Here is a 72089-nt window from a genome sequence, read left to right as displayed (position 1 = left end):
ACATGTATTATATGCTTATAACCACTTTAAAGCTACACCAGTGTCAATATTGCTTCATTCGTTGACTTCAAAAGTGATTGATGATTGCATATCATTTTCCCACTTATTCTGATTGCTGGGTTCAAACTTACAGCAGCCTGTGAGCTCAAACCTCAGAGCGGACGCGTTGCCATGACGCTCAGTTGGGATGAGTCGGACACATCGAGCAACAAAGACGTGACTAAAAACTATGGTGGAGACTGAATTGGTGTCAACGTTAGCAGCGAACACCTGAAATATAGGACAGGCGATTAATGACAACGAATGGGCGGTCTGGTAATTACTGACTTCTGTACAAAATCTTTACTCAAGGACAAATAATACATCAATGGTGACGAAATTTGTCCTTCCTTTATGCTAAAAATAAGCCGGAATAGAAACTACCACTTTTATAGACTATGGTGTGTCTCGGCCAGGGGACAGAACCCAGAGCATTCCTTACGAGGGCAAATGATCAACTCAATGCCAAAATTAGGCAAGGTGTCAAGGAGACATTAAGAGGGATAGGAGAAAAAGAAAATAAAACATCCAACATTTAGTCGCCTTTTATGATATCCTGCAATGGGAGCCAGCAAGTACTACCATTTTACCACCCTATCTGCATGGTAAAGTTAAACAAAATCTCTAACTCACGACTGTAATCCGCAACTTGAATAACTTATATAAACATTCTACAAAGTTAAGAAAGTGGTTGGATTTACCTGTGGCGTGCCATTATCCTCGATGACGTAGAAATCACGACAGTTGACGCTGTAGTTGACTTTTAGTGACGTCACCCACAAATGTCTTTCGCTGTCTCCCTGGACTTGTAGACCAGTGACTAACATGTTACTCTCTAGTTCAATCTGTTGATAAAATCGATTGATTTGTTAGTCAAAATAGCAAACATCAATATTCTTTTGCAGACCTAACTCGGATTTTCATTATTATATACCTCTCATCGCATAATTTTTGTTTAACATGTCTGATAAGGATGGTTAGAGTCAAGAGAAACTCGTACTTAATACATATGCATCATCGGGCAGGTCTTCATTATTTTGCATAAAAGCCTCGAATTCTCGATTTCATGAGTTTGTCATAAACATTACCGGCCATGTTGGGTCCATCAAGGATAGTTCAATAAGATATAATCAATCCAACTTGTATTTTATGTGAGGGTTTTTGATTGATTTAGAAATTCTACAAACACATAATATATATTTGATGTATGCACAACCATAATGTCACTTATAATTGTGACACGTTTTGATTGTTTAATAAAATACGTTATTCTCAAGAATAAAATAAATGAAATAGAGATGATGCTTCCTTGTGTTTCTTGTCGTTAGTGTGGAACATTTCTGGAGATTTGTATTACCATTTACCATATTTACATATACAAATGCTAATATCATATGTTGCGACATGTACTTAACCTGTACAAATGTTGTTGGTCCCAGAGTGGTACCGTACCAGGACCGGCCTCCATTGAGACGCGCGTCCTCAGCATTGCCTTCAGTAGCAGTTAGAGTGTAGGGTAGCAAGGTCTGGGAGTTCACAGAAACACCCAAAGGCGTTGTACATTGGGCGGAGTCATGGGTCTGAAAAGCACATAAACGGGTCTCATATATAAATAAAAGTAACTTTTCATGTAAATACCGAACACAACAGATGGAAAAAACAACTCGAAATTCACTTGATCGAACAGATAAATTTGTCTCATTGGAACCACCAACGACATATTTTCAGTGTAGAATAATTTTGTATTTCATATTGTTTAGCCAAGGTATTAATTCTTAAGGTGGCTGTTTGTTTTTAAACATTCATCTACTATAAACACAAACAGTTAAGAAAGCCCACTAATTTCATGTTCCTAATCAATACACGTTCGTCCTTATCTACTACTTGTGATATTCCATTTCATACTATTGATATTAATTGACATCAAACGGTTTCAATACGCCAACACATGCGGTGACAATGTTACATGTTTTACTTTCTATGAACGCCCAGTGATAAGGTGAACCATGTCAGAAATTGGTTGTTAATTTCAACGTTTTACAAGCGATAAAAATACCAGCATTCTCACAGATAACAAGAGTTGATTGACTGCGTAATTTATAACATTGTCCTAATTAGGTGAATTTTTGTCTGTTCTTTCATCTTGTGATGTTCAGTGATATCTGTTAACTGTATATCATGTAATATTGACTTTCCTCCCTCGGTACTATCCACTCTCATTCCATCCACACACTCTCATCTCAACAATCAACGTCGGGTGTTTTTCTTTCTTTTGTTTTCTTCTAGATAAAACAGTAAGACCTTCCAATATAATTTTGATAATTTGATAAAACAATATTTCACGACATTCTAGTTAACCCATATTTCTTCTGTTCTTTGTTAGATGGAAATAACGCTATTTTTAGTGACTCTTTATTTTTGTCTTCATAAAAACTGTAAAATAATGATATAGAATATAACATTCATGTATGTAGAATATAAGAACACTAACAATGTATGTATTTTTTTAGAAAAGTTATATAGTTAGATTAAAATAACAGTTACGTAGATTAAAAATAGTTATGTAGATTAACAGAAGAGTTACGTAGATTTAAAGAAGAGTTATGTAGATTAAAAAAACACAGTTATGCAGATTTAAAAAAAAAACCAGTTATGCAGATTTAAAAAAAAAACCAGTTATGTAGATCAAAACAACTTCTATGTAGATCAAAAGAACAGTTATGTAGATCAAAAAACTATTATGTAGATCAAAACTACTGCAATGTAGATCAAAAGAACAGTTACGAAAAACAATCATGTGGATCAAAACAACTGCTATGTAGATTAAAAGAACAGTTATGTAAATCAAAAGAGCAGTAATAAAAGTACTGTTATGTAGATCAAAAGATAAGTTATGTAGATAAAAAGTACTGTTATGTAGATCAAAAGATAAGTTATGTAGATAAAAAGTACTGTTATGTAGATCAAAAGAAAAGTTATGTAGATCAAAAGAACAGTTATATAGATTAAAATAACAGTTATGTAGATTAAAAATAGTTATGTAGATTAAAGGTCCACTACCTTTCCGAAACGGCTTTTAATTTTTAAAATAGGAATGTGAAACGAGATCAATAATATTGTAGAGTCGCAGAAGTTATTAACTATACGTTTACTACCACACTTATCACCACCTTCAGAACTGTTTAATTAGAATAAATAAAATGTTAATTTTCATAACGCGGGTCGTTTTATGTTTATGTCACTGCGCCAGACGGCAAAACAGCGAAATGAATTTCCACTGTTATCGTACATTAGACAGGAAATCTTGCATATGTTTGGTGTTGTAACCTCATCTTATGCCATCGATATATATTTTCTTTTGTTATTAATGTTTTTAAGAAACCTATAAATTTTGCTCCGGAAAGGTAGTGGCCCTTTAACAGAAGAGTTATGTAGATTAAAAGAAGAGTTATGTAGATTAAAAAAAGTTATGCAGATTAAAAAAACAGTTATGTAGATCAAAACAACTGCTATGTAGATTAAAAGAACAGTTATATAGATCAAAAAACTATTATGTAGATCAAAACTACTGCTATGTAGACCAAAAGAACAGTTACGTAGATCAAAAACAATTATGTAGATCAAAACAACTGCTATGTAGATTAAAAGAACGGTAATGTAGATCAAAAGAGCAGTAATGTAGATTAAAAGAGCAGTAATGTAGATTAAAAGTACTGTTATGTAGATCAAAAGATAAGTTATGTAGATGAAAAGTACTGTTATGTAGATCAAAAGAAAAGTATGTAGATCAAAATAACAGCTATGTAGATAAAAGAAGATATGTAGATTAAAAGAAGAGTTATGTAGATTAAAAAAAAAAAGTTATGTAGATTAAAAAAAAAAACAGTTAAAAAACATTAATTTATGAAGATTAAAAGAACAGTTATATAGATAAAAAAAAACAGTTAATGTAGATTAAAAGAACATTTGTGTAGAGATCAAACGAACTGTTATGTATATAAAAAGAAATGTTATGCAGATTAAAAGAAACGTTTTAGATTTAAAATTACAGTTGATAATAATTGCTAGATTTTCGATCCGGCGAAAACATCAATTACCTTTACTAAATCACAATTATATGAATTCTCAATCCGAATACCATGTTCCTAATGACATGAAATATATATATTCTGACGCAGCTGAAATCATCTGAACGTAATTACGCTTAAAGAAGTATTTCCTTTATATTATTAAAATCAACAGTTTGAAATTGTACAGCTAATATAGTAACAGAGAACTAAATAATTAGGAGTCGTGGTGGACTCAGGTTTCTGTTGGCCACTAACGAGAAGCTAGTAAGAAGTGTTATCCGCGCTGACATTTATAAGCTCTTTGTAATAACATGGAATTATCACATTGGAATCATTTCAATTTAATTGGATGTCTCAGACTTATTATTGAAAGCCTTGCACCGAAAGACAACATATGGTTTTAAAACTTTCCCTGCTAATGACTTCAATTTCCGCTTCATTCTGCAATGCAACATTACAAACAACTTGCAACACTTCTCAATACACACTAAAAAGAGAACCGGGGAATTTTCAATCAGGCATTAGCGAATTTGGACAATGGCGACAGAAAGAGTGGTTCATAAACAGGTGGTTACAAAGAAATGGAACATTGTCAATAGCACAATGACGCTATCGCACGCGCACGATTACTTGGTCAGCATGTAATTGAAGTGGCTAATTGGTTTCATTAAGTGGAACTGTCGACAACCTCATACAATTGGCGAGTGTTTATGAGCAAATAATCGGATTCGTAAAATAAAGCGCATTGTTTGTGTTGAACTTTAAAAGCTGTTATTTTTGGTGGAATAACAGTATTCTCATAAAACCACATTGTATCCGGATATTTATTGGGCTGTTGGACAGGCTGTTATATGACTAAAATGCCAGGGCAACATTGAAAATAGCATTAGTATTTAAGTTGAAAAGAGTCGTAATTCACAACCTCTATATCGCATTAAACTGACAATTGTTTTCAGTTCCGCGATTACCAAAGTAGAATTTCACCTAATAAAGCATTTTGACGTCACGTGCTCTTTAACAATAAAGCCTATTATTAGACCCTAATTAGGTACACTTATCAACTATGTAGGCCGCTGGTAAGAACATTATTGTGGGATTCAATACTAAATGTAGCCCCAAATTATTACACAAGAGTGAACGTCAGTTTGGATAGACAGTTTTAGCATGATGTTCTGGTGACAATGGCTAAATGTGATGTAACGGTTGTTAGGGTAGCAAACGGTTGTTAGGGTAACAGACTTGAATTGACCTCGATTAAGGACAGAACAATGTTTTAGCAGTCTTTATAATATGCTCTACAGTGAATAGCTGTATGTTTATTCTAATAAAATCCACAACAATATCAATACAACTGATTTCCTTCCGTCGTTCTTAGATGGCAATAAAAGCAAAAAGAAACTAAAACTGACACAGACCATTTAAATCAAGTTACTAGCACCTCATGATGATGACGAGTTCTGGTGGACAAAAACCCACAGGATTATTTTTAAACAAACACAGGATACCAAGTTAAGGTGGCTGCAATATCGTCTGGTCCATAGAATTTTACCAACTAATATTTTTCTATTCAAAATTAAGGTAGTGGATTCTCCGCTACGTACATTCTGCAGTGATGAAAATGAAACATATATACATTTGTTTTACGAATGTTCAAGGATAGCAAAACTTCGTAAGGAGATTGAGAAATGGTTACTTGAGAAAACCACTTTCAATGTTAGTTTATCACCATTATCAATACTACTTGGTCTACATAGTCGACATAACAATATGTTTAATATAATGTCATTACTTTTCAAACAATATGTATATCACTGTAGAATTAAGAAAATTTATGTATGTTTTGAAGTACTTAAATTACATATATGTAAGTATTATGAGGCGAAAAAAGGTTATGTATAAATCTAAAAATGAATGTACAAAATTCCTTATAAAATGCCTTGTTTGAAAAAGAAAACATTGAAATTTAGTTGTCTCTTTGACGATTCACATATTGTAGATAGATGAAATGTTGGTCTTGTAGGGTTTGTGTAAATGTGTATGTCAATTGTACTTGTTGCATATATACAAAATTGTAATGTAATACATATTATTGGTATTGTGATGTATTGTATTCCTTGTTCTGTGTAATAACATGTTCATGAAAATCAATAAAAAAATTTGAATGCGAAAAAAAGTTACTAGCATCTCATAGATAAACGCAGACAAAAGACGATAGACCATTCATTATTATTTACCGTTCTTAGCATTCGACATCTGTCACAAACAGGCGACCACATTCAGGATCTTATCTTTTCTATACTTCTTTACTTACTTTTTCTTGCTAATGTCTTCCTTGACACCGCATTACGTTTGGTCATGAGTTAAGCAATCGTCCCTGTGAGGAATGCTCTTGGCTTTATCCATGGCCGAGATACACCATAAACTATGACAGGGGTAGTTATTGTTCCTGTTTAGCGCTCAGGGAGTGGGACGACTGCTTTGCCTGTTGTTAGTATAATGTGACGGGGTGAATGGGTGTTCTGCGCCAATGGCAGCATACTTCAACTAGATAGAACTATAAAAGGGACAAAAAGTTCTACAATAATAAAGAGTCACAACCCAAACATATTGCAGTCCCTGTAGTTAAGATTAATTAATTTTTATCAAGGTCACAGTTGCTTGCCCTTGCTGATAAACTTTTGTCTTTACTAAGCCTCTTGTAAATTAAAGGTCGGCCAATAGAACAAATGCCTTGGTCATCAAACTCAACGAAGATTGTCCAAGCCTCCTCAGGATTTCCTCTTTAGTGCAATTTCAATGCCAAATGAAACTGTCATGTAGAGAGAGTCTCTGTATATTTTATGTTATTTTGATGACATATATATGCTTCCTCTGGTAAAAATAAAGTGTAAAAGCATTTGAATTGTCTTAAATTGTACAGTTTACTGGGAAACGATTAAAGAAGTGAACACCTGGCTAATATAATAAATATGATTTGACATTAAGACTTAGCGTAGGATAGACATTTGTATTGAAGCCATCTTTCCGGTGTAACTATACATCCAGATAAGATTCGTTTCCGTGAAATCCAAAAAGATCACGTTGTATGTTTGCTATATAATATATGATTATCACTCGTTCATTAATTAGAATAATAACCTGTTCTAGAATAAGGTATTTGAAGTTTCTGTAGATAAAAGCAACAATAGATTTGAAACTTTATAATGAAGTTATATTAAACTCCTCCCAATACTGCATTAGCTCTACCCCATGTGTGGTGGATAGATGCCTCCATACACTTTCCATTTTACACCAGTATTCCTGCCGGATGCCTCTTACACCTCTAGAGAGTCTTCGACAAACACAAAAGACAGTGACGAAATATCATTCAAAAGTGCCCATACAGATCATCTACCATGAATGGTGTAGGGAAGCCTATCCATTGTAACAAACAACTTGTACTTATTTTCAAGGTAATTAAACTGGCCGTCATTTATCAGGTTGTGTTCCCTTAAATTCAATAAGCAGCTTTATTCACCACGCTGTGCATCGTCATATCCTCGAGAAATATTCCAGTTCCTAAAAGCGTGTCTGTAACCTTGTTTATTCCTAGAACAGTAGTAAACTGGGTCTATTTTTAGTAATCTACTGCGTCTTTTACCACTGTTTTCCGTAAAGTAAATGCCTTTATAAGTCGAAGAACTATACTAATCGGTTTATAAATGAGCCTTGGGATAACCAATGTTGGTTTTATTATCAATTTATGCCTCGGACCGGAAATTGCGTCATATAAGGTAAGGCAAAACATCTTCGTAGGGATGTTTATTTTGTTAATGGATGCTATGGTAACAGATCCGATAGAGCTTCGTCAGAATTATGTTTTGTTTTAGTTACTTGGCCATTGACTTAAGATGGGGAACACAATAAATGTAACTTTATACAAAATCACTATTTTTGTCCCTAAATTGTTTTGAAAGAAATGAAACATGTGTTTTGGGTTTTTTTGTTGCTAAATGAAACTTATGATCGCAACGGGTTTCATTACTGAAAGCATCAACAGATTGAACTTTTATCAGTGAGTTATTATCGATATCTATTCGATGCTGACGGAAGAAATATAAGAATTAAAAAAGTTGATAAAGAAGAATACCATTGGAAAAATATATATAAAGATTCACTTTATTCACAATTTTGACATTAAGCAGATGTTTTTTAACGATTGACTTCAATTCGCGATAGAGACTATGCCTCTCGCTTCACGTGCTCGGCATTTTGTGACAGCTATACAGACTCTAGGCCCAAGACAGAAGCGTAAAAATATAAAAATAAAATAATATTCTTTGTTTCTTGGCGAATAACAGTTATATCTCATCGAGTGGAGGTTCATTTTAATAACGGGTATAATAAAATTTGACAGTGTAATGCCTGCGTCACACGGAAATGTAGTCTTACCCGACGTCTTCACCACAAAGAAGGCCACACGATTATATTCGAATCAAACATGAAGTCAATGCGTATGTGTTTTTATGAGGATGTCCGAAGTCTGAAAGAATAGCAATGCTTTGGTATGCCAAAGATCTTGGCGTCACTCACGTTCGTTACTGCCGAAGCCTGAGAAAGTTCCGTGTGTCTATCCTGTGTCAACTTCGGGTCAGTGTGACGCCAGCATAACGCAAAGGACGGTTACTTTTCTGAAACTCACAGTCCCAGTCCTCGTGCAATTTTGTTCATATTTTCCCTTGATTAATTTTGAAATATATTTCTTTTCTGTCCTTTACGAAGCAATCATCAGACCCAAACTCAAATGCAAAAATCCGCACCATGAATATATTTTGTGTCAGTCAATGAGACTTTGAAGGAAGCACACTTGTTCCAATTGTGCATGTGTGTGTAATTGTTTCTTGTGTTTTCTTCTTATTATTTTTTAATTTTTATTTTTCTTCTTCATAAATTATATTTACATAATTTATGTTACAGTATAAATTGTCTAAACCGGATGACATCGGAACTAGTATATTTAGCAAGTATAGTCAGGTTTCCGTATTGAACAGGTTTTCATACCTAAGAAGACAAATGTCATACAATTACGCCGGAAGTGAGTGCCAACCTTTATGCGAATGAATTGATGCACAGTAGAGTTTCATTCACGCCTTTTTATATTGTATAAATTAATAAGTAATTAGTATGACGTGTGTTAGACTGTTCAGCTGTGATTGGCCAGTGCAGTAGCACTATAAAGACGTCGATATTGAGGTAATAATATCTCATGAAAAGATAGATAATCTTTATTTTCTCATATTCACGAGACAACAATCAAAACAAAAGAAAGGAAACTTGTGCATGTGCAGAAAGTTACATATGGTAAAATATTTCACATTTAAATTAATATTTATAGTTTTAAGCAGTATTCATTTTCTCTTAATAGTTTTAATAATATAACAACATAACTTTTCAAATATAATTTGAAATTATTTCAATGTATTTCAATGTAATAATAGCCTTTTGAAAACGAAATCCTACATAAGATGCGTACAGATTTCAGAAATTTAGTCTTTAACTTAACTAGTTTTCACGTTAAATGTAATCGTTCTAACCCAGAACTCCCTGTTTCTGTAGGATTACGATAAGTTCAGATTATCTGCGTTGGGTGTTATCTAATTGAGACAGATTTGTGTAATCCTATAAGTTCTGAATCTTATGATGACATTCAGACTATCTGTGTCTGTATTACTGCGATAAGATTTTGGAACGATCTAGGAAAGCCTCCTTTGCAAATAAAACATCGCGCCCTGTTGTTTTAACCTTTACAAACCGTATCTGTTGCGTCTTTAGGCTCAGTGAGGTGATACAGGTGGATTGGGATATTATAGTAAAAGCTGTTATGGTAATTATGTCCATTTTGTAAACACCATATCCACCGTCTTTGATTCATGTGACTTTATTCAAGACATTTATAACGTCATGATTAGAATAATTAACAAATGCCTAAATACTAAGAGAAAAAAACAGGGACCAACGACATTACCTTGCTTTTACCCCACTTAGCGGAAGGTCAGTGGTGATCTGTGGACACACTTTAACCATCGGGGCCCCTATAATACTTGTATAATTACAATGAAAATGATATTTGTCGGCCAATGCATATAGATGAAGGGATTTTAAAAGCCTACGTAATATAAAATGAGTAGAATCTAACTCATTATTGATGAAAAGATTATGTTCATCGCAACTAGGTGTTTTTTAACGGTAAGCTTTAATGCCAAAGTAGTCAAAGTGAATCAATAGTCCAATCATGGCTTCACACACAGTGACATACTACTACAAAATAACTTAAACGGGCGTGGTGATAAAATAACACATTATCAGGTTATTCACAGGTTGGTTCTAAGATGTGGTCTCTCGCTTAATTAAAACTAAATAAAAGTGGTGAAAGTGGAATCAGGTGTGAAAACAGATTTGACAAGCATTAACTCAAGGATAAAAGTGTTACCATTTTAAAGACCAAACGCGAATAATTTATGAAATATGACAATTTAAATTGTTTGGAACATCCAAATGAAAATTTTCAAAAATATTTAAAACATTTTTTAAAATAAGATAAAAAACGATATATTCCTGGACGTCGAGGATATTGCTAGTAACTACATGTATACCATACTATTTTCTCTCGTTGATCCATATTTGGAACGAACTCAACTTAAACGATAACGCAATCTATTTTCGTAATTTGATAAACATGACATAAAAATATGAAAATAAACAATATTGAATGTTTTGTCAAATGATAATGTTAAAATTACATGTGTAAATTAATTTCAAATACATGATTCTACCTTGAAATTAACTTATCAAAATTTAATTTTAGACTGAATTTTCCCGTTTGCGTTTTTTCGTTTGCACAAAAATTACAAAGGCCAAAAAAAAAAACAGCAAAAAAAAAACCCCAAAAAAACCCCAAAAAACAATAAAAACAGACAAAAACGTACCTGTCCTAGTGAAATGGTGAATCTATTGAATATTGTGATGACTGTAAATAGGGTTGTCCATGTTGTTTTAAGTATCCAGCATCTTTTCCAGAAAAAGTCCATGTTGCCGATATTTATAAATATTAGCGTTCACAGTAACACATCCATGCTGTCGCCGTGTCAACTGTCGGGCATGCGACTCATGTGAGCGCCAACAACGGTGTTCACTGTTATTGATAGCGAATGGGCGATACGTCATCAGCTCCCGGCTTCTGTGTCACCATGACAACAACACTGGCATCATGGTGGACTTCACTTCATACGAGATTTTAGTTGAGGAAGACCTTTTCTAAAATAAATGACACAATTTATCCAAAGTAATAAATCATATACGGAAACAATGATTCAAATAAAGTCCTGCCTCAAGACAAATGCTTTTCTAATTTTTAAATACTTTATAGGTATATCTTTCCATATGTTTAAGTGATGATTCAGCATCATCATTATGTATGATGGACATTTATATTAGCTGTTGTAACACAACAATACTGATTGAAAGTAACAGTAACTATTTTCAAAGATGATAACACGAAATGCAAGTAAAATACATTGTATGTTATAATCTCATACCTCGAAAAAAGAGTATTTTTATTACAACTTACAAAAACTTGTAACTGTCTGGTCCATTGCATAGATAATTTATGATCAGCTTGCGTGCTGGTCTTATCAACTCTGGCCTCTTTCACTGACCATCTACACAACAAAACAGACACCACACATTATTCTCCATTATGTAAATAAACCAAGGGCATAATGTCTGCAAGAAACTTCAATTAACTAATTTTAATATGGTCACAATCAACATAGCTGAGGATGAGCGATAACAATATTCAAATGTCGAAATTAAAAATGGCCGCCTGTCAGCCATCTTGTTCAGGGATCAGTTTCAAAATGTTAAAGCCACAACCAAGTTCCAGAAGGATCCTCTGAGACGTTTTTAGCGATAACAGGAATCATTTACAGACGACGAACCACGGTGTTTGATGTCGGACTTCACTGTAAGAACCTATTCAAGTTAATCGTAATATGCACATTTGTGCGATTAGATACCATAGATCTAAAAACAAGTCCTATTTTTACGTCGCAATGTTATATTGAATTAGAAAACACAGAGTTCAAAAAGATGCTTTTTGTGAAACTAAACACACAATTCTCAACCGAAACTAACGACAGGACAATGGGATATCCTTTTGTATACAAACCAATCTAATTAAAATTCGATGTTCATTATCTACTCTGTAAACTACGTATGAACTTGATGTACGAAGTTTACGGAGTAGATAATGAACATCGAAATTTAATTAGATTATCAATAAACGATCTGTTTAATGAAAACAAAATAGGGCAGGGCCTTCAATGAAAAAAAAATATTTCTTCGATGACGGTATCAGCCAACCTTTCACGTTATTCAGGAAATACAATATCAACACTTAAATAAAATTTGTGAGCATTAAAAACCTGTCCAGTGTTCAATATTTTGTTCCTCATAAGACGGTTACTATTCTGGACAGCTGGTTCTTTTTTTCATCCGTGTAACCATGTATCTTAATCGAACTTGATAAACATTTTATTGAAGGAATCATTATAAGTTATGTTATCTTTAAAACTGCTCTTTTCCGATTCACACGTTGGGAAAATTGCATGAACTGAGTACCTCTCCTTGCTCTCTCAGGAACAAAAGAGATGTGAAACATCGTCTTTTATTACAAATCGCAACTCCGCTAGCCAAGGGTTCTCCCAGAAACCTTTTAGCAGATATTAAAATTGAAGTTCCCGCACTGCGCCACCTGCTGGATCACCGTAGTTGCGCCCTTTCCATTTAAGTAATAAACAACCAATGAAAAAGCTCGTATCAGTAATCTATGGCTTGAGAAAATGGTAGCGCCCTTTGAAAAACAATCTGTACGGAACTGATTCAAAATACCAAAGATATGCATATTTTTGAGTTATTTTTTTATTTGTTCGGAAATTCATGCTTCAAAGGTCAATTTTATCACGAGAGAGAAGTTTTTATTATATTTGCATAATTCATTTATATTTTTGAAACAGACCCACAAACGTATTTTTTCTGTATCTGTTGAAGAACCGTATCCAATTACATCATTGTAAACCTAGCCGCATCCAATCAGAATTTGAAAACAGGAACTCAAATTTTGACGTGATATCCGCCAAGGGTTTCAGGAAGAATATCGTTCGCAATACTCTTGGCTAGCGAAGTTGTACAAATTGAAACCTGTGTGAAGCACTTGTGAAATTTGGTTTTGAAAGAGAAAAAAATCAGAAAAAAAATTGATATGGATGACAGTGTATATCACACTCACCAACACAAACAAATCTCACTGTAAACTACCAACAACCTTACCTTAATGGAAGCGTTTATCGGTGTGATTTATTAAGGGCAGATAACCATCGTTAACCTTGCGAATATCAATTTACGGAGCATTATTGTTTCGATATGGTTAAACGGTGTCTACTTAGTGCAACTACCGTTGGTCGGGATCCGAGGAAGGCAATTAACAACGGGTTCATATCGCTGACTGTCGAAATTGACTTGTGATGTTTGTAACCAGACATTATGTAGATTCCAATCAGGTGTTGACGCTGGTGCCAGTTCTGTGACGTCTGGAGCCTTCGGGTTAGCTAGATATATCTAGAATACCAGATTTATAGATGTTCTTATGACATTTCATTTATTTTTGTCGACCTTATTGATATATCATGATCTTAACTTTGGTCCTAACCGCAATATAGAGTACGCGTGATATCTGGCATTCGTCAACTAAGTGCTGTAATACGGAAGACGAGGATTATGAGTTATCACGGAATTAACTGGTGTATTAATTAATTCAGTAAATACAGTACATTACACCATAGACTAAATATATCACACTTACATTGGTTGATCTAGTTGTAGCGTAATCCTTTAACATAATTGTCAATGAATCTAATTGTATAACTGGGAAACAACTCCATCGTCAGTATAATGTGATCTGTGTCCTAGACAGTATACTTTGGTAAGGTAGTACTACAAGATGACACTACGAACATAGAAGTAGACCAGTAAAATACCAACACAATCACGGAGGCTTTCATTAGCGATGTCAGTGGCCTATACCAGCTGTACTAGATATCCAACATCACTATTGTAGTATACATGAGATACTAATTTGGAGCGTTTGCTGTGTTAACATTGCTAATGCAAGTGAACTCCTATGTGACATTTTCTGTAATATAAATATTAACTGTATGACAAAATAATAATAATAATATAGTAAAACAATATGCGCCATCAATGCAAGGTAACTTTATTGACTCAATTTAACCATATTTATACAGTGTATACTTTTTCGCTGTATTTCAATTTGCTTTTCGTTGTATTTTGGAGTAATTACAAGCTACATCACTGCGTTTGTGAATCAAACTTTTTTCTTTCATTCGCCATTGCTATCTGTTCCATTGATGAGATAAAATTCTAGCATCGTTTTAAGAGTATTAAAACTTATATGGAAACGTTATACACTAAATATTGTGAAACAAAATGGCTGCCGACATGAAACAAATACTACAACATTATTTATGTCTGTTTAGAATTTCGACTTAAATTATAAAAATAACATTAACCTTCACACTTAAGATCGTGACTGCCATCATTTTAGATACGAAAGAGAGAGATAACACATGACCTTAGCACGTGACCTTTCACGTGAGAAAGTAAACACACTTGTGACCTTGTTCACGGTCAACTTTCTCATTGAACCTTTCAACAGAGTAACGTGTTGTCAACATCGATAAGTGCGACTCCGAGGTGATAGAACTCTTACCTTTGAACGGAACAGATGAACGTCTTCGTACTTTCGTGCAAGAGTCGCACTATTCAGCAGTTAGCGTCAGCTATCGTAGCTAGGTTTGGGGTATTTGTTTTGTCCATATAGAAAAAAAAAAGAACGAGGGGGTTTTGGAAAACCGAGCTTACGAACATCAGAGTTCATGTAGTTATTTGTTTGGTTGGTGAATTAAGCTTAACATTACATGAGCAGCTGAAGTCATTTAGGGACGACCTTCTTGTCATGTGCATGTGTATTTTTAGAGACTTATGTATGCTATTGTTGTCTCCATGTTTAAGCAAAAACATCCGTCCAATTGAAAGTGCTATCTCACTGTACCATACCGCTAACGATACCGAGCAGTAGACCCCATCCGATTACCGACAAAGGACAAACCACTCGTCCCAATTCTCTTATTGAACGTAGCAGGGGCAGCAACAGGCCAGGGGACGGAAATCAAAGTCTTTCTCATATGGGTCGAGTGGAATATCAAAAGAGAGAAGGCATCACGAGAGACGTTAGACTGAATATAGCAGATGTAGGACTGATTCTGAACACATTGTGTGGATTGGGTTTTAAATGTTTTATTTTGTTTTGAAATATGAATAGCAGCCTTTATTACAGCACTATATTTATTTGGATAAAATTAATTTCAATTTAATGAGCATGTTCCAATAACTGTATCATGATTTACGTGACATGTGTCAACTACTTAAGAAGTATACAGATTGGAAATATGTGCACATGTTGATGAAGACTTCATGGAAGTGTTATGATCGTCATCTATTCCCCTTAGTAATATGTAGTCATTGATATCATTTTGTGGTTACTGTGTCACAAACAATGGCGACTTCAACAGGATTTTACCTAGTAAAGTGGAATCAGTCGATGGATATGGAGACAGCAACTCTCTTTTTTATTATCTCTCGATTTTTTTTTCTACACGGACCCTGAATTATGCTAGACGAACTTATAACTGAAGTTTGAAAAAAGAGTCAGACAAGTCAACGTACTGAATAATAGAAGAACAGATAGATACAAGTCATACGACTAGTCTGCCGACCATCGATGGTGGAACTAATTATCGTGTATATGAAATGATATGCCAATTCGATCTCAATTTATACCTCAAGGCCAATCACATTATTGTATGGCCGGTCAGAACTTTCAATTTGTGTCACTTTAAACTGACGCGAACACAAGCGTATGGCTTACCGTAAAAGACATGTCGGAAAATATTCCTTTTGTTTCACATGTCGATGCATACAAAAATAAAACTAAGACGAAATACCTGTTGCTCTGATTTTGCACCTATACATAAGAGACGTATGTCTTACTGGTCATTAGCCTTATGGAGTCGACATGGCGGTGTTAAAGCATACCATCACATACTTGTCTGGCACTAAACCATTCACTGAGCAACCAATGCTCCATATAAATAAATTACTTCAAACAAACCCAGTCAGGAATAGCCAAAAATGCATATGACGAAATATTTTTATTTGATAAATAACAGTACATAATTCTGAGGATATCTAATGAGTACATTGACCTGGGGTTACTTGGACATCATCAATAGCCAAATCACCATGGTAGTTACTTCCGGTGGTACCTTCGATCTCAAACTGAAAGACATATGAACACATTTATTATGCATGCAGATAAATGAATAAATCCGTAAATCCTAAAATTACCCCTTACGCAGACAAGCTTCACCCTACATATTTCATAGGTTCACCCGTACAATGTCGTTTGTTTTGGCGATGTCGCCGTGCGATTGAAACTCCTTTAAGCACCTTATCAAATAAAACCTTCACGGTGGTTCCCAACAGAGCTGTCACATACATCCAACAAGTGACCACTTTGACACATAGACACGACACTAAGATAAAAGCTATCTTTTGGACTATGGCGCTGGATTTCCCCATGTTCTTGAATCGTTCTAGTCTCGTTAGTGCCATCAGTACGATATTAAAGTACTCAGACTATCAGTAATTCACTCGTCATAACACTAGTCATACAAACCGTTATTATCACATATAATGGAAATAACTGTCAACGAGTGTGTAATTTTGCACAATCTATATACTTACGTGGAAGGTAGAGCTGCCACCGATTCTCAAATGCATAGTAGCATGATGCCAGATATCATTATGGTTTCCAGTGACGGTGCGCATTAGGACGCGAGAGGTGCCGTGCACGAAGTACATCTTCAAGCTTCCAATGCCATTTCCGTTCATGTTATACCAGAACCGGAAGCAGTATTCCCCAGCTTGGTAAGTAGGTGAGGCAAGGACTGCTGATTTGTGGTAATGATGGGACGATTCCAGGAAAAGGTAGTGAGCTAGTAAACGAAAAGTAAATTCCATTAGAAATAGGAAGAAAACGAGACAGAAAACATTGTAATGTTGAATGAGTCCTTGAAAAGGAAGTGACTTATTTTAAAAATGGTAAATTCAAATAGTGAAGGAGTGATGTAGTAAGCGAAAAATTATACCAATAAGTATATGTGAACAAAAGCCTGGTATTGGTGACTAGGTATTGGTGACTAGGCATTGGTGACCAGGTATTGGTGACTAGGTATTGGTATCCAGTATTGGTAACCAGGTATCGGTGACCAGGCATTGGTAACACGGTAATGGTGACTAGATATTAGTGACCAGGTTATGGTGACCAGGTATTGATGCCCATGTATTGGTGGCCAGGTATTTATGACCAGGTATTGGTGACCAGGTACTGGTGACCAGGTATTGGTGACCAGGTAATGGTTACCAGATATTGGTGACCAGGCAATGGTAACCAGGTAATGGTGACCAGGTATTGGTGACCTGGTAACCAGGCATTGGTATCAAGGTATTGGTGACCAGGTATTGGTACCCAGGTATTGGTGACCAGGTATTGATGACAAGTTATTGGTGCCCAGGTATTGGTACCCAGGTGTTAGTGACCAGGTTATGGTGACCAGGTATTGATGCCCATGTATTGGTGGCCAGGTATTTATGACCAGGTATTGGTGACCAGGTATTGGTGACCAGGTAATGGTTACCAGATATTGGTGACCAGGCAATGGTAACCAGGTAATGGTGACCAGGTATTAGTGACCTGGTAACCAGGCATTGGTATCAAGGTATTGGTGACCAGGTATTGGTACCCAGGTATTGGTGACCAGGTATTGATGACAAGTTATTGGTGCCCAGGTATTGGTACCAGGTGTTAGTGACCAGGTTATGGTGACCAGGTATTGATGCCCATGTATTGGTGGCCAGGTATTTATGACCAGGTATTGGTGACCAGGTATTGGTGACCAGGTATTGGTGACCAGGTATATGGGTGACCAGGTAATTGGTGACCAGGTAATGGTAACCAGGTATTGTACCAGGTATGACCAGGTATTGGTAGACCAAGTATTGTGCCAGGTATTTTTTGACCAGGAATTGGTATCCAGGTATTGGTGAAAGATATTGATACCCAGGTATTGTTGACCAGGTATTGATGACCAGGTATTGGTGATCAGGTATTGGTGACCAGGTATTGATACCCAGGTATTGGTGACCAGATATTGGTACCCAGGTATTGGGTATTGACCAGGTATTGGTACCAGGTATTGGTGACCAGGTATTGACCAGGTATTGGTGACCCAGGTATTGGTGACCAGGTATTGGTGACCAGGTATTGATACCCAGGTATTGGTGACCAGGTATTGATACCCAGGTATTGGTGACCAGGTATTGGTACCCAGGTATGGGGTATTGGTGACCAGGTATTGGTGACCAGTATTGGTGACCAGGTATTGATACCCAGGTATTGGTGACCAGGTATTGATACCCAGGTATTGGTGACCAGGTATTGGTACCCAGGTATTGACGGATTGACCAGGTATTGGTGACCAGGTATTGTATTGACCAGGTATTGATACCCAGGTATTGGTGACCAGGTATTGGTACCCAGGTATTGGTATTGGTGACCAGGTATTGGTACCCAGGTATTGGTGACCAGGTATTGGTGACCAGGTATTGGTGACCAGGTATTGATACCAGGTGACCAGGTATTGATACCCAGGTATTGGTGACCAGGTATTGGTGACCAGGTATTGTGACCAGGTATTGGTGACCAGGTATTGATACCCAGGTATTGGTGACCAGGTATATTGTACCAGGTTGATACCCAGGTATTGGTGACAGGTATTGATGACCAGGTATTGATACCCAGGTATTGGGACCAGGTATTGATGACCAGGTATTGGGACCCAGGTATTGGTGACCAGGTATTGGTGACCAGGTATTGTGACCAGGTATTGATGACCAGGTATTGATATACCAGGTATTGGTGACCAGGTATTGATGACCAGGTATTGGTGACCAGGTATTGGTGACCAGGTATTGGTACCCAGGTATTGGTGACCAGGTATTGGTGACCAGGTATTGGTGACCAGGTATTGGTGACCAGGTATTGATACCCAGGTATTGGTGACCAGGTATTGGTACCCAGGTATTGGTGACCAGGTATTGGAGACCAGGTATTGGTGACCAGGTATTGGAGACCAGGTATTGGTGACCAGGTATTGGTGACCAGGTATTGGTGACCAGGTATTGGTGACCAGGTATTGGTGACCAGGTATTGATACCCATGTATTGATACCCAGGTATTGGTGACCAGGTATTGGTGACCAGGTATTGGTGACCAGGTATTGATACCCAGGTATTGATACCCAGGTATTGGTGACCAGGTATTGATGACCAGGTATTGGTGACCAGGTATTGGTGACCAGGTATTGGTGACCAGGTATTGATACCCAGGTATTGGTGACCAGGTATTGATGACCAGGTATTGATGACCAGGTATTGGTGACCAGGTATTGATGACCAGGTATTGATACCCAGGTATTGGTGACCAGGTATTGGTACCCAGGTATTGGTGACCAGGTATTGATACCCAGGTATTGGTGACCAGGTATTGGTGACCAGGTATTGGTGACCAGGTATTGGTGACCAGGTATTGGTGACCAGGTATTGGTGACCAGGTATTGATACCAGGTATTGGTGACCAGGTATTGGTGACCAGGTATTGTACGGTATTGTGACCAGGTATTGGTACCCAGGTATTGGTGACCAGGTATTGGTACCCAGGTATTGGTGACCAGGTATTGGTGACCAGGTATTGGTGACCAGGTATTGATACCCAGGTATTGGTGACCAGGTATTGATACCCAGGTATTGATGACCAGGTATTGGTACCCAGGTATTGGTGACCAGGTATTGATACCCAGGTATTGGTGACCAGGTATTAGTGACCAGGTATTGGTGACCAGGTATTGATACCCAGGTATTGGTGACCAGGTATTAGAGACCAGGTATTGGTGACCAGGTATTGATACCCAGGTATTGGTGACCAGGTATTAGTGACCAGGTATTGGTGACCAGGTATTGGTGACCAGGTATTGGTGACCAGGTATTGATACCCAGGTATTGGTGACCAGGTATTGGTGACCAGGTATTGGTGACCAGGTATTGGTGACCAGGTATTGGTGACCAGGTATTGATGACCAGGTATTGATACCAGGATTGTACAGGTATTGGTGACCAGGTATTGGTGATCAGGTATTGGTGACCAGGTATTGATACCCTGGTATTGGTGACCAGGTATTGATACCCAGGTATTGATGACCAGGTATTGGTACCCAGGTATTGGTGACCAGGTATTGATACCCAGGTATTGGTGACCAGGTATTGGTGATCAGGTATTGGTGACCAGGTATTGATACCCAGGTATTGGTGACCAGGTATTGATACCCAGGTATTGGTGACCAGGTATTGATACCCAGGTATTGATGACCAGGTATTGGTACCCAGGTATTGGTGACCAGGTATTGATACCCAGGTATTGGTGACCAGGTATTGGTGACCAGGTATTGGTGACCAGGTATTGATACCCAGGTATTGGTGACCAGGTATTGGTGACCAGGTATTGGTGACCAGGTATTGATACCCAGGTATTGGTGACCAGGTATTGGTGACCAGGTATTGGTGACCAGGTATTGGTGATCAGGTATTGGTGACCAGGTATTGATACCCAGGTATTGGTGACCAGGTATTTGAGACCAGGTATTGGTGACCAGGTATTGGAGACCAGGTATTGGTGACCAGGTATTGATGATCAGGTATTGGTGACCAGGTATTGATACCCAGGTATTGGTGACCAGGTATTGATGACCAGGTATTGATGACCAGGTATTGATACCCAGGTATTGGTGACCAGGTATTGGTGACCAGGTATTGATGACCAGGTATTGGTGACCAGGTATTGATACCCAGGTATTGGTGACCAGGTATTGATGACCAGGTATTGATGACCAGGTATTGGTGACCAGGTATTGGTGACCAGGTATTGATACCCAGGTATTGGTGACCAGGTATTGGTGACCAGGTATTGGTGACCAGGTATTGATACCCAGGTATTGGTGACCAGGTATTGGTACCAGGTATTGGTGACCAGGTATTGATACCAGGTATTGGTGACCAGGTATTGGTGACCAGGTATTGGTGACCAGGTATTGGTACCAGGTATATTGGTGACCAGGTATTGGTGACCAGGTATTGGTGACCAGGTATTGATACCCAGGTATTGGTGACCAGGTATTGGTGACCAGGTATTGGTGACCAGGTATTGATACCCAGGTATTGGTGACCAGGTATTGATGACCAGGTATTGGTGACCAGGTATTGGTGACCAGGTATTGATACCCAGGTATTGGTGACCAGGTATTGGTGACCAGGTATTGGTGACCAGGTATTGATACCAGGTATTGGTGACCAGGTATTGATACCAGGTATTGGTGACCAGGTATTGGTATGACCAGGTATTGGTGACCAGGTATTGGTGACCAGGTATTGGTGACCAGGTATTGTGACCAGGTATTGGTGACCAGGTATTGGTGACCCAGGTATTGGTGACCAGGTATTGGTGACCAGGTATTGATATCCAGGTATTGGTGACCAGGTATTGGTACCCAGGTATTGGTGACCAGGTATTGGTGACCAGGTATTGGTGACCAGGTATTGATAACCAGGTATTGGTGACCAGGTATTGGTGACCAGGTATTGGAGACCAGGTATTGGTGACCAGGTATTGGTACCCAGGTATTGGTGACCAGGTATTGGTGACCAGGTATTGGTGACCAGGTATATTGGTACCAGGTATTGGTGACCAGGTATTGGTGACCAGGTATTGGTGACCAGGTATTGGTGACCAGGTATTGGTGACCAGGTATTGGTGACCAGGTATTGGTGACCAGGTATTGATACCCAGGTATTGGTGACCAGGTATTGATGACCAGGTATTGGTGACCAGGTATTGGTGACCAGGTATTGATACCCAGGTATTGGTGACCAGGTATTGATACCCAGGTATTGGTGACCAGGTATTGGTACCCAGGTATTGGTGACCAGGTATTGATACCCAGGTATTGGTGACCAGGTATTGGTGACCAGGTATTGGTGACCAGGTATTGGTGACCAGGTATTGGTGACCAGGTATTGGTGACCAGGTATTGGTGACCAGGTATTGATACCCAGGTATTGGTGACCAGGTATTGGTGACCAGGTATTGGTGACCAGGTATTGGTATCCAGGTATTGGTGACCAGGTATTGGTACCCAGGTATTGGTGACCAGGTATTGGTGACCAGGTATTGGTGACCAGAGTATTGGTGACCAGGTATTGGTGACCAGGTATTTGAGACCAGGTATTGGTGACCAGGTATTGATAACCAGGTATTGGTGACCAGGTATTGGTGATCAGGTATTGGTGACCAGGTATTGATACCCAGGTATTGGTGACCAGGTATTGATACCCAGGTATTGGTGACCAGGTATTGATACCCAGGTATTGGTGACCAGGTATTGATGACCAGGTATTGGTGACCAGGTATTGGTGACCAGGTATTGGTGACCAGGTATTGATACCCAGGTATTGGTGACCAGGTATTGATACCCAGGTATTGGTGACCAGGTATTGGTGACCAGGTATTGATACCCAGGTATTGGTGACCAGGTATTGATGACCAGGTATTGGAGACCAGGTATTGGTGACCAGGTATTGGTAACCAGGTATTGGTGACCAGGTATTGGTGACCAGGTATTGGTGACCAGGTATTGATACCCAGGTATTGGTGACCAGGTATTGATACCCAGGTATTGATGACCCAGGTATTGGTGACCAGGTATTGATGACCAGGTATTGATACCCAGGTATTGGTGACCAGGTATTGGTGACCAGGTATTGATACCCAGGTATTGGTGACCAGGTATTGATACCCAGGTATTGGTGACCAGGTATTGGTGACCAGGTATTGGTGACCAGGTATTGATACCCAGGTATTGGTGACCAGGTATTGATACCCAGGTATTGGTGACCAGGTATTGATACCCAGGTATTGATGACCAGGTATTGGTACCCAGGTATTGGTGACCAGGTATTGATACCCAGGTATTGGTGACCAGGTATTGGTACCCAGGTATTGGATGTATTGTGACCAGGTATTGATACCCAGGTATTGGTGACCAGGTATATGGTGACCAGGTATTGGTGACCAGGTATTGGTGACCCAGGTATTGTGACCAGGTATTGGTGACCAGGTATTGATGACCAGGTATTGGTGACCAGGTATTGGTGACCAGGTATTGGTGACCAGGTATTGGTGACCAGGTATTGGTGACCAGGTATTGGTGACCAGGTATTGGTGACCAGGTATTGGTGACCAGGTATTGGTGACCAGGTATTGGTGACCAGGTATTGATACCCAGGTATTGGTGACCAGGTATTGATACCCAGGTATTGTACCAGGTATTGATGACCAGGTATTGGAGACCAGGTATTGGTGACCAGGTATTGGTACCCAGGTATTGGTGACCAGGTATTGGTGACCATGTATTGGTGACCAGGTATTGATACCCTGGTATTGGTGACCAGGTATTGATACCCAGGTATTGATGACCAGGTATTGGTACCCAGGTATTGGTGACCAGGTATTGATACCCAGGTATTGGTGACCAGGTATTGGTGATCAGGTATTGGTGACCAGGTATTGATACCCAGGTATTGGTGACCAGGTATTGATACCAGGTATTGGTGACCAGGTATTGGTGACCAGGTATTGGTGACCAGGTATTGATGACCAGGTATTGATGACCAGGTATTGGTGACCAGGTATTGTGACCAGGTATTGATACCAGGTATTGGTGACCAGGTATTGGTGACCAGGTATTGGTGACCAGGTATTGGTGACCAGGTATTGATGACCAGGTATTGGTGACCAGGTATTGATACCCAGGTATTGGTGACCAGGTATTGATACCCAGGTATTGGTGACCAGGTATTGGTACCCAGGTATTGGTGACCAGGTATTGATACCCAGGTATTGGTGACCAGGTATTGATACCCAGGTATTGGTGACCAGGTATTGGTGACCAGGTATTGGTGACCAGGTATTGGTACCCAGGTATTGGTGACCAGGTATTGGTGACCAGGTATTGGTGACCAGGTATTGGTGACCAGGTATTGGTGACCAGGTATTGATGACCAGGTATTGATGGACCAGGTATTGATGACCCAGGTATTGGTGACCAGGTATTGGTACCCAGGTATTGGTGACCAGGTATTGATACCCAGGTATTGGTGACCAGGTATTGATGACCAGGTATTGGTGACCAGGTATTGGTGACCAGGTATTGGTGACCAGGTATTGATACCCAGGTATTGGTGACCAGGTATTGATACCCAGGTATTGATACCCAGGTATTGGTGACCAGGTATTGGTGACCAGGTATTGGTAACCAGGTATTGGTGACCAGGTATTGGTGACCATGTATTGGTGATCAGGTATTGATACCCAGGTATTGGTGACCAGGTATTGATACCCAGGTATTGATGACCAGGTATTGATGACCAGGTATTGGTGACCAGGTATTGGAGACCAGGTATTGGTGACCAGGTATTGGTGACCAGGTATTGGTGACCAGGTATTGGTGACCAGGTATTGGTGACCAGGTATTGATACCCAGGTATTGGTGACCAGGTATTGATACCCAGGTATTGATGACCAGGTATTGGTACCCAGGTATTGGTGGATGTCCAGGTATTGTGACCAGGTATTGGTGACCAGGTATTGTGACCAGTATTGGTGACCAGGTATTGATGACCAGGTATTGGTGACCAGGTATTGATGACCAGGTATTGGTGACCAGGTATTGGGTTGACCAGGTATTGGTGACCAGGTATTGGTGACCAGGTATTGGTGACCAGGTATTGGTGACCAGGTATTGGTGACCAGGTATTGATACCCAGGTATGGTGACCAGGTATTGGTGACCAGGTATTGGTGACCAGGTATTGATACCCAGGTATTGGTGACCAGGTATTGATGACCAGGTATTGGTGACCCAGGTATTGGTGACCAGGTATTGGTGACCAGGTATTGATACCCAGGTATTGGTGACCAGGTATTGGTGACCAGGTATTGGTGACCAGGTATTGATACCCAGGTATTGGTGACCAGGTATTGGTGAGGTTTACCAGGTATTGGTGACCAGGTATTGATACCCAGGTATTGGTGACCAGGTATTGATGACCAGGTATTGATGACCAGGTATTGATACCAGGTATTGGTGACCAGGTATTGGTGACCAGGTATTGATACCAGGTATTGGTGACCAGGTATTGATGACCAGGTATTGATGACCAGGTATTGATGACCAGGTATTGATGACCAGGTATTGATACCCAGGTATTGGTACCCAGGTATTGGTGACCAGGTATTGATGACCAGGTATTGGTGACCAGGTATTGGTGACCAGGTATTGGTGACCAGGTATTGATGACCAGGTATTGGTGACCAGGTATTGGTGACCAGGTATTGGTGACCAGGTATTGATACCCAGGTATTGGTGACCAGGTATTGGTGACCAGGTATTGGTGACCAGGTATTGGTGACCAGGTATTGGTGACCAGGTATTGGTGACCAGGTATTGGAGACCAGGTATTGGTGACCAGGTATTGGTGACCAGGTATTGGTGACCAGGTATTGGTGACCAGGTATTGATACCCAGGTATTGGTGACCAGGTATTGATACCCAGGTATTGATGACCAGGTATTGGTGACCAGGTATTGGTGACCAGGTATTGATACCCAGGTATTGGTGACCAGGTATTGGTGACCAGGTATTGGTGACCAGGTATTGGTACCCAGGTATTGGTGACCAGGTATTGGAGACCAGGTATTGGTGACCAGGTATTGGTGACCAGGTATTGGTGACACCAGGTATTGATGACCAGGTATTGGTGACCAGGTATTGATGACCAGGTATTGGTGACCAGGTATTGATGACCAGGTATTGGTGACCAGGTATTGGTGACCAGGTATTGGAGACCAGGTATTGGTGACCAGGTATTGGTGACCAGGTATTGGTGACCAGGTATTGATGACCAGGTATTGGTGACCAGGTATTGATGACCAGGTATTGTGACCAGGTATTGGTGACCAGGTATTGGATACCAGGTATTGGTGACCAGGTATTGTACCAGGTATTGGTGACCAGGTATTGATGACCAGGTATTGGTGACCAGGTATTGTGACCAGGTATTGGTGACCAGGTATTGGTGACCAGGTATTGTGACAGGTATTGTGACCAGGTATTGGTGACCAGGTATTGGTTGTGACCAGGTATTGGTGATCAGGTATTGGTGACCAGGTATTGATACCCAGGTATTGGTGACCAGGTATTGATGACCAGGTATTGGTGACCAGGTATTGGTGACCAGGTATTGTGACCAGGTATTGGTGACCAGGTATTGGTGACCAGGTATTGGTGACCAGGTATTGGTGACCAGGTATTGGTGACCAGGTATTGGTGACCAGGTATTGGTGACCAGGTATTGGTGACCAGGTATTGTCCCAGGTATTGGTGTGACCAGGTATTAGTGATCAGGTATTGGTGACCAGGTATTGATACCCGGGTATTGGAGACCAGGTATTGGTGACCAGGTATTGGTGACCAGGTATTGGTGACCAGGTATTGGTGACCAGGTATTGGTGACCAGGTATTGATGACCAGGTATTGGTGACCAGGTATTGGTGACCAGGTATTGATGACCAGGTATTGGTGACCAGGTATTGATGACCAGGTATTGATACCCAGGTATTGGTGACCAGGTATTGGTGACCAGGTATTGGTGACCAGGTATTGGTGACCAGGTATTGATACCCAGGTAATGATGACCAGGTATTGGTGACCAGGTATTGGTGACCAGGTATTGATACCCAGGTATTGGTGACCAGGTATTGGTGACCAGGTATTGGTGACCAGGTATTGGTGACCAGGTATTGATACCCAGGTATTGGTGACCAGGTATTGATGACCAGGTATTGATGACCAGGTATTGGTGACCAGGTATTGATGCCCAGGTATTGGTGACCAGGTATTGGTGACCAGGTATTGGTGACCAGGTATTGGTGACCAGGTATTGGTGACCAGGTATTGGATGACCAGGTATTGGTGACCAGGTATTGGTGACCAGGTATTGGTGACCAGGTATTGATGACCAGGTATTGGTGACCAGGTATTGGTGACCAGGTATTGGTGACCAGGTATTGGTGACCAGGTATTGTGACCAGGTATTGGTGACCAGGTATTGGTGACCAGGTATTGGTGACCAGGTATTGATATGATCCAGGTATTGGTGTGACCAGGTATTGGTGACCAGGTATTGGTGACCAGGTATTGGTGACCAGGTATTGGTGACCAGGTATTGATACCCAGGTATTGGTGACCAGGTATTGGTGACCAGTGTATTGTATGTACCAGGTATTGTACCAGGTATTGGTGACCAGGTATTGTACCCAGGTATTGGTGACCAGGTATTGGTGACCAGGTATTGGTGACCAGGTATTGATACCCAGGTATTGGTGACCAGGTATTGGTGACCAGGTATTGGAGACCAGGTATTGGTGACCAGGTATTGGTGACAGGATTGTACCAGGTATTGGTACGTATTGGTGACCAGGTATTGATACCCAGGTATTGGTGACCAGGTATTGATACCCAGGTATTGGTGACCAGGTATTGATACCCAGGTATTGGTGACCAGGTATTGGTGACCAGGTATTGATGACCAGGTATTGATACCCAGGTATTGGTGACCAGGTATTGGTGACCAGGTATTGATACCCAGGTATTGATACCCAGGTATTACCCAGGTATTGATACCACCAGGTATTGACCAGGTATTGATACCCAGGTATTGATACCCAGGTATTGATACCCAGGTATTGATACCCAGGTATTGGTGACCAGGTATTGGTGACCAGGTATTGATACCAGGTATTGATACCAGGTATTGGTGACCAGGTATTGGTACCCAGGTATTGGTGACCAGGTATTGATACCCAGGTATTACCCAGGTATTGATACCAGGTATTGGTGACCAGGTATTGGTGACCAGGTATTGATACCCAGGTATTGGACCAGGTATTGGTGACCAGGTATTGGTGACCAGGTATTGGTGACCCAGGTATTGGTGACCCAGGTATTGATACCAGGTATTGATACCCAGGTATTGGTACCCAGGTATTGGTAACCAGGTATTGATACCCAGGTATTGGTGACCAGGTATTGGTGACCAGGTATTGATACCCAGGTATTGGTGACCAGGTATTGGTGACCAGGTATTGATGACCAGGTTATTATCTGGATTGACTAATGAACACTTACCTGTAGTACTGCTATCGTGGTCAGCATGGGGTCCGGTGTTAGCACTAGGTGTTCTACCGTGACCAATTGACCAGTTCATAGTATCAGTAGTGGACTGTGTCCATCCACACAGACCATTGTCAAAACTGCAGGTGGTAGCTGTAATAAACAAACACTTAATCTTTATAGGCAAAACATTCTCAGATTTTAGAATATATATGGTACTTTTTGTTTTCGGATAAATACAGTTTTACCATCGTGTTTTCCTCTACTATAAGTAATACGCAATATGCATGTGAACTCTAGGCGTTATGCTTATAAAAGACATATATTGAGCATTTATTAAATGCAAGTGAATTAATTAGGTAGGGAAATCTTCTTGGGAAAAACACCACAGTGGCAAACAGCATGGTGTTCAATCAAGTGCCTCCTCCTCCACACACACACACACACACAGGGCCACTCCACAACCAAAGATGTACTTTGGAACCAATAGCTGGCTACATGATGTCATTAGGGAAGACAAGTACTCAAATCTTTCATTCGCAATGCTATTATCATGTACTGTTTGTTTCAAAGTAAAGTTTCAGTCCTCCAATTGAGATTACAATATAATTCTATGGAAAATATCGATGTAATGGTCGTAACGGTTTTATAATGTTAAGATAATCCACACAATGTGTCTGCATTGCTATTATATTATATGGCCAACTCGGATTAAACGCGGACATTGACGAAAATGAGTTTGACTTACCTCCATTGGTTACGTGATCTGTAAAAGAAAAATATGATTACTATTGATATATGTGTAGACATTTAGCATAAGACTTTAAAGACAATATATAATCACTAAATATTAAGCATAAGACTTTAAAGACAATATCTAATCACTAAATATTACTGTTCACTAGCTATCCACATACGTCTGAGACTGAAATTACTTGACCAATGGACTCCAATTATAAGGTTTTTACTTTTTCAAGGTAACAACCACCTGGAAAATTTTACTAAAGAATATTGTTCTCTAAGCTCAATTTTCACACTGTATGTTACACTAAAGCATTTCTAAAATATCAATAGACAAGATATCCAAGAGATCACCATAGACAGATCTATGTCAGTCTAAGTCTTTACTAGTCCTTTTACATATTTGATCCTTTAAATAGCAGCAATGCACTTCAATTTTGTCAGAACTCGGCATAACCATAAGCAGTTCAGTGAAGGTTGACTGCTCAAAAATGGATATGCTATCTAAACAATCGGAGAAAGACCTTTTTGGTATTTTCTGAGAAATAATGAAAATAAATTGACGCTTGTTGACCATCAGATAACCTACACAATAAAATTTCAGGAAAGACTTCTTCAATGCTTTCTGAGAAATGGGAATAATCAACTTCAATGGTCAAAATCAAAGATGGTCACCTGTTGCCCATCTTGTTTTCGGATTAGTTTCAAAATGTAGAACTAGGACATATTTATCAAATTTCAGGGAGATCCTTTAAGTACTTTCTGAATGATGGCTACCGGTTAGCCATCAATTTGTCAGATCAGTTCCAAAACGCAATATCCACTAGGCAAGTAGGCCCCAAGAGGAATATATATCTAATTTTAGGGAGATCACTCCAGTACTTAAACTTGCACTAACAAACTTCAATTGTCAAATTCAAAGATGGCCACAATTTAAGCCCTTTTTTAGATCAGTCCCAAAATGCAATAGGCTAAAGAGGAACATGAATATAATTTCAATTGACAGGAGTGTAAAGATGAAAGAGATTGAGGAAAATATATTTTTCGAAAATTTCATCTCAGTGAGTTTTCTAATTTTATTATGGAGACATGCCTGCTACTGAAATACATACGGGGTGCAGCTGTAATGTGTGTGATGACGGGAGCGTGCGTGGTGACGGGGGCGGAGGTGTGGTGTGGGGAGGAAGTGTGTCCTTGACCAGATGTTTGATGTGGGTAGGCGGTAGCGTGGGTGTCTGGACGTGGGACGCATCCATAATAAATCTGGACCTCCTTGGCATCCTGGTCGCTAAGGCGGGTTCGCTGACCGATGGACACACCGTTATGTTTGGGGATGATGGTCATCTTGCTCCTGTCGATGGCGAAGGCATAAGCACTGTAATGCATGACTGATCCGTAATCGTAGGGCATACCGAGGTCATCGATACGTACGCCCTCCTGGTACTTATCAAAGTTATGCTCGTGACCTGCGGCGGAAAAAAACATCTCATTAAATAACGATGTAACAAGTTACTCACACATGCTTATAACAGTTTGAGAACATTTACAAGATGTTCCTGAGGAGAAAACGTTTTTGAAATTAATAATGAAAACATAAAAAGATGCCCTACCCTGACTACAATCTAATGACTATATGGCTATCTTGTAAAAGCTGGTTATTCTAATTTATATTAGGAAAAGATTGAGCTAGACGGATTTTTTTACCATAAAACGTAAATTTATAACAAATTATGGAAAAAATTAATTTTCTTTACAATCTGCGTAGACAAGAGCCTTGGCACAAGTTCAAAACAATATTTTGAAGAAAGGTTTTACCTTTCTGAATGTTGCTCCAGTTGATAGTAACGTAATTGTCACGATCAGAACGGCTTTGTTCGTGCCAGAATCCGAGCGCGTGCAAGATCTCGTGCATGACGGTACCGTGACGTAAACAACCACGTCCAAGAGTAACGTCAGATCTGTGGTTGTGCATGTATCCAATCGGTGTGTGACATCTGTACCATAAGAACACAATCATATCATGTTTTCTCTAAAGAACCAAACGTTAATTATTATTTCAGTTTTAATGTAGGGTAAAATCGAGATACATATTTACTAGATCACGATCGACATTTTTTTTTTAATTTTCACCGGATACCGTAACTGATCTAGCGTCTGTTAACTTTTAATATCCAATAAACATCTCTAGGCCGAAAAAAAATATTTTGGAACATAAGAAATCATTAGTATGGCGAGATCTTTACCCTGAGCCAGACGTGAATTGGATGTATGTATTTTCGTTGGTTCGGGGAACAAAAGTGATACAGCTCTGTCCGTTGACTTTAGTTTTGTTCATGATTTCGTCCATAGCCTTCTGGAATATAGCCCTGTGCGATGCAGCTGCAAGTAGATAAAACAGTCATCACGCAACAATATAAATAGTCCACATTGAATCATAACTAAATGACAATAGCACAACATCATTATCAAATATTACTACCGATGAAATGCTTCGAGTGACAAATCTCCCAGGATCCATCGCTGGTGTCTTGCTACCAGAACCAAATCTTTACAATATATATTTAGTTTGGTCAAAACGTTAATTACAGTAAATAAAACTTACTGTTATGTGACGAGTGAACCGCGTAGGGTACGACTCCATTGGGCCAGTGGTGATAGGCACCAACTATAGCATTCTTGTGCTGTGAAAAAAAATGTATTTAGAATTTTCTTTAATTTCCCTGTGTTTAGTTGGGTTATGTTGAATTTATGTTGTCCAAAAACGTTGTGGTATAAATTACAATTTGTTGATTGAATACAAACTAGCGTTGTCTAAAGGTGTCATAACGACCCAACAAGGAATGAATCTCCATTCCGCTTAATAAAACGCAAGAATAATGCTTAGCAACATGCCAGATAGCGGATCCATGGCTTGCTAAGTGTTCACAATATCTTTTGTATACGGTATTTCTGGGGAAAAACGTATTCCAGTACATTAATTTCTTTTTCATATATCATTGAATCTTGCATTTCACATTTTTATTGGCTTACTACTAATTAAAGGGACACCATAGACGTTGGTATTATATGAGAGTATATGCAAAGAAATAAGTGGTTTTTTTTTGTGTTTTTCTATATTAAACTTGCTGAGAAAGGTACGTGTCTTTTAGAATAACTTTGAATGAAAATAGGACATGAATATACTATAATATTCGAAGCAGATTGTTTATACTTATCTCGACAATTAACTTCATGTATTACCATATTGTTGTAGAAGAAATCACGTTTCAGGTGAATGCCAAACAAATAATTACTACTAGTACATTGTACTTACTGTTGGGTTGCCTCCCCTGAGAACAATATCACCCTCGAAAAGTCCTAAAGTCAACGAAAACACAATTTTCAGTATGATCAAAACTTAGCATTAGTAAATCTTTGGATGAAATACATGTATAACCAAACATTTGTTAACAAGCTTACGGTAAGTGTTGCAAGCAACACACGTCCCCTGTCGTTAATTACATTTTCTAATCTATGGCAAGTTATTATCGTTGCTTGGTTACGCTATCATTGTATGAAGTTTGAACAAATTCCGGTGATGTGTTCTCAATTTATCGTCCAGAAACCTTTTGACCTCAAATACAATCCAAACTGTATTTATTCAAAGCTACGATTGTGTGAAGTTTGATCAAAATCCGTTGCTGTTTTCTCAAATTATCGTCTGGAAATTAATATTTTGTGAAACATTCTGTTTTTTACTAGCAGTGACCTTTGTAGTAGACCTTTTGACACCAAATTCAATCCCGAGCTATTATATCCCCTATGTTACCATTGTATGACGTTTGAACAAATTCCGTTGATGTGTTCTCAAGTTATCACCCGGGAACTAATAGTTTGTGAAACAACCAATTTTAATATCTGTGACTTTTGTAGTTGACCCTTTGATTCCAAATTCAACCTCAAGCTGTATTTTCTCATATGCTATCCTTGTGTGAAGTTTGATCAAAATCCACCAGTTCGTTCTCAAGTTATCGTGTGGAAACTAATTCCGGACAGACAGACATACAGACGGGAACAAACACTATAGTCCCCTCCGATTTCACCGACAGGGGACAAATAAGATTGAAATTTGAAGAAAAAAAAAAGAAAAAAAAAGAATACGCGACGTAAAACTATCGTGCATATCCTGTTTTGAAAAAAAATCTATTAAATATCTATACTTATTTTAAAATCTATTCATAGATTATTTCTCAAAGCTCAAAGAGTTCTAAAGTGGATGTTATGCATGGATATTATATATTATATTTGCATTCGATTTCCATTCTCTTTAAACATGCCAATATTTGGTATTTATCTGTGATTTAAAAGATATAAGCATTGCTCTAATATCATCAACCTTATCAAATAACTCAAGTATCAAATGTTAAAAGAAAACTGTCTTCCCAGAATTATCTCAAACACAATCTATTACTAAATCAAAATAGCAAATGTATAGTTACTGGTAATTACGTATAGGTTACTTAACAAATATCATACATTATACAAACAAACCATACGGATATGAAATGCGTTTATATGCATTCTTTATATCGATAAACATTCACTGAATACTAAGATTAGTTGTTTTGATGATAAATTGAGATATGTCTTGTGTTCAAACGATGTTAAGGTACATGAAGGACAAAGAGAATTTTAAACAGTGGATTAACTATTATGTACTAAAACCTTACTCATGGTTTACTATTTCGATAGTAAGGCAAACATTTCAAAGGACCTACCTGGATTTTCCTCGGGATAGTAGTCAGCATCGAAATCATCATCAAGATTTTCTATAGAGTAAAAACAAGTATACAACATTTAAATCATAAGCATATTAGAAAATCACCCTCAAGTAACATGATTTATCACCAAATACAACATGGTACCCGCTAAGCTTTGTGAGTAATTAACAGATCGAAGCTAATGTTATAACGCTCATATGACATACAAATGTACATATATAATAACAGTCAAAAAACATTGATGGAGAGAAAGCAAACTCGTTTCACGATGTTCCAATACCTTCTATGGTCTTATAAGTGATGTGACAGATTTACAACATTCACATTGATATATGTCGATAAAGATGTCAAGTTTGTTAAATTAATCGAAACTGAAAGTTTTTTTTATATAACATGAGTACTCACCAAACGAGTCAACCTAAGCAAAAATAAATATTGATTTTGAATGAATTTACCACAAATTATATTGAAACACAAGTATATAGATCCAACTTAATTATTTAACAGTCTGAACATTGGAAAATATATCTTCCTTAAAACTTTAGCGACTTAAAATACAACCTATATTTATTTTGTATTATCATTAGTTATGGTCTAGAACTCGCTTTGCGATAAAACAAACCAAAATAACACAAAGAAAAAAGAAAACAAAAATTCAAATATTGCAAAATTTGATCGCGTTCACTATAACATTTAATATTTGATAATGATTTTAGCGGACAACAATCGAATTTAAATGTAAAGTACACAAATGAACTCATCTAAAATTAACTCAATTTAAACTAGTTTATCACATTAAGAAAAATAGAAAAATAATTAATGATCGAACCTGGTCTACAGGCACTGCTGCCGCTAGGCCGAAGAGAAGAATGCTAAGAGCTATAAGATGCATATTGAGTCCTTTCTGCTTCCTGAGGAACTGATAAGGACAAGAGAGAAAGCTCTTTATACGTCCGTCCGCGAATCTAGGTCGGTCTATGGAGATCCGTACTAAACAAGGATTTGTTTATAACAGTTCGGTAAATAATTGCAAAAATGTTGTAATTTATGAGGAACGTAAAATAAATGTGTAAGAAATACAGATAGTATGATTCATCTGAATCAATGTGGTTTCTGTTTCTTCTTTACGTGTTAAGCATAAAGAAAGGGGATGACTGGTTTGCCCGTTGTCAATATGATGGGACTTGTTTGGATGTGTTGTTCGATGTCTTTTCCAATATGCTCCAATATGAAATAAACAATAATCTTACTATTAAGGAGACACGAGCGTACCGTCGTCACCTAAACCTAGAACTCGCCAAAAGCTACCCATGCTAAAGCAGGGAGACCGTCCCGATGTTACTCGTTTCTACATGTTGAACGCCAAGCTGGAAGAGGCTGGAGTATCGTTTTACACTGGAAAGTATTCGTTGTCAACGTATTGGAATGGCACTAGAGTAGATATTGTTAAGGATGTGTGTATAAACGTGGAAGTTGTAACGAAATATTTGCCATTATACCATTCAGTGTATAATCAATGATAATGGTCGGGTGGTGGTGATGTATATGCCGTATCATGGAGAGATAAGCGGTAAACTATAATGGATCATGATTTTGTATGCCAGATTTATAGTTACAATTAATAATTATGGTTAATTTTGTAAACGGACTCTTCTGGTAATACAGATAATCCCCTGTTTATGTACGGTATGGTAAAAGACAACTCCCCAAGAAGAGGTTATATTGTAACATAAATATTAACTTAAAATAAACAAACCATGATTCAGACCATCATATATTTAAATATAAAGATGGTCAAGATGGTGGCCATAATGTTCTTAAAGGTATTCAGATGGTCTATATTATGGTCATCATATTCAAGTGTTCAGATGGTCTAGGTTAGGGTTAGTCATATTCAAGTGTTCAGATGGGCTAGATTGCGGCCATCATATTCAAAAGGTTAGATGGTCTAGATTGCGGCCATCATATTCAAAAGGTTAGATGGTCTAGATTGCGGCCATCATATTCAAAAGGTTTGATATTCATTATCATATTCAATTGTTTAGGTGGGATTGATATTCATTGTCATAATCAATTGTTTAGGTGGGCTGGATACTGACCGTCATATTCAATTGTTTAGGTGGGCTGGATACTGACCGTCATATTAAATTGTTTAGGTGGGATTGATATTCATTGTCATAATCAATTGTTTAGGTGGGCTGGATATTGACCGTCATATTCAATTGTTTAGGTGGGATTGATATTCATAATCATATTCAATTGTTTAGGTGGGCTGGATACTGACCGTAATAATCAATTGTTTAGGTGGGCTGGATACTGACCGTAATAATCAATTGTTTAGGTGGGCTGGATACTGACCGTTATATTCAATTGTTTAGGTGGGCTGGATACTGACCGTCATATTCAATTGTTTAGGTGGGCTGGATACTGGCCGTCATAATCAATTGTTTAGGTGGGCTGGATACTGACCGTCATATTCAATTGTTTAGGTGGGCTGGATACTGACCGTCATATTCAATTGTTCAGGTGGGCTGGATACTGACCGTCATATTCAATTGTTTAGGTGGGATTGATAGTCATTATCATATTCAATTGTTTAGGTGGGATTGATATTCATTATCATATTCAATTGTTTATGTGGGATTGATATTCATTATCATATTCAATTGTTTAGGTGGGCTGGATATTGACCGTCATATTCAATTGTTTAGGTGGGATTGATATTCATCATCATATTCAATTGTTTATGTGGGCTGGATATTGACCGTCATATTCAATTGTTTAGGTGGGATTGATATTCACTATCATATTCAATTATTTAGGTGGGATTGATATTCATTATCATATTCAATTGTTTAGGTGGGCTGGATATTGACCGTCATATTCAATTGTTTAGGTGGGATTGATATTCATTATCATATTCAATTATTTAGGTGTGCTGAATACTGACCGTCATAATCAATTGTTTAGATGGGCTGGATACTGACCGTCATATTCAATTGTTTCGGTGGGATTGATATTCACTATCATATTCAATTATTTAGGTGGGCTGGATACTGACCGTCATAATCAATTGTTTAGGTGGGTTGGATACTGACCGTCATATTCAATTGTTTAGGTTGGCTGGATACTGACCGTTATAATCAATTGTTTAGGTGGGCTGGATACTGACCGTTATATTCAATTGTTTAGGTGGGCTGGATACTGACCGTCATATTCAATTGTTTAGGTGGGCTGGATATTGACCGTCATATTCAATTGTTTAGGTGGGCTGGATATTGACCGTCATATTCAATTGTCTAGGTGGGCTGGATACTGACCGTAATATTCAATCGTTTAGGTGGGATTGATATGCACTATCATATTCAATTGTTTAGGTGGGCTGGATATTGACCGTCATAATCAATTGTTTAGGTGGGCTGGATACTGACCGGCATATTCAATTGTTTAGGTGGGCTGGATATTGACCGTCATATTCAATTGTTTAGGTGGGCTGGATATTGACCGTCATATTCAATTGTTTAGGTGGGATTGATAGTCATTATCATATTCAATTGTTTAGGTGGGCTGGATATTGACCGTCATATTCAATTGTTTAGGTGGGATTGATATTCATTATTATATTCAATTGTTTATGTGGGCTTGATACTGACCGTCATAATCAATTGTTTAGGTGGGATTGATATTCATTATTATATTCAATTGTTTATGTGGGATTTATATTCATTATCATATTCAATTGTTTAGGTGGGCTGGATACTGACCGTCATATTCAATTGTTTAGGTGGGCTAGATACTGACCGTCATATTCAATTGTTTAGGTGGGATTGATATTCATTATCGTATTCAATTGTTTAGGTGGGCTGGATATTGACCGTCATATTCAATTGTTTAGGTGGGATTGATATTCATTATCATATTCAATTGTTTAGGTGGGCTGGATATTGACCGTCATATTCAATTGTTTAGGTGGGATTGATATTCATTATCATATTCAATTGTTTAGGTGGGATTGATATTCATTATCATATTCAATTGTTTAGGTGGGCTGGATACTGACCGTCATATTCAATTGTTTAGGTGGGATTGATATTCATTATCATATTTAATTGTTTAGGTGGGCTGGATATTGACCGTCATATTCAATTGTTTAGGTGGGATTGATATTCACTATCATATTCAATTATTTAGGTGGGCTGGATATTGACCGTCATATTCAATTGTTTAGGTGGGATTGATATTCATTATCATATTCAATTGTTTAGGTGGGATTGATATTCATTATCATATTCAATTGTTTAGGTGGGCTGCATACTGACCGTCATATTCAATTGTTTAGGTGGGATTGATATTCACTATCATATTCAATTGTTTAGGTGGGATTGATATTCACTATCATATTCAATTATTTAGGTGGGATTGATATTCATTATCATATTCAATTGTTTAGGTGGGATTGATATTCATAATCATATTCAATTGTTTAGGTGGGATTGATATTCACTATCATATTCAATTGTTTAGGTGGGCTGGATATTGACCGTCATATTCAATTGTTTAGGTGGGATTGATATTCACCAACTAATTAATGTGTAAAGTTGGCCTTGATCTAGATCTATGTCTATAAGTAAGTTTGACACCCATGTCTTCCGTAGTTTAAACTGTGTTTAGCATTGTATAACGTGATGGCGATGTATTCTGACCTGGAGTTTACAGGTGTATGACCTAGATTTACCTGTATGTTCCTAATAATCTAAACAATGTACATTTATCTAGATCAGATAGCAATGTTTACCAATACCCATTTTTTTCTGAAATCATTTACATTCATTTTTGTCGAAGTTGAAAATACCAGGTCATCAGAGCTCGTGATAATTGTTGAGTGAATTCAACGTTAAATGAAATTTCTTGTTTCTTGGATCTTATAATATCTATTCAAAATGGATTTTTTTGACTATTTTATTAATGTTTATTTATCGAAGGAGATGCAGTGTGCATACATTAACTCATTTACAATGTTTATCATTTTTAGCGAATTGTTTAGTCTGTAGCAAAATATAATCAAGTACTATTCTATTGGTATCTTTATTACTTTTTACCCTTTTTTGCGCCCAATACATCAATTTGTAAAAATATTGAATTTTTTTAATTTGGAGTTTTTAAACATATTTCCAAAATATAATTAGCGGTATCAACTAACGAATACCGACATCGCATATAAAAATATCGATTTGTAAGGGTCAAATAATATATTAATACAATATACTTTGGTATTTTCAAGGTTGGAATTACTGAATTACTTTAAGAGACAGACAAACTCATACTGTATATGGGTAGATTTATGTTAAGAGCCAGACAAACTCATACTGTATATGGGTTGATTTATGTTAAGAGCCAGACAAACTCATACTCCATATAGGTAGATTTATGTTAAGAGCCAGACAAACTCATACTGTATATGGGTATATTTATGTTAAGAGCCAGACAAACTCATACTCCATATAGGTAGATTTATGTTAAGAGCCAGACAAACTCATACTCCATATAGGTAGATTTATGTTAAGAGCCAGACAAACTCATACTGTATATGGGTTGATTTATGTTAAGAGCCAGACAAACTCATACTCCATATAGGTAGATTTATGTTAAGAGCCAGACAAACTCATACTGTATATGGGTTGATTTATGTTAAGAGCCAGACAAACTCATACTCTATATAGGTAGATTTATGTTAAGAGCCAGACAAACTCATACTGTATATGGGTTGATTTATGTTAAGGGTCAAACAAACTCATACTGTATATGGGTTGATTTATGTTAAGGGTCAAACAAACTCATACTGTATATGGGTTGATTTATGTTAAGGGTCAAACAAACTCATAATGTGTATGGGTTGATTTATGTTAAGGGTCAAACAAACTCATACTGTATATGGGTTGATTTATGTTAAGGGTCAAACAAACTCATAATGTATATGGGTTGATTTCGCGATAAATATACCTTCGTACTTGAAGCAACATAGTGTCATGCACTGTAATAGTATACAATACATAAATTGGGCATAGGTGAAATTTTTGCTTTGAAAAAGGTCAAAAGGTCATCATATGAAGGGTCCCTTAGCGCTAACGTAAATGTCAACACTAACAATGCATAGCTTTTGAAGCAATAGTATCGTCAGCAGTGCTAAATTCTAGGATGAATTTATATAGAAACCATTCCGCGAGTTTTTGCTGACGACAATGCCCCCTTATCTTCCGTTTCCTACCATTAAGTTGAAGGTTTACCTAACTAAGACCATAAAGTACTGAATAACACCGACCAAATTTGGTTGTCAACCTTTCAAACGATCGGTGCTATCTTTATATCTAATCTGGGGCAAAGGCCTTGGTATTGTATTCAAAGTGAAAAAAATAAACGGAAATGACTCTATAAGGATTCGATACATATTTACATGTACTATTGTGTTTATATGTCACAATATGTTGATATGACATTCTTATTCACCGTTTGTCCATTATATATTATTGATGTTTCAGCAGTATCTTGTGACGCGTCAAACCCGATCTGTAAACTTTGTTTAAGTAATTGAAACAACGGCGATACGACTTCGTGCTAAATGAGTCGGCATAACTTTAAGTTTACAGTACAGCAGTGGCATAGGAAGATGAAACGTAAACGAAATGGGGCGAGGTCAAAGGTCCTCAAGATTTTCTAAACTTAAAACGAAAAGTGTGCAGGAGGACCTTTTTTCTTTCCAATGTGCATTTTTAGAACATTTCAGTCGGCGAAAATGAGGACATGTTTGCCCCTCCGCCGTTCGTGGGAGGAGGAGGCGGTAATTGATTTCCTACGCCCCTGTACAGTGCAGTGCCTGTGTTTTAACCACCAAATCCCCGAAATAATGTTTCGTGTTTCAATACGAAACTATTATAACATAAGGTTTATATGAAATCAGCTCATCACTCTGACGTAAGCGAATATGTGGATATGTGATTTTGTGACTTTGGTAGAGCTGCGCACCAGTACGGGATCGAGGGTTCATTCTTTCAGTATCGTTTAAGCTAAATTAATAATTGTTTTAACATATGTATTTTTACAGGTAAGTAGTATCTGTAAATCTTAATGGCTTTGACTGCTGCGTCCCTCTTTATTTTTCCTGAATAGTATCCATTCGTGTTCCGCAGCTTCATCGAAAAGAAATATACATATACAATATAGAAAATATCAAAGAAACACAATTTAATAAAGCATGACATTTTATTGACTCGTGCTCTATACGGGCCTCGAACTCACGATCTACGGCACCCTATCGCCTAGCCAAACATAGCTGCGCCTTCTACCACTGCGCCACATCCACATCCCCAAAATGGAAGTTTCAGTGACGAAGTGATAGTCGGTTCGATATGCTGACATGATCACTGTGGAAATTGTCAAATTAAATCTTTGGATCAATAACACATAGTGAATATGATACATTGTGAACTCAATTTAATAAAGCATGACAATTTAATGACTCGTGCCCTATCCGGGCCTCGAACTCATGATCTACGTCACCCTATCGCCTAGCCAAACATACCTGCGCCTTCTACCACTGCGCCACATCCACGTCCCCAAAAAGGATGTTTCAATGACTAAGTAACAGTCTGGGGTTTTATGGTAAACCATACCTTTATAAAAGATACGGCTAACAATAACTTTTATCATATAGGTAAAATTATGGTTTATCGTCTCTTTGACAAAAGCAGAGATTTAAATAGTATTGGGATAAGTAACTAGGCCTGTTCTCGCGATATCACGTACACACCTATTGTTATCGTAAACGGATGAACGGTTACCGCGAGACCAAGCCGTGCGTCTGCGCACTAATAGCTGGAGGCGCGTTATCATAGTGTTAGCCCGTGAAGCTGTGTACGGCATATTTGACTACAAACCAATAAACATCGAAAAGTATCTCATAACTTTTTTACTGTTACATGAGAGACGCTCATCTCATGCATGTTTATATATTTTACGTGTTGTTTTTTTATGAAAAAATGTAAAATTAAAACCTATGTATTGAAAACTCTGTAAGTAATGATCATTATGTTAGTAAATTTAGGTGATTAATGACATATTATAAAAGCTTTTCTTGATTTGTTAGAATGAAAAATACGACACATATAAATTAAATGAATTAAAACCTGGAAATCCAATTCGGCTTTAGTAAAAAAATTGCTTGGTAGAGTAGGATAGTTAAATAAATTATATTCAAATCTCTGTTGAAGCGGAGTATTTACATTTCACTTAAAATTGACTTTTATTTCAATATGGTTCTATGCATTATAAATAAAGCTGTTTGGGAAAATTAAGATTAGAAAAATATAATCTATTTTACAAACTTAATGTATAGCCTTCAAGACTCAGACACAGGTAAATGGACCCCCGTTGAGTTAGTGAGGCGATGACCTGGGGCGGTGGCCAGGTGTTCTGGCCGACGGTTCACCTGATGACAGTATGACACCTGTACATAGCAGTTGCAAATCACTTTCCGTTAATTAGATATCAAATTACGCTATCACAGCTCGATCGACACTATCTCTTCGCCATGATACATGTATGTTGGGTACCATCGATAATTTGTTAACACTTGTACTTGAGCTTTTAAAGTTTCCATATGTACAAACTCAACCAATAGAAAATTAATATTTGAAAACTTAATGGAAATCAGTCAATTATTGAATTCAGAGTACGTGGTTTTAATTGTGCTATCTTTCACGACCCTATCTGAACAGTATCGTCGCCATTATAAATTTAGGGTAGCTTCGATGATTTGTGTACAGTTTTACCTCCGAAAATTCAAAAGGTTCAATATGTTCAAATTAGATCAATTTAATATATTAACATTTAAAATTTACCAAGCAACAAATATTTGAAAACTAAATGGAAATTGGTCAATTATTGAAATCAGAGTATGCGGGTTTTATTATATTAATATTTCACGGGGCGATCGATTGTACCGATCGAGGAAGTAATCATGTCTGGATGAGGACATTCACAGTTAACATTACGTTTATTTAATGTAACACCTCTACAATTATGAAAATGTGATGGATTATTCAAATAAATTACATTTTCAATAAAGAGCAAACATTAAGCTATTTGGTGGGTTTTTTTTCTGTTCATCTCCTGTTATAGCCTAGATCGCTTCATCGGACGAAGCGTAGTTTCAATATGGCGTCGTTAGACTGTACTCGACTGTAATTTAGACACGCGATGCACTCTGGGATAGCTTCCGCTGCGGGCGTCGTTAAGTAAGGCTATGAGCTACCTTCTTATCCCTACTATTTAAATCTCTGACAAAAGTAATGATTATCCATACTTTTAACATACACACTATCGGGGAGCAGTCATTATTTATATTCTTTCAACTAAGTTGGTTTCAACTGGTTTACAGAAGTTATGGTTTTACATAACTTTTATTTTATAAAGTTATGCTTATTCATTCCTTCATACAAATTGTGGTTTTTAAAAACTTTTAGGATAAAATTCTCAAATCATTTGTGATCCGCATATTGTAACCTAGATGGATATTGGTCTTGTGTTGCACATGTTGCATGTATATTTCTTGTCACCTCAGCTATACATATATGTTGAATTCATTATATACATTTGTGGTAGTTGAGCCAGTCATCTTGATTATCAATATAGTTAAGAGTGATGTACATGCAATCATTCTCTGTACTGTATATGTTATGAAAATCAATATAAAATGAAACTCTTGACCCTTGTTCAATGGTGCGGTTATCATTGATTATCAGATACGACCACTTTATAGGTACACTATAAGATTCATTCTCACTTAGCCAACATTCTGAAATGTACCTGTATTACCTGGCCAACATGTCAAGTTTTACACCTGAGTGGGTTTAAGCTATAGTCTGTTCTTCCTTTCTATGATAAGAAATATTTATGAAAAAGATAAGTTGAAGATTTTTTTTTAGAATTAATGATTACCAATTTTGATTTGGTGTCTTCTGTTGATTATGATATTGCTTGATAGCCTGTCTATAGAACTGTTACATATAAAAGTAATTAAATGTTATTTTATCATGGGGAATTAGGCTATTTGCGCAATAATGGTGCATGTTTTCCTAATATGAGATAAATTTAAGTGTTGTTATGATTAATTAATCGAAATAGTATGTTCTTACGTTATTTGTGTTTTGAGTTAAAGATGTGAAATATAGGGATTTCATAAAGCTCCTGAAATTGAAAAGGTACACAGCAGCTTCTCAAAAAGACTTAGAGAACTTGGTGTGGAGAAAAAGCTTCTCAAAAAGACTTAGAGTACTTGGTGTGGAGAAAACACTACTAATGCTATGGTATATATTTAACTTGGAAGAGTTTCTTCAATATATACCATAGCATTAGTAGTGTTTTTCTTCTAACTTGATCTATTATCAGGAAAATTAGAAACGGAAGAAAATAATCATAGCTGGATTTTACAGTTGAGATTGGAATTTTAAAAAATGTGGTTTGGGTTATATATATGATTTGGAATCGTTTCTTAAATCTGATTTGAATGCACTATCAAAGTGTATCACATATTTCATTCATGGACTCCATGGCCCTGCATGCAGGTAGGGCGTTAGAATTGTACCTGCTGCCCCTATTGCATGATCGTAAAAGGCGACTAGATTTAGGATATTATCTTTTCTCTTCTTCCTAACTGACTTTATCTTTCCTAATGCCTCCCTTGGCACCGCCTCACTTTTGGCCTTGAGTTGAGTGTTCGCCCCTGTGAGGAAGGCTTTGGGTTCTGTCCCCTGGCACACCAAAGTCTATAAAAGTGGTAGTTTCTGCTCCTGCTTAGCGCTCAGCATACAGGGAGTGGGACGACTGGTTCGCCCGTTGTCAGTATAATGTGTCCGGGTGGGGTGTGTTGCTTGGTGTCTTCGGCGGCATGCTTCAGTGATAGAGCACTCTAAAAAGGGCAACAGTTCCACTATACAAGAAGACACAACACGAACATACCGCAGTCTCCCAAAACACGCACCTCGCACTTCACACAAGCTACACACTGCATACATGGGAGGCCGTCCTTACATGACCCTTGATGTTAATAGGACGTTAAAATAAACTACATATTACTACATATCCTTTCGACGGCTGGCAGGATTCGAACTTGACTCAATTTTGATAGTAGGTTATAACAAATGCCATCTATGAAAGCAGTTTGCATCTAGATTTCGGTTTGATGCCATTTTCACGATGATAACAAACAGTACACACTACTACAAACAAGCAAAAACAGTCACCGGAAGTCCCCTAAAGGTCACCACGCACAGGTCATGGGAGGCAAAAACCTGCGCATGTCTGTATCTTGATAATTTAGCTCACAAAGACAGGTTTCCGGGCACACACTAAAATCCGGATTTCAGACCCCGATATTGACATGCTATATAGGGATGAACATCTCCTTTTAAAAAAAAAACTAGTATTTAGTTTTCAACTGTCTCAGTGGGGTTCCAGAAGGGTGCATGAAATGGGGCAAATGAATAATTACGCATAAATACGTTACGGCCGTCCAAAGGATATGAAATTTGAGAAAGATCCTTTCAGTACTTTTCAATTATCACAAGAGATCCCAGAGGGATCTTGGTGCCCACCAAAGAATGATCTGTGTCTGACAATGGAAAGGGGGATCTTTACCCTGCTTTTCAAACTTTTTCAAACATACTACATATAAAATTTGAGACAGTCCGCTTCAGTACTTTCTGAGAAACAGCGGTAGCAAACTTCAACTATCAAAATCAAATATGGCGGCCAGTTGACCATTTTGTTGACCGATCAGTTCCAAAAGGTACTATGCACAACTAGGGCCTTAGGGGAACCTACTTATGAAATTTGAGAGATATCCCTTCAGTACTTTCTGAGAAATAGCGGTAACAAGAATTGTTAACGGACGGATGACGGACCTCGGACGAAAGGCGATTCGAATAAATGTGTCCTTAACATCTGCATCAGGGACAGCTTCAATGAAGTCTACTATGATACGGTATTGTCAATTATTTTGACTGTTTGATTTGCTCTGTTTCTCTTGTAAATACAGATTGTAGTTTAAAGGTGTACCTGACAATGATATTCTTTGGACAGATATTCCTTTTCTCTCCGAAGAATCCTCCAGTCACAAATGGCAGCTTCCATGTCGATCTTTCTAACTTTATTCTCTTCACTTTCTTGGTGTAACATTTGTAAAATCTGCCCAGGGATTTTTTTTTCAAATTGTCATGGCTTCTGCAAACATTTTGCCACATCCTAATGGTCCACAATAGAGCCAAGACTTGATGTCTTGTTGACTTCTTCAAAATCAACTCAAAACCTTATCCTTTCTAGTCTGTTATCTTCATTGATTCATGCCTTTTTATGAACTTTTCAGGTCATCTGGGATCAGTGTTCTCTGCACAGCATAAATCATTTTCATATGCATATATCTTGCATCTCATGATTGTTTGTCACATGGTCATATCTAGTAGATAAAGTAGCCAAGTTGACCGTCTCTTTTGGGTGAATGAGGAAATAGATTTATTGTCCACGGTCTCGTTGTTTCCATCTTCAATGTTAGTCTTAGTTACTGAATTCATCGTAATTAGCGCCCCTCCCCTATAAGCGTCCATCCCTTTTCTGGAGAAGGAGTTGAAGTTGTATAAACGTCCCCATCCCATGGATTTAATTATGTTTTACACCATGTGATGCCTCTGACATCAGAATTATATCCCATATCACAGGAACTTGCGAGCGGTTTACATGTAAATAATGACAAAATAATGCAACTCAAAGGTAAAAAGGCATATGTATATTAACGGTAGAGATAATGAGTCATTAATACAGAAAGAGTTAATATATGGCTGACATTTTTCGTCCACAACTTACATTTTGGTTCACTGAAAAGCACTCCATTTGTTACAATTTTTAAGCGCCCTGGGTACTAATTACAGTGAATACAGTAGATTTTGGAAGGAGAATACTGCAGTCCAAGCAGATCTTAAAATCTATGGATTGTTGAATTTCGGCAAGTAATTTGTCAATTGTATCTGATTGTACCATCTTTTTCCTCTGTTAGCTGTTCGAAGATTGCCGTCACATATACCGTATATGGTCTATTGGATTGTCTTTGAGTCATCATTCGTACTTCCTTCACCTTCAACCAAACCCACCACCAGTTTGTGAACCTTTTGCTCTTGTGAACCATTCTGCTGGATGATAAATTTTACATTCAAACTTCATCTCTGCATCCAACTCCATTGCTGCAACAGCAGTGATCACATATGATTTGATTTTGTCTAGTGGTTTGATACTCCAGATTTTGCCGATCATTTTTGCATTGTCAAAGACAAACAATACATTCCCTGATGATGGTAATGGTATTTCTGATGATGAAGGATTTTTATCTGAACTTCCAATTATGTCTAAAGTATTCTGACCGTTTGTCAAAGAAAGAATTGTCAGATTCATGAGTAAACTTACAAGTCCTACAAAATGAGAATTCCGCAGTTGGTACAAACTTTCCAGTAGTATCGCTTGTCAAAATGTTACATCACTCTAAAATGTCAATAATTTGTAGATTTTGCGAATGAATTAAAGTAACAAGTGGCTCATTTTGTTCATGCAAGTACTTCGAAATATCTAAGTGTGTAAGTTCTAAAATGTTTGAAAATTGCTTTTGATTCCTTTCATTGTCTTTATGAATGTTAGTATATATCGTAAGTTCGTTTTTGTTTTTGTTTCCGTGATATGGATCTTCTTTTGTTTTGTGAGTCGGGGTATCACCGAGTACAGCTAATATATTCAGACAAGTTTTCAGATATTTCCATCAATGAATCCAAATAACTTTTTCTTTGTATATGTTCACAAACTGGTGTTGGTTAAGTAAACCTTTTGAATGTTTGCCATGTTAATTTTCGGTATCAGGTTGACAATATGAACAGTCATTTTGCTTATGTGGCATAAATTCTGTAATTTCCATTGATGTTGAAAAGGATTCATTCCTGCCTGTTGATGCAAGGTACATTGTATATGTACAAAAGAGATGCATTAAATCTGAATACATTTTGAGAGTGTTTGTAAAATAATTTCCTTTTTCAGCCCACCATCATCAGATGGGCAATTCAACTCGCTTTCAGAAATGTAGTTTCCCCTATAGCCCTAGTTGTGCATATTGCATTTTGGGACCGATCGGTCAACAAGATGGCTGACAGGTAGCTATAGCCCTCTTGGCCTTCTTGGATTTTGATAATCTTCATTGTTATTGTGAAATATCTCAAAGGATCTTTCTCACATTGCGTATGTAGTTATGTGTAGTAAAAGTTTGAAAAGTAGAGAGAAGATCCTCTTTCCATTGTCAGACCTAGATAATTCTTTGGTGGGCGCCAAGATCCATATGGGATCTCTTGTTGATAAATCATTTCAATTCTGATTTTGATCATAACCTTACTATATGTATTGACTACATGAGTTTGATAAAAGTGAAAAACAATTTTTCTAAATACGGTATTATCACCGAAGTCTTGCTCCTTTATATATAAACAAAACAAAAAATCTAAATAAATAAAGCTAACTTACTTTGAAAAACATATGTTATGATATTAACAAAGTCAAAATGATGCAATGATGTACATCATATATCTCTGTGCATGCTAACTATGCTTCATTCATGCAATGGCTTACACCCCACACAGCTATACAAGTGATCCATGGTCAGCAAGTGGTGGTTTAAAATAAACATTTCTCTGTTTAACAAGAACCTTATAATTAATGCTTCCTGATAGCAAAAGTTATGGAAATTCACAATTTACAAAAGTTATGTAAAACCATAACTTTTCTAATCCAAAAGTTATGGTAAATCATAACTTTTTTATAAAAAGTAGTCATGTTAGTGGATTTCTTAATTCGTAATATCTCTTTATAAGGTGTAAGAGAGCTATAAGTCACATTTTAAATCGACGAGGACGTTATGCTAACTAAGCCATCCTCAAATAGTGATAAGTTCAATAACGGCATTTTCTAGGAAGTTCTCTACAAATTTCACCAGAGCTCAATCACTGGTGCCAATTTTTGAAGAAAAAAATGTTTTCAAATGAATAACATCGATCACTACGGAAAAAAATAAGGTCATTTATCTCAGCTAACCTAATATGATAGATACATACAAAAGTTTGAAACTCTCAGGAGGAAACTGGAACTCAAGATTATTTAGGTAGTGAAAACACTTAATAATGAAAATAAAAGAAACACAACACAGATGATATATTTCTATATTTAATTTTACATGATATATTATTCATGATCAGCAAATGCAGCCGTACATTGTTATCTTACTAACGGTTTATATATATATATATATATAATATGTGTGGGTTAATCTCAAGGTGATAACTTAATTAACATCATTATATTCTTAATTAACAATAGCACATTTCAAGTCACACAGGTAAATATTGTTGATATAAAAAAATCCTTCATCTCATTAGAGGTGAAATTGGGTGAATTTCCATCCAAGCTAGTTCTTGTTTTTGTCAAGAGTCGTTAAGATTTTTGTATATCCTGGCACACTTTGTTGAAAGAAGAATCATCCATTTATCATTGACTTAAGATATAAAAAAAATATTATGCATCACAATGGAAAACAGATAATTTTACACAAGTTTGTTGATTAAGTTGATAATATCCTACCTAGTATTCAGTCATGTTCTCCGACATACTGTACACATTGGTTTGCAGACATGTTTGTAGAGCCTTCTAAACTTAAAACTGGTTAAAGTGTTACTTAACAGGAAAAAAGTAAATAGATGCAATTTTTTATAACCCCATTCAAGAAATTTCAGATCTAAAAAGCAGCAAGCTTTAGCCTAGTATTGTTTGGTTTAGATGGACATGATGGGCTAGATCAGACAGGAGCTGATGTCTACTCTCAATATGACAATGTTTTAGTTCCAGTATGACATAAGAAATTTACACAGATATCATTTGCTTCTTTTCAAATAAAGCAGAAATAATTAAGATGATAATGTTGCAGTTTATAGTTCAATAAAATCTGATTTAACAACAATTAATGCATTTTGAAAAACTATTTGCTTTCTTTCAAATCTGTGATATTACAATCAGCTATATCAAGACACTGTTGGTCTTTCACCGATGTAATTTCCTCACTAAAACCACCATTTTGTCCACAATGTAGTTGACTATTTCCTCACTAAAACCACCATTTTGTCCACAATGTAGTTGACTATTACACATCAGCTCACTATACACATGTAACATATTTGACCCATTACTAAGTAGGTACTCTGGGTATTAATAAATGTTGGTACCAGTAAAGACGTCAAATATCAAAACATGAAACCATGAACAACATTTAACTCCACTGAGCTCAATTTTATTAATGGTTGTCATCAATCCTATCTGTCAAATTGATTTGGTATCACATTGTTAGCTGTAGCCTTATCCGTTCTGATAAATTTGACCTTCCAAATAGGATGTTTTAATTTTACTTCAGATTATGCTAGCTTATTTGCTTATTGGGTCAAATACAATTCTATATTCTATATATATTTCAATGTAAAAGGTCCATCAAAATAGTCTGGATTTGATTTCATGAAAAATGGAAATAAAAGTAATGTTATCTGAGTGATGAAATATAGATCCTTTAGTGCATGGTGAGGTAACGTGTCAAAGATTAATACACCTGGCCAATGTAATAGATACCACTACCGACATATTACTCACCTATTTTTTTCAATAAGTACTAGTAAGCCCATTTTCACGCCTCAGTATGACTTTTTTCTCGTTTAGAATTCACTCCTACGTTTGTGACAGACTACCAGCTTCCTAAGATTACACATACAACATTAGGTTATATAGAACTGAAAATAGCACCATGATACAGAGTGGACAGATAACTAGGGTGATACAGTGAACCTGTCTAATCTGGACAGATAACTAGGGTGATACAGTGAACCTGTCTAATCTGACATTAAAATCTGGACAGATAACTAGGGTGATACAGTAAACCTGTCTAATCTGACATTAAAATCTGGACAAATAATTGGGGTGATACAGTGAAACCTGTCTAACGTGAAACCTGTCTAATCTGACACTAAAATCTGGACAGATAATTAGGGTGATACAGTGAAACCTGTCTAATCTGACACTAAAATCTGGACAGATAATTAGGGTGATACAGTGAAACCTGTCTAATCTGACACTAAAATCTGGACATATAATTAGGGTGATACAGTGAAGCTGTCTAATCTGACACTAAAATCTGGACAGATAATTTGAGTGATTCAGTGAACCTGTCTAATCTGACACTAAAATTTAACTTTATTTTTGTGTGATACAAATTTCCGTGACATTTTGTGAGAAAGCTTGAAAATATATTCAAAAGTTATCCAAATTTACTTATGTGCAAATACATGTACAGAATATTTAAAATTACAGGCTTCACTGTTGTAAACATTTTTTAGTGTATGACAAGTGATATATAACAGCAAAAGCTATCTGTACACATAAAATGAGTTTGAAGAATCAACCTATGAAATAAAGCATGCAGCCATATTTCATGTAACAAGCTTAATTACAAACACAAACTATATTGAACAATTCTTATTGGTAATTAAGAAATATTTCACAACAATGATAACAGGACATTGCAAGACAAATTTTTCATAATTATTCCCATTCCATCTCAGTTTGTGAGATATATTATTACCAAAGAGGAACAATACATTTCATACATCAACAACCTCAAAGGAAGTGAAATCAAAGAGGAAAATATATATTATCGTGAAAACAATTAAAGCTAAATTCAATTCCAAATTTAATATGCATTTGAAAGCTTATCTTTATTAGATATGGAATTATTATTCAGATTGATCCTTATTCTGACAAAAGAATTCAACAAAATGGTCATTTTCACAATAATTAGTATTATCAATACATTAGTTAATATTCATCTAAAAAATGTGCATATACTTTGAGTATACATGTCAAACAATAAAATCAGATTCCCAAATTACCTTGGTAAATATGTCTTTATCTCATAAAAGTGTTGATTGTGCAGGACTGACAAGGGAATAGATAGTGATTAATAACAATTTTGTTACCTACAAATGAAGCTGATTTCCACTTTAGCATGGCTTACTGAAAGTTACATCCCTTCCCTGAAATTAATCTCCCTGTTATGTGACTTATTGATGGTTGTCTCCCCTTCCTGTTACATATTGAAGGTTTTCACATTCAATATATCAAGTTATGCAAGCACGAGTTATAAAATAAACCATGTTTGTATTTTATTTACATGTTCTTATTGTCACATAATTCATCATCCATGTTCCGTTATAAAACTATATATCAGCCTGTTCTACATCAAACTTTGATAAAATAGAATATATCATACAACCACATGTACAGAATACAAGGATTTTAACATGAACAAGCAAAGATCACAACCATTTAGTAGGAAGATATTCATCCTAAAAATTAACGCCAATAATTAGCAAGGCACAAAATAATCAGAAACATCATTGAATGAGAAGAAAAAAGAAGGAAAGATATTTAATTACTGCGCTGGTATTCAGATTTGATATTTACAAATAAATATATACATCAACACTAAGTTTAACAACTTTTTGTAAGGACAGCCAAAACGAATGCATGGAATTATGAATTAAAGTTAATTGAAAACTGCAGCCTATGCATTCAATCCAAGCCCCAAACAGTACACGATCCTATTAATATCCAATGGTTTTTTTTTTAACTATCATAATTCATAAAACATGTTTCCTTCAATTAAATAATTGCAAAGAGAAGTTTAATGCAATTTTTTCAATAGTTTGTCCCCTTGCTTTTTAATTGTCAGATAATTAAATGTTTTCGAGGAGAATGAAGTGTGACAGAGTTTCCTCCCATGTATGATAGAAAACTAGTAATGAGGTTATGTCCCCTTGACCATTACATGTTGTAAATAGGAGAAATCAAACATGCAAAAAACCTACAGAACAAGGCTACACAAGCAAGGAAATGAAGTGTCCATGTGCAACCACAGCAAACCACCAACAAATACACAGTATAAATCCATGCAGCTGGTAAAGACTAGCACTTGCTATAAATGTCATCAATTTCAAAAGAGGCTTGCATAAAATTATAGACTTATTTGTGTAAAAGCAGTAAAGTTTTCTTGTGCAAATTGAAATCTTCACCGTAAGAAAACAAATTCACTATCACATGCCCAAATAATAGTCTGATATAAGGTTATATTGAATAATAAACTCCGAATTCACATTTTTTCATCAATATATTTAAATAACTAAACATTTATATTAAGCTTTGTTGATACAAAAATACATCTTTTAAAGATTTATGCTCCAGCTTCTTATGTACAAAGAAACTGAGTGGCTTGCTTAAGCTTGTTTAAGGTGAAAGTTTGAAATTATGAAAAGGGTTACAAAAATAATTACATGTATTCATAAAGTAATTTTATTATTTTTTTCCGGATAAAGCTACGGAAAAAGCCAAAATAAACTTTACTGAACTTAATAAAACAATCATATATTGCTAGTGTGTGTCATGTGGTTAAAAATTACAGCTCAGATTTACATTTGTCATGCTTGACAGAAAAAATAAACATGATAAACTTTCAAGAATAAAAGTAAAATATTAAATTGATTCAAAAATCAAAATGACATGAAAAAATAATTCTAATTGTGACTCTTCTAGTACATGTATGTAAATTCATCAAAAGGAAGACAAATTATTCATGACCATGTTTTAAAAATTGTTAAAAAGGAGAAACCACACACAAAGATCAACATCAAAAATCAAGAAAATGTTAGAAACTTCACAAATTCAATTATGCAATAAAAATTTAATAAATAATTCATTCTAACTACAAATCCTTAAATGCGAACATCACTAAATTTGGTTTAAATAATTTTAACTACAACTATGAAAATCAGTCAATGTAAAGATCATTGCTAATTGGATTTTTGTTAGCATTAACATTATATATCAATCCAAATTACTTGGTGAAATTTAACAAAATCAAGGTTTTACATATTATAGCCTCTTGTAAGAATGATTCTCCAAGTTAATCAAAACGATTCACAAAAATAAACCCCACAAATAAGTCCCAAACAATTTATCGTGAAATAATATTCATTTGTACCATTGACTATCTATCATTTCATTTTAATTTTGCAATTCTTTCAATCAATTAATCAATGTTAAGCTGGTATAATATATAAAAACGTCTAATTATGTGACAGTAACAGTAAACAGAGGTATCGAGACCTTGTGGACCATTAATGGTTACACAGTTTGTGAGTTGTACACAAGTTTTAGGAGATTTTTGTGATATCAACAATTCATCATACAGGTATCATATCATATAAACTGTAATCTATACAAAACAAAACCAAGAGGGGTTTTCTTTGTTAATAATAAATACATATACAATGAGAATAGAAAGTGCACAGAGAGTGAGTTAAGTTGTGAAGAGAAAACCAATGATACCATACAGTTCGGTACACACAAGATACCCCTCGGAACTTCACTCAGCCTGGGCCGATACCTGAAAATTGCATAGTTTATAAACAAACAAAAATAAACTGAACACATCATGCATATAACAAAACAGCGATGAAAAACAAACACACGACATCATTATTTTATATATGTACAAAGCAAATTAAAGCAAAAATGCGTAAACTACCATATTGAAAAAAGTCATGCGTGAACTAGCTTAACTGGATTATGCATTTTTTTGTGTGTGAAAAAGTCAGTGGTATGCTTGTAGATAGATTTTTTTTAAAAACAGGAATCTTGGTGTATGCTAAATCTATTTGTTATTTTAATGATAGTTACGATATTGAAAATGTGTTGTATGAAAAATGATAAAATCCTTGACTCATAATTAGAAAATGAAAAGAGGAGAAACTAGAACTGTCGCCAGAAAGGATGACTAATACCCCCCGCTGCACAAATTTAGTAATAACTCCATTTATAGGGGACATTGCAGAACCCTATATAGTTTACTTAACTCCTCTTTATGTCAGGGTTCTGTGAACCAAATTTTATCAAAATCTGTCAAGTAGTTTAGGAGTTTGTCGGACAAAGTTGTGTCTACAGACAGACAGACGACCCAATCCATTATACCCCTCCTTAACTTCGTTGCGAGGGGTATAAAAACTGAACAGTTCCCTATCAAAAACCAGCTGGATACAGGTGATCTATTCTCTGTAAAGTATTGTCAAAACTGGTCACTATCTATCTTTTTTATCCTTACCATCATACCTGTCATTTAGGCCATTAATCCCCTCCTAGTGTTCACTGCATTACATGTATAAGCTTTAATAATTAATAACATAGGAACATGTATATATTGAGACAAGGCCCCAGACCCTGGAGTGACAGAAATAGCTCACAGTTACATAGGTGAGCTCATAATAATAGCAAAACATTCAACAACATAGACAGAAAATAAAGTATTAAAAATAACTAACTCGTAAAAAAAAAGACAACAAAAAATGGGATTGAGCTATAAATACTGTCATGATTAACAAAAAAAAACTAAATTGAAACAAAAATTGGACATAACAAGTATAATCGTATACACCAACAAACAAAATAACGCTGGCATGATCGGGTATTCATTTGAGAAGAAAATACTTGGAAGACAAGAAACAAAGACTAGATATATAGATTTATAAATTATGTATGTGTATAATTGTAATTGTATAGAACTGGTTTTGTATTTACAGGTATACATATGTTGATCTACAGTGTAATAAAGCTCGTATGTGTACTGTAAATTTACATATATTAGTGTAATCGAATTTCAGCACTAAGTAAATATTTATCAAATTAGCACAACGACAACAAAGCTGTATCAGCTTATAGCGTATTCCGCAATCAGTGTATTGATATATTTAACCTTGTTCATTTTTGTCTGAAATTCTAGATGCAACCAACTAGCTGATTTGTTAAAATACATGTACACGTATTATGTAAACATAACATTCTCAGATTTTGAACAAACCATCTTTAAAGCAGGGTCACTGTATTTATAATACATTAAATAAATAAATCAGTTTTTCCCCTTTCTATTCCAAAGTTTTACAGTTGTAGAGTTTTTAAATCTCCTTTAATGCCTATTTAAAGTCCTATTTTTCTGACTATCAGACAAAGTAAAATTGGAATTTCACTTGTATGATAATCAGAAGAGAACTCCCTTAGCACAATGATGTTCAGTACAGTATTAAAGTTTTAACAAACATTTGAAAATTTCAAGAAAATTTCAAGATTGTACAGCCATTTTTATTGTGGTACTGGGATGGTGTTTACTCTGCTCACTAAAGGAAATTTTATCATTTCTTTCTACAGTATTTTTTTGACAGAACCAAATTTGGTATGGTGCTGACAGAATCATTGAAATAGTAAAACCGATACAAAGATTAATACTGAGACTTGCATTATTTTCACCTATAAGAGTCACTTTCTCTTTCAGTCTTTCATTTCAAACATTTGTACAGTAGTTCACTAAATCTCCATTTTTGCCACGCAGAAGATACAGTTAGGAAGCGCGGTTAGCAGTAAATCAGCTTGGTGTGAAGAATGTGCATCTACTGGTGATATTACAGTTTATTAGTTAGCAAAAATAGCATGAAAATATAGCACTGTAGGTACCTCCGACCTGAAGTATAGGGACGGGAACACTCGTGATGGATGGTATAATCTATAGGATAGGCTCGAATCATGCTTAAAACGCCAGACATGAACAATTCTAATGATGCAAAAATGTATTCCATGCCTCTGCTATTATGTGACAATCGTTCTTTCCCAAAGAACTGAGTACAAGGGTTACATGATTGGGTTTTAGTGGTAACTAGATATTGGAGTATGAGACATCACTCATTGCACACGCTATAATCTCATTGCCTTTAGTTACTGTAAATTACTGTAAAGTTCTTTCTAGGAGGATTTCATCTCGCACTTATACACATGGTAACATGTGATTGATATTCTCGTTTGTACTAGTTCCATAATTACAGAAGATGTGTCACATACACCATAACACAAGTTAAGAGAACCAAACTAATATGGCTTTCCTTATATTGGGACCTCATGTACCACATGATACCTGATAATGTTTGTGTGGGTCTAGTATCTCCAGTGGTGATGGAATGTAGCTCTTTGTAATCTTCCCACTAAAATGACACTAGTCTTTTAGTGGTGTGGGACATCATCTTTTAGTGTCATTCCATCATCAATAGAAACAATAGACCCACACAAACATTTTCAGGTATCACATGGTACATGGATTAGTGCTATCAGCCTCCACATAACTTCCCCCATTTACAGCCAACACCTATGTAACTGAGGCAGGCAAATGTCCTCAGCAGTCTTCTATTAAAAGTCAAATTCACTAAAATAATCCTTTTTTAAAATCACCTTTACATTTTGCTCCATTCAGGAAAAACAACTTGCATAATTGTTTGTTTCCTAAAGATTCAGCCCCTCTGTTGTTGTAGCGTAACTCTCACATGTATAAATCACACCATCGTAGCATCATCGTCTCCGTTACTAATATCACCAAAGTTTACTACACAACTGTTGTCTTTCTCTTTTTCTGCATAGACAACTCGAGCTTGTCCATCATCTCTATCTTGCTCCTCCCCTTGACCTTTGACCCTAACCCGACCCCGGCCCTCTGACTTATCTAACATGCTATGGACCACAACTTGGACGCGCTGTTCAGGAGCGGGACTATGATTGAAAGGATAAGTCATGTTTTCCTCAGAGAAAGTTCTTTCCTGCTGTGCTAAGTGACAGAAGGCGCTTTCAGAGTCTATTGTATTGTCAGGTGTACTCAATTCTATATCACACATCTCGGAGGACACTGACTCGCCCATAGCAACAAAAGGTACCTCTTTTGTGGCCCGTAGGATCCTCTGGCAGTACACGTCCTCGTAGACAATAGGGTTCTGGTCATGGTCTCTGTAACATAAACAGATCATCATCATTCATGTTCTGTTGATTAAAGCAGGGTCTTTTGTGAAATTGGTGTCAGTTTTAAAGGTTCAATTCTTTAATATAAATTTTATGTCAGTTTAAGCAGGTTCCTTTATGATTCTAAAGTCAGATTAAGCAGAATTATTAATGCAAATTCCATTATAGATGTCAATTTAAGCAGGTTCTATCATGAATTTGATGTCAGTCTATACAGGTTCCACATGCGTTACCTGTTGTATATGAGAACAGCTATGACCACCGGGTGTGGGATAGGTAGCGGGATCTGTAATTTGTCAAACTGAAGCTCCTTCAGAATGGGTTTCCATGGTTTTGACCTTGATCTGGAAATTAACAAAGACAAACAACCTCTGTTTATGACATGCTTCATTTTCATTTTATAGGCATAAAGTCCCACAAGTAAGCATAAATGGTAATAATTGTAGTGATGTTCTATGTGGTATTCTGTGATATTCATTCAGACACTGAAAACATTATACATTTAAGAATCTTTTTAGACTTAAATGCAGTGGACCCGCGATAATGCGAATGCCAATACTCCAGAAAACTTACAATCCGGACGGAAATGTCAGGGAACGGATTTCCATAATGTTATTTATACCCACTAGTCCGGAAATTCTGGCAGCGTAATGTAATTTTCGTTAATAAATTCCCGCAATAATCCGGACAATTTTCTGTCGCCTCGTGCCAGGAAAATCCAAGGCCAGCTATAGTCATGTGTACACACTACCACTTGACACTGTGTGTGTTGTCATAACGACGGCTGCCAGATTAAAGCCACGGGTGTTTAGGCTGGGAACAGTCCAGATTATCGAGGGTCCACTGTACTTTAATTCTTTCTGATTAAAAATCATATTAAAAATTCTATTAGTTCAAGACATGACAGAGATGATGTGTGTTGAATACCTTGGTGTGTGATATCTGGTTGTCTGTAGGATCACTTGGCTCGGGTCAAAGAAATGGAGATCCATCTGTGGAGCCTTGGCACTCACTTCACCTGTAAACAAAAAACAATATACTGTTGTGGAAATCGAAGCATCCTGACCTTGATATTCTTAGGAATTTAACCTAAACTTGATCCAAGGTTTAATTCAATGATCTGATATGATGTTTGTAATTAATCAAGGGCTACAACTCTGTCAGTAAACATCAGCTGAATGTCACACATAGACATGCCTATAAGGCATTAACTTTGGATTTTGAATCCTAAGCTAATTGGTTTACATTTTAGTGTAGCCATCAGAAGTGGTAAATCAAATCTTAGCTCAACTTGGTTTTTTCAAAATGTCATCCACTTCATAGATGGAAGAGCTTCCAAAAGAAGAGTGATGAGAAACTATATTCTATACCTAAGTAGAAGAGGGTAAATCAAGTTTAGCTCTGGCTAAGCTCTTATGGCGTTTAACCATGTGACTTATCTAAACGAAAACCTGGATAAAATGTGTAAGAAGACTTTTTTTTTCTATTAAGTAGTCATTACTCCAACAAGATTGATAATAGCATTCCTTGCAGTTACTGCACATATATAAAGTGTGATGAACAAATGAAGGGAAGGACAATTTGAATTAATATAACTTCAACAAATACTTATTTAATGAAAACTGGGGATAAATATAACAGAAGTTTTCTGACATAGGTACAGTGTAACTTCCTGAAACTGAAACCTTCTCAAAACCGATCACCTCTAGAAACCGAACATATTTGTCATGTACGGAATGAATTTTAATAGTAAATAAAACTTCCCAAAACCGATCCCTCCCAATTCCGAATACCGGACCGATTTTGAGATCGGAATAGTCAAATGTAACTAAAATACACTTCTGAAAACCGGCCTTACCTGAGCGACACTAATAGTTTGCATTGAGGTCTGATCAACCCACAGTGAAATACACACGTACCTGTATCCATAGTTGTCGTATGCCATGTCCTGAGGGCATGTACATGTATACAGGTGTGAAGGCTATAGGTATATGTACACGGTAATTATACCAGAGACGGTGGTGTAATTATTTAATCATGTCTATTGTTTAGGTATTTAACGAAGGTCTACCACGTGCACTGGCAGTTTGTTTACTGTAGGAAAACAAGCAGAGCTAGTAATAAACAGAAAGTTTCGTATTCAATTTTGAGAGTCTCACACAGATTATTTATTTAAGTAGTTGTTGGATCACGTAAATTATATGTATGAAGAAGCCGAAGCCATGAATTATTTTGTCATATGATGCTCGGCATCGACTGATCATCATGTAATTAGACCATATTGAATTTGACTCTTGACGTAACTTGAAGCGATCTGCCGTATGTAGGTTAGTTCAGACGAGAACATCCCCAAGAACATTCATGCAACTAATTACGTTTATAAGCGGTAACAAAGTCAGGATTGTTATAATCCATTCCTTTTAATCGTATGATTTTCTCTTTTGTGATAAAATTTACATTAACAATTAATATCGGTCAGTTATAACGAAAACACTAGGCAGCACAGTGAAGTGTAGAAAACAACTTCTGATCAATAAAATCTGGATCGTAATGATCGATATTCGGTTTACTTCTCCATACCGAACCCTCTCTAAACCGGCCAAAATTCTATGCACCAACCATGATCGGTTTAGGGAAGTTCCACTGTATTAATAGTAGATCAGAATTTATTATGTATGGTACTGGCTTTCCTACCAGATGGTGTGTGGATCTCCGTAACAAGGTCAAGGTCATCATGGAAATCTCCGGTGGCAACCATTTTGATGTACCTCTCCATGTTGATGTGGTTAACCTGCAAATAAGAAATTTTAAAGAAAACATGTAAATGAAAGTTTGATGAACACAGATTTGTATACCAGGTATTTTTGAAGCCTGTTTCTTCAGGAGAATCCATACAAATCATATCTGTCATTATATTTGCAATTATTTTAGCACTTTTGCAATTGGATCAAGATTTATTCTATATGCTTGTAGATTTTATTGTATAACATTCATTGTCTGTGTAACCAAGGGAAACATACAATCTCCCAAATCAATTTGTTATTTACTAATTGATTTCAAAGGTCAATTGTGTGCTTATTCTGAGCTTACCTCCAGTTCAAAATGGTTATCAGTGTCCTCCAAAGGTATAAGAAAGGTCTTGGAGAAGATCTCTATGAATTTCTTGCTGGCAAGTCCTATAACATTAAAATCATCATTAATATATTCAAAAATAGATTTTCCTTCCAAGGTGACCTTGATATCTAGCAAGAAGTACAAACATGTAAAAACAACCATTAACCTATAATAGTATGGAGATGAAAGCAAGATAGATGTATGGTAAATTAAAAAAAACTACAATTTGAAGCACCAAAGCGGGGCCTAATAAATACTGCATTTTCTGATATAATTTGGTCCATGTGACTCTTTTTGTCCCAGCTGTCAAACGTTTTGTCAGGACCAAATAACAGCATACATTTTTGAAATTTCTTTTCAGTATTTGTATTATTTCCAATATCAATCTTCATTATCATAGAAAACCTGATTAATAAAGGTCAAAGGTGGTCCGAGTGATACCAACCTCTCCAGTCTCGAAATTCCAAGCCTTTTCCTTCCCAGAATTCCACTTCAGGCATCAGCAGTTTCGGAAAGACACGTTCGGTATAAAACTTCTCCAACAGTTTACCAGCATTCAAAATGGAAAGCTGTTTAGGGATAAATGGTAGAAAATCATAAAAAAAATCTTTCTTTAAACATACCAAACACAAATTATTAATAATAATAGATAGTCTTTGTCATCACAAAGGAAATGTTGAGAGCTATAAATAGATATTCTATATTGCAGCGAAAAAAACACCTACAGTAAGACCTTTGTGAGTGCTTATGTGGGACCAAATAAGACCTCTCAAGTCAGTAAATGCCATTTGTTTTTCCAAATATTAAGATCATGATTCTACAAATTTAATATTTCAAGCAAATAATCTCCCACATCAAAACTCCTTTCAGCCTTTAAACCCAAGATTCTCTTAGCCTACCTGCAGTTGTTTCACTTCAGGAAATCTAAAGCAAGCCTACCTTTACAAGCCTAAATACTCTCATACCCACTCTAAAAAGCCTACCTTGAAGTTTGAACCCCTGATTCTCTAAACCAAGCCTACCATGGGCCCTTTACCACCTATCCCTTTAACCATTACGCCTTATATAGTCTATAACAATCTTACCTTGAGCTCCCGTTCTGGTAATTTGATGCGTCTCTGTATATCAGGATGGAGGCCAGTGTTCAGGTTTTTCTCACGACTGAAAGTTAACAGATTATATTTAAATTTCATGTTATATGGTGGTAAAGCTATTGTATCTGGTATCAAATTAATCCATTAAATAAAGCACATACATAAAAAGTGTAATAAATTTGATAAAAACAAAATAGACACATGTTATCTTGAAAACTTAATGATAAAAGCTACTGATTTTATAACTATTGTCTATTGATTGTCAATTTGGACTGCTGCTATACCAGAGAAGGGACAAAGGGGAGTAACTCTTGATGGATCAGAATATCACTGAAGGACATGTTAGCTTTTGGAAGAGGAGGAATTCCAAGGTGTCTGAAGAAGGAGGGCTAAATGGACTTGAATCCCTCAACTACTATCTGCTAATTATTGTGTAATGTTAATGACCATAGAGTGTCATGAAGACTTCCCCATGGTTTACCACAGTAACTTAATAATAAAGTTGTTTAAAGAGAAAAGTTAACAGCCGGCCATTGGACAAAGCATCATGACATAAACACTGGACAAAGCATCATGACATAAACCCTGGACAAAGCATCATGACATAAACACTGGACAAAGCATCATGACATAAACACTGGACAAAGCATCATGACATAAACCCTGGACAAAGCATCATGACATAAACCCTGGACAAAGCATCATGACATAAACCCTGGACAAAGCATCATGACATAAACCCTGGACAAAGCATCATGACATAAACACTGGACAAAGCATCATGACATAAACACTGGACAAAGCATCATGACATAAACACTGGACAAAGCATCATGACATAAACACTGGACAAAGCATCATGACATAAACACTGGACAAAGCATCATGACATAAACACTGGACAAAGCATCATACATAAACACTGGACAAAGCATCATGACATAAACACTGGACAAAGCATCATGACATAAACACTGGACAAAGCATCATGACATAAACACTGGACAAAGCAGCATCATCATAAACACTGGACAAAGCATCATGACATAAACACTGGACAAAGCATCATGACATAAACACTGGACAAAGCATCATGACATAAACACTGGACAAAGCATCATGACATAAACCCTGGACAAAGCATCATGACATAAACCCTGGACAAAGCATCATGACATAAACCCTGGACAAAGCATCATGACATAAACCCTGGACAAAGCATCATGACATAAACACTGGACAAAGCATCATGACATAAACACTGGACAAAGCATCATGACATAAACCTGGACAAAGCATCATGACTACCCTGGACAAAGCACATCATAACGACATATAAAACCTGACAAAGCATCATGACATAAACCTGGACAAAGCATCATGACATAAACACTGACAAAGCATCTGACAAAACACTGGACAAAGCATCATGACATAAACACTGGACAAAGCATCATGACATAAACACTGGACAAAGCATCATGACATAAACCCTGGACAAAGCATCATGACATAAACCCTGGACAAAGCATCATAACATAAACACTGGACAAAGCATCATGACATAAACCCTGGACAAAGCATCATGACATAAACACTGGACAAAGCATCATGACATAAACACTGGACAAAGCATCATGACATAAACACTGGACAAAGCATCATGACATAAACCCTGGACAAAGCATCATGACATAAACCCTGGACAAAGCATCATGACATAAACCCTGGACAAAGCATCATGACATAAACTCTGGACAAGCATCATGACAAACCCGGACATCATGACATAAACACTGGCAAGCCTGACAAAGACATCATGACATAAACCTGGACAAAGCATCATGACATAAACCTGGACAAAGCATCATGACATAAACACTGGACAAAGCATCATAACATAAACCCTGGACAAAGCATCATGACATAAACACTGGACAAAGCATCATGACATAAACACTGGACAAAGCATCAACATAAACACTGGACAAAGCATCATGACATAAACACTGGACAAAGCATCATGACATAAACACTGGACAAAGCATCATGACATAAACACTGGACAAAGCATCATGACATAAACACTGGACAAAGCATCATGACATAAACACTGGACAAAGCATCATGACATAAACACTGGACAAAGCATCATGACATAAACCTGGACAAAGCATCATGACATAAACACTGGACAAAGCATCATGACATAAACACTGGACAAAGCATCATGACATAAACCCTGGACAAAGCATCATGACATAAACACTGGACAAAGCATCATGACATAAACACTGGACAAAGCATCCATAAACACTGACAACATCACTGGACAAAGCATCATGACATAAACCCTGGACAAAGCATCATGACATAAACACCGGACAAGCATCATGACATAAACACTGGACAAAGCATCACGACATAAACCCTGGACAAAGCATCATGACATAAACTCACTTGCCTTTTTGGCTGGCAACTGCCATGCAGAGGTTTTGTACCACTCAAGATCAATTGATGGATACATTTTTTTATCCCATAACTGGCTAGTCCAATCATGACATACGGCCTTAAGGCTCGTGGCATATGAAATTATTGAACTCGTTTGATATATACAAATTTCATATCACACAGCCACGAGTGGAAGATCCTTTATGTATTAATTATAAACACCACAAAATGAACACCTATCTGACATACACATGTAAAGCATTAACAGTAGATCTGAAAACATATGTTGTTATAGGTAACAATCAGGATAGGAACTGTTTTGAGAAGTTCGGACTACGTAGATATGAATGATTTGATTTTTGAAAGTTATATCAGTATAATCCTCTTTTTTTACCTGAATGTGATGATGGGCACAAATTAAATGTGTGCCCTACTTTTACACTCATGACCTACTTTTTGACCTTTATGGTAAGGTCGGTGAGGTACTGGCTGGTTTCAGCACATAGACGTTTGTAAACCCCTTCCTGGACAATGTCGGCTGAGAAAGGCTTGAAACACTGCTCCACAAACAGACTGTAACATAAAAATCACAAACATCATTACATCTATCTTATTAGCATCATAGAATAAATAAGATTCTTAACTGTGTCAAAAGGTCCCACGTTATAACAAAAAGGAATGGTCTCACAAACTTACAGATGAACCTCATGCAGCTCATGTCAGCAGGACTTAAGTAGGTACAATTTTGTATTGTATTTCGCGTTCATATTCAGATAAGACCAATGGAACATGACTATAACTAAATCAAACATGATTTTCAAGCCATACAACAGAAAGATTGCTTCAATATGTTTTTGTGTTTTCATGTGTCATGTTCTTTTTTGTCACAAATTAAAAACAATTTTCAGTAGGTAAGAATAATTATAGGTAAAAAGTTTGTTTTAGCAACTGTTAAGATCGATACCATGCACATGGCATATTGAAATGTTTGGTAGTTAATGAAGCTATATATTCAAAGGGCTGGAATACCCATGCACTTTCAAAAGGAAGAATAATAATTACGTTCTTTAATATATTGTACACACTGTTGTTACTATTATTGTTGCTGTGTAAATGAAAGACAGTACAAAGGGTGATGTGATTGAATTACTTACACAAAATTGTTGATATATCATACACTTGTTAAGAGCATAGAACATAAGTATGTGTTGCTTGTGAAATATAAAATAGCTAGTAAAATAGTGGAAATCCTAATGCAGGTTACCAGAAAAATTGTGGAAATCTCTACCCAGTCTTACAAGGATGATGTCTTTATTGAACTTGTTACAGAACAGATAATATCTACGGTACAAATCTGTTGAAACTATCGAGACCGGTCCGTAAAGAGGATCCTGTGTTGATACGAATTCTCAAAGAAAGCAGATCTTTCTATGGTACTGGTAGTATATATATTTACCAGTAAAACTTCATCATTATAAATACAATTTACAAAAATCTTGACAAAAAAAGCAATAGGTGTCACTGGAGGTGAGTCTGAACCACCAACATCTCATTCTTATCTTGGGAGCCGCGGGTCATAAAGTCATACAAAGTTTACAAATCTACGAAAACAGGCTCCACAAGAATATAACTGTCATTGGTCTAGTACAAAAGCCTTACTATACCAGGCCCCGAACTCAGGAAATCTAGTATATACAGACAAGCCTAATGTGAAATAAAGTACTGGGGTCTATGTGCTAAACAGGGTGCTGTTTGAACGTTAAAATGTGCCACATGTATGCACTTCAGAATGACCAGATTTCATTGGTTCTGTGAACCACACATGTATATACCACAGTTATGGATGTAAACTTGTGGAGTGATGTATATTTGTAGAAATAATTTCCCTGGGAACTTCAGTGGATCCCTAAGGGCTGTAATGATGTTATGTTTATGGTAATATGAGGACTAATAAGGGCAGCAGACTCTGTGACTATCCGGGGATATATACAGCACATGTCTCCCTAAATCATACATTTCTTATATCAAATCTCACTGTTTAATATAAATGTCTCACAGAATAACATCAGTTTTTATTTTATCTTTCCATTTTTTCTACTAAGTTTTATAAATCAGATGTCAAGAGAAACATTTGTTAGGAGATAGAGACATGATTTGTGCTGGCACTGACAGGGACCAGAACGGCTTCACAAGTTTCTAGGGGATGACGTTTTTTCTCTGAGAACGCAATGATATATGAGTGTGTTGATTGAGATTGAGCTTTGTAGTGATACAGATTCCGATTGAGTTATCCCTTTGCACCTGTCACAGTCGCGGTATCACTGACAAATCTTCGCTGATGAGGTAAGTCAACACATACTCATGCCTATCACCATGGAATCATACTTCTAAAAGACCAGCAAACTGATAAAATCACTGAAAAAAGATAAAATCACTGGAATGAGATGAGAAATTTTAGTGCATTAGACATTACATATTTGTTTCCATATTTCATACAGGCCATCAGCCATTTCACTGGATGAATAGGTGAATAAGTGATTCTCATGATTCCAAGACACTTTTCCAGAAATTGAACAATTCACATAATTCTAAGACACTTTTCCAGAAAGTGAACAATTCACATGATTCTAAGACACTTTTCCAGCTATGTAAGTAAATACTAAGTACTGAATGCTAGTTATATATAGTTAATTATATCATTCTAAGATACTTTTCCAGCTATGTAAGTAAATACTAAGTACTGAATGCTAGTTATATATAGTTAATTATATCATTCTAAGATACTTTTCCAGCTATGTAAGTAAATACTAAGTACTGAATGCTAGTTATATATAGTTGATTATATCATTCTAAGACACTTTTCCAGCTATGTAAGTAAACACTAAGTACTGAATGTATATTAATAAGTATTATCTATGCTAGTTATATATAGTTAATTATATCATTCTAAGATACTTTTCCAGCTATGTAAGTAAATACTAAGTACTGAATGCTAGTTATATATAGTTAATTATATCATTCTAAGATACTTTTCCAGCTATGTAAGTAAATACTAAGTACTGAATGCTAGTTATATATAGTTAATTATATCATTCTAAGATACTTTTCCAGCTATGTAAGTAAATACTAAGTACTGAATGCTAGTTATATATAGTTAATTATATCATTCTAAGATACTTTTCCAGCTATGTAAGTAAATACTAAGTACTGAATGCTAGTTATATATAGTTAATTATATCATTCTAAGACACTTTTCCAGCTATGTAAGTAAATACTAAGTACTGAATGCTAGTTATATATAGTTAATTATATCATTCTAAGATACTTTTCCAGCTATGTAAGTAAATACTAAGTACTGAATGCTAGTTATATATATAGTTAATTATATCATTCTAAGATACTTTTCCAGCTATGTAAGTAAATACTAAGTACTGAATGCTAGTTATATATAGTTGATTATATGATTCTAAGACACTTTTCCAGCTATGTAAGTAAATACTAAGTACTGAATGCTAGTTATATATAGTTAATTATATCATTCTAAGACACTTTTCCAGCTATGTAAGTAAATACTAAGTACTGAATGCTAGTTATATATAGTTAATTATATCATTCTAAGATACTTTTCCAGCTATGTAAGTAAATACTAAGTACTGAATGCTAGTTATATATAGTTAATTATATCATTCTAAGACACTTTTCCAGCTATGTAAGTAAATACTAAGTACTGAATGCTAGTTATATATAGTTAATTATATCATTCTAAGATACTTTTCCAGCTATGTAAGTAAATACTAAGTACTGAATGCTAGTTATATATAGTTAATTATATCATTCTAAGATACTTTTCCAGCTATGTAAGTAAATACTAAGTACTGAATGCTAGTTATATATAGTTAATTATATAGAGATGTTAATTGGTCAAACTTGGAAAAACTTAATGTACTGAAACACATCAAATGGATTTTTCCCAATGAAGAGAAGTATTCAGAATTAACAATTTTAATTGAACCAATTTAGAGATATTGGAATAATGAAGAAGATTTGTATAATTAAGACTATTCCAAAAATTCCAATTTTCTTGAATTAACTCAATGAGGGGAGATAACTCCTTAAAGCTTCAGATTCGTGTAATCGCTTACCAGCTAGTCAAAGAATAAATTAAGAACACAGGAATATTTAACAATTTAGGAAATTGTACAATTCAGATAAGGCTACTACTAAATCTGGTGGTAACATAGGTATATAATTGATAGACCATATATTATCTGAAGAAGGTGAAATGAGGTTTCATATGGCAGGGTCATTTCTTGTCAATTTGTATTTATATTTTCTTCCCCAGTCCTTTTGTATGCATACATATTTTCCCCAGTAATTGGTACATATTCCATACATCTTATTTCCCCAGTCATGTAACAGATATTAGTCCTTTTCCCTAGCCATTTTATATAAGTGGGGTTATGTCTTTTCTTCAGAAATTTTGTATTTTATGTCTTTTCCCCCTGGTCATATTTTGATTTTGTACTTATATGTAACATACAGTATTTAATCAAAACCAGAAATCTAGATATCTATACTGATAAGAAACTATTCCCAAAAGACTAATAGGCTGGCTCTATCTGGGCTCTATCTGGGCTCTATCTGCCATAGTAACACAGTATTTTCCCATGCTCAGTGGAGTTCATATTGAATTATAAATGTGTAATTTGGATGAAATAAAGACATATGGAGATCATTAACAGCCCAGGCACAAATCAGACCAGGAATTAAGACATGATATCATGTCTGTGAAGCAACATCGACATATATCTTGAATGAATTACAGAGAAAGTAAGACATCAGATATTCAAAAGATCAAATGTTTCTCTAAAGAAATTAGACTCTGCCTTACAATTCGCTTTGACATAAAAACCTGCCATCAGAGAGATAAAACAATTTAATTATTCACATATGAGAGAGACCTTTGTTGGATACAACACAATCATCATGAATAATTTGTTCTGTCAGAATTGCTCATGTACAGCTTAGCAAATGAAACATCATTTTAAATCTAAAGTTAATTATACAGTTAGTTTTGAATGAAATAATTTTCTGAATTAACAAAACATTAATTAACCGTTTCAAATTTGGTATAATAAAGCAATATTTTTATCCGTTCTTGATTAATTAATGCAGCAACAGATATATCTTGATCAATGTCTAAAACATGTCTTAAGACGTTGATATCTACAACACAAAGCCCTATCTATGAAATCATTACGCCTAATTGTACGTCACCGCGACATCTCCATAAATACATAATTTACGGAACAGTATGTTTTTGTGGTAATTTACATCAATGAAACGTTAAAAAACAATCAATTATTTATAGCTTTTGTGTTTTCCTCTAAAGCCTACAGACTAACAATAATCAGATTAAATTTTAATGTCGACATTGACTTCCTGTTACTGACAAACAAAGAATATAAAACAGTGATATATGCTTTCATTTGTTAGACCTCTATATACTGTCTCTATAAAATTTAACATGACAGTTATGTTGTAAAGGAAGCTTTACATTTTGATAGTTTTTTTGTGATCTTTTGATTTTTAATCCTTTAATGCACATGTTTTATGTTAACCTGTTTCATTGTTAATAACACTAAAGAAATTTAATATCTTGTCTGAACTTTAATGAATTTGGAATAACTTCTCATTGCAAAAGTGTTTAGATTAACATTAAATTGCTTAACCCAAAACTGAGTGGTCCTTATTTATAAACTGATAAATTGCCCTTATTTGTTACCATGAATGGTGTACCTTGTTTGAATAAGTTGTCTCCCTTCTTTGTTGAATACATGTATGTGTCATCTCCTAAAATATTTCAGATGCAAATATGATGTTATACTAACTTTCCAAACAAGAGGTAAATTTCTCAAAATGACAAAATATCCCTGACTATTTTTTAACCATTATCTATCAAATATCCCTATAGGTTCTCATCTAAAAACATTTTGACACCAGAGTTATCTACCCTTATAGCCTACTGGCACATTATAATAGGTACATGCACTCCTGGTTATCGTAGCTGAATTCAGATCATGATGTAATATATTAGTCAAACTTTTAGGTAGAACTTAGGCCTATAGCAGGTAATCAGACAGATCCAAATAAAGTAATATGTAATAGCCACATCATTTAGGTATACATTTACAAATGGAAAAGTTTGACATCTAACATGGATGTCAATAATCAAGACAATGGACCGGCCAGTCATTTTAACTAAAGCCAGCCATCACAATTAGGTTTTGTTTCAAATAAAATACTGGTATATGAATATTTATTTATTGTGTAAGTTATATAAGACTTGTATTAAGGCATGTTTTACCTTACAACATGTCAGTCATGGAATTAAGCACAATGAAAAAATAAGAGGTGCCAGGCCTTACACGGACATATAATGTAGATCTTCATGGGTTAAATACTGTTTCACTGAAATTTCCACTTAGGTAAGCCTTGAGTAATACAAAGGAATTATCAAATCATCTGAAATACTAAACATCCTAGTTGATAATTGGTTGTGCTCACAACAAATCAATAACAGGTAGCAGTGAAATATGTTTGAAATACTTTTATCTACCTGTTCCCACCAGACGGTAGTTACCACTGATTTATGTATTATGCCCTAGTCTAGAGTGGTTCAGCATCACTAAGTCACACAGGTATCTGTAATTTGAATGCATCATGCAATCACAGAAGAAAGGCCACCTGTATCGTCTTAATGTCAACACAACACTATCAATTGGCCATCACTTTTATTACTCATCAATAATTACTACATTTATTTCTGTATCAAAGTAAAACCAGATTTATGAGACTTTGTTATGACATTACCACATGCAATTAAACCTGGCTAACATGCACCCAGACTTTATATAACTTATCACATGCTAAAGTCTTCTTTTTTGCTCCTGAACACTTAATCAGAATTTTATTTTTCTTACTTGCTAAAACTTCACTTATTTTCTTCAGTTTTTACTGTCACTTATTTACTCTGACTTGATTTTGTCAGCTGAATATTCTGTTTCTCTTTAGCCTTTAATTCATGACTTGCTTATATTTGTGTTCATTAGATTATACTTGATTTGCCCGTCCATATATTGCTCATACTAAATTTTGTCTCTCATTTGCTATGCCTTTTGAAGTTTTTACTATAAAGAAA

General features: G+C 36.3%; 3 protein-coding genes across 3 annotated transcripts in view; all 3 read right to left on the bottom strand.

The window, feature by feature from the left end:
• LOC138323150 (uncharacterized) overlaps nt 1-11401 on the bottom strand; it is a 23829-nt gene extending 12428 nt beyond the window's left edge. The window contains exons 1-4 of the mRNA XM_069267552.1: nt 11075-11401; nt 1455-1619; nt 741-884; nt 132-270 (exon numbers count right to left, since the gene is read on the bottom strand). Of these exons, the coding sequence (XP_069123653.1) occupies nt 132-270; nt 741-884; nt 1455-1619; nt 11075-11176 (550 nt within the window). The 5' untranslated portion in view covers nt 11177-11401. The remainder of the gene's footprint in view (nt 1-131; nt 271-740; nt 885-1454; nt 1620-11074) is intronic.
• A 5015-nt stretch (nt 11402-16416) lies between these two features.
• On the bottom strand, nt 16417-35099 carry LOC138323149 (hatching enzyme 1.2-like). Its single transcript, XM_069267551.1, has 12 exons — nt 35014-35099; nt 34590-34602; nt 34182-34232; nt 32738-32781; nt 32027-32105; nt 31668-31803; nt 31240-31418; nt 30537-30890; nt 29432-29449; nt 28699-28836; nt 17031-17281; nt 16417-16562 (listed from the first exon to the last, which is right to left on the bottom strand). The coding sequence occupies exons 1-12, from the start codon at nt 35074-35076 to the stop codon at nt 16473-16475; spliced, it is 1416 nt and encodes a 471-aa protein (XP_069123652.1). The 5' UTR covers nt 35077-35099; the 3' UTR covers nt 16417-16472.
• A 17825-nt stretch (nt 35100-52924) lies between these two features.
• LOC138323148 (uncharacterized) lies at nt 52925-65466 on the bottom strand. Its single transcript, XM_069267549.1, has 9 exons — nt 65342-65466; nt 62429-62504; nt 61789-61912; nt 61320-61405; nt 60924-61020; nt 59157-59247; nt 58463-58573; nt 58148-58217; nt 52925-54792 (listed from the first exon to the last, which is right to left on the bottom strand). Exons 3-9 carry the CDS (start codon nt 61841-61843, stop codon nt 54772-54774), a joined length of 531 nt encoding a protein of 176 aa, XP_069123650.1. The 5' UTR covers nt 61844-61912; nt 62429-62504; nt 65342-65466; the 3' UTR covers nt 52925-54771.
• Nucleotides 65467-72089: the final 6623 nt, after the last annotated feature.

Source organism: Argopecten irradians, chromosome 5 (assembly GCF_041381155.1).
Source record: "Argopecten irradians isolate NY chromosome 5, Ai_NY, whole genome shotgun sequence".
Lineage (NCBI taxonomy): Eukaryota > Metazoa > Mollusca > Bivalvia > Pectinida > Pectinidae > Argopecten > Argopecten irradians.
The sequence above is the reverse complement of the archived record's forward strand: the minus strand, read 5'-3'. Positions and strand labels throughout refer to the sequence as shown.

Excerpts from the sequence above, each read along its gene's own strand:
- LOC138323149 (XM_069267551.1), bottom strand. The coding sequence starts at position 35,076 with ATGCATCTTATAGCTCTTAGCATTCTTCTCTTCGGCCTAGCGGCAGCA. Across the intron at positions 32,782-34,181 it reads CTATCCCGAGGAAAATCCAG|GACTTTTCGAGGGTGATATT; the intron begins GTAGGTCCTTTG and ends CGTTGACTTTAG. Across the intron at positions 30,891-31,239 it reads CTGGAGCAACATTCAGAAAG|GTCACGAGCATAACTTTGAT; the intron begins GTAAAACCTTTC and ends TTTCCGCCGCAG.
- LOC138323148 (XM_069267549.1), bottom strand. The coding sequence starts at position 61,843 with ATGCCTGAAGTGGAATTCTGGGAAGGAAAAGGCTTGGAATTTCGAGAC. Across the intron at positions 61,406-61,788 it reads GGAATTTCGAGACTGGAGAG|GACTTGCCAGCAAGAAATTC; the intron begins GTTGGTATCACT and ends TTAATGTTATAG. Across the intron at positions 59,248-60,923 it reads GGAGATCCACACACCATCTG|GTGAAGTGAGTGCCAAGGCT; the intron begins GTAGGAAAGCCA and ends TTTTGTTTACAG.